Genomic DNA, 72,089 nt, shown 5'->3' with positions numbered 1-72,089 from the left:
ACTCGGGAAAGCAGGGCCCGCTGCGCCCCAAAGAACAGTAGAATATCAGAAGTGCAAGGCTCAAGTTACGATACGGGAACACAGATCGACAACAGCGCTCCGAGTGGTCTGGCAATGAACTTCGAATTCGTGATAATATGGCGCCATAATTCTTGATTTCAGAAATACGAATAGTTGATGGTAATATGTTTCATTTATACTATATGGGTGGGTCTGGTAGTCTGGTGGTAGTGTATTACTCTGTAATACCAGATATGGCAATTTCGACCAGGTGGCTGTTATCAAGTCGAAACTTTGTTCCTAATTATGACCTTGGGTGGTAATGCACTCTCTGAATTGCACTGTAAATACATTACTCGTATTCTGCTTGATTTTTGCTCTCATCCATAATTTGTAGTGGAGTAAATGATACGATATTTTTTTTGTTTTGTTTCATGAAACAGAAGCCGGGTTCCTCGCATGATATTCTGTGGACTCAAGCCTATCTGTTACTGTTTACAAATCCGTGTGTGAACTGCTCGATTTAATTGCAGTGAACCTATATACTTGTACTTCACTTTGTTATTGTTCCCGTCTGGTTTTCGTAATCTTGCGTGTAATGAAGACCACCGAAATTTTCATTGACTTCTGCTAAAATGTACTGCTTAGAGTACCCATCAATAACGCGTGAAAACATTTGCATAACTAATGTCGCATTTTTAGTTTTAACAAGGAAGAATTCTTGACAGGTGAAACGGGGGTGAGAAGGTACAGACTCTGCCCCCCAAACGGAACGACTGGGGTCCGAACCTGGTTGCTACAGCTTTCAACAGGTTTAATGCAAGAAAAATAATTTTATTAAGACCAGTACCAAACAAATACTGTTTAAACGGTTGCCAGGATTTTAATCAGTTACCATCAAACATATCTGGGTACGGACCTTCAGAAAACAAACAACACTGACTGAACATTCAGCTGCAGGGTAAGTTCACAGAGAAGGCAGCTGAATATCTCCGACACAATTGGCATTTATTACCAAAAACCTGTCTTTACAGTGAAATCAAGAACCGATTTTTTGTTTTACTTTTTTTTACAAGCGGCAGACGATGATATTTAAAGGGAAGCACATTAGCCAACAGCCTCCTGCAAACAATTTCACTGAATTAAAATCGGTGGTCACTTAATGCACAGTTACAGTCAGCTAAATGTACTGACGTTTAGGAGAATTTCTGATATACAGTTACCATTAGTTATAAAAAAAACACCCGTCATTACATTGAAATCAGAGATACAGATTTTTATAAGCAGCAAACACTGATATTTAAAGGGCACATGCAAGGCAGCAGCTTTCAACAAACAGCGTTACCATATCATCTTATTAAGCAACCAGGTACTGTCTTTTTTGTAGGCAGTAACGATTTCATGCACTGGTTAAGCGTGGAAAAATTTCTCATATAGGGCTACAGTTCGTTATTAAAACGCCTGTCATTACTTTGAGAAGTAGCAAATAAAAATATTCAAAGGGAGACAAGCAAGACAGCAGCTTTCGTTCGACAGTTTTATCGGATTATCTTATTAGGGAACTACGTACAACTTCTTTTGGGAGGCAGTAACCACTTAAATGCACTGAACAAGCTTAGCAAAACACCTGCCATTAATTATAAAACATGTTTTCGTACGTTCAAAACCAGTACAGGTTTTCATAAGCAACAAACCACTATTTTTATGAGGGGGGGGGGGGGGCGAGGGCGGAGGGAATCATGTAAGACAGCAGCCGTGAATAAACAGTTATAGCAAATAAACTTGCTGCAGTGGGATTCATCATGCGTGAAGGTAACACAAAATTCATCAGGAGATGAAAGAGGAGGAGGAGGAGAGGCGTAAGGAAAAAGTAATTCACTTATCTCGGCCAGGACGGGGCCGTCCTTCCGCTTATTTAGACGTCAAGAGACCAGGCCGCCTAGGCTAGCGTTCGACAGGTCAAAACAACCCCAAGTAGCCGTCGGCTTCAAACTACTCTAGGATGCGCACTATCAGGAATCACTTGATAGGACAGACAGTGACCTCTTGTGAACCAGATCTTCCACCGTCATCAGGTTTGACCGTCAGGCCGCGCACCACCAAAAGCCTCGAGCCGCTTGCATTTTCAAAACAAACTCCAGTTCCTCACCGACCTACTGATGACGAAACATCCCCGCATCATGCTTTCGTTTGTTTGCACAGCTGATACTCCCCCACTTACCGATCTTTGCCGAGGTCTTATGAAAACCTAGATGATCTCCCACCATCGAACTATGGAAATACCTAAAAATAGAGGGAACCAACACAAGAGGCAAACAAACCTTGAGAATGCAGTCGCCACTGCCCTTCTGACACACAATACCTTTATTAAGGACATACCCTTATATGTGCTTGCCTTTTAAAAGCCTTTTCTTTACTTGAGAAATATGAGAATCGTCCTCCTGTCTCCTCTTGAGATCACAAAAGAGTTCAGGGACCTCAGTGCAGCCCGAGGCAAGTTGTTCATAGGCCTCAGGACATGGAGAATCTTCATACATGCGACTCAAAGGATCAGATAAGACATTGTCTGGACCTCTGATAGCATAAACCCTGAAGCGAAAGGCAGAGATGTGTACTGCACAGTAATCCTACCCGTTTTTCTGAGCTGGCCCAAAACCCAACTCAAGGTCTGATTATCAGTCTCAAGGACGAATTCTCTACATTCTAGATCTTGAACGTCTCCAAGGCGAAGAGGACTGCAATAGATTCCCACTCATATACCAAGTATTTCAGTGCAGCTGAAGATAAGCAATGCAACGTGTAGCTAACAGGTGCAGTACTTTGGCTACCGCTGGACAATGACGAGTTTGCCAAACTCCAGGATGGCTAACATGGGAGGGTTGCTAAGGACAGCCTTGAATGCCTCAAATGAGGCGTGATGACTCTCACCCCAAAGGAACAGCTCCCCTTTCTTGCACAAGCTATTCAAAGGCCTGGCCAACTGGGCGAAGTTAAAAAACAAATTTTCTAAAGAAATTCGCCATTCCAATAACTCTAGCCTCTGTCTTCTTGCTCTCTGGGGAGGATAAGCCATGTAAGAAACGTGTTCGCTCCTGGTCACTCTGACCTGTTGAGCTGAGACAAGGCGACACGAAGAAGATATACACAGATGAGCCAAAATGGTCTTAGACGTCTTTACCGTAAGCGTGGCCTCCCTAACACCTAGCAAAACTTTTTCTGTGTGATCCTGGTGCTTTGCAAATGAGGCATTGTAAACAATCACATCATCAAGGTAATTGTAAACGGGTTTGAACTTGAGAGCTCCCAAAACATTGTCCAAGAGACAAGACAAATAGGCTGCGCCAGCAGATAGTGCAAAAGAACCCAATTAAATTCATAAAGATTCCAAACCGTAGAAGACGCAGTTACAGGTTTGGAATGTCCAGTCCAGGGTATCTGATGGCAAGCTTGATTGAGGTCCAGTACCAAGAAGTAACACGCACCCACAAACCAGATGAAATAATTGTGAAGGTTAGGCGATGGAACTGATTCCAACACTGTTTTCTGTTTCGTTCCCTGTAATCAATAACTAGCTTATAATCGCTACTCCATCCTTTAGGAGCAAGAAAAATATGTGAAGCGTAGGGAGAAGTTGAACATCTAATAACTCCATCCCAGAGCACGTTACTAAACAGTCCCCGCAAAATCTTAATCTTGGATGGAGATAATCCATAAGGTGCCTGATTGTAAGGTGTCAGGCAAATCCAACACCTTCCATGAAAACCCTGACATGATAGCAAATCCAGCAATATGTCACATAGCTCCGAATAAATCCTGACATTAAATTAACCAAAGTAATACGATCAACGAGTAAGCAAATGGAATACCACAGACTAACACAAGAGGGCTAGAAGGCCCTACGGTAACGGACACCCACATCGCCCGCCGACCGCCAAGAGCATCCCCCACCCCATGATAAAAGATAGAGCCCTCCAGAAGAACAGTATAGATCTTACGATAACACTAAAAGGGCCACACCAGCTTCAAATTTTATCGTGAGACTATACGCGTCTCTGTTACGTAGCAAACATTAAAAAACATTGCCCCACCATGAAAAGTATAACGTTTCTCATTGCATAGACAGAATTTTTGTAGGCGGAGCTTAAGGTTAACATTGAGACGCTGATTGGTCAGTTGAAAACACAGCCAGATACCTTTTTCTTAAACCAACTTCGGTAAATTGTAGTAAGGAGAAGTTCGAGAGAGTTGCTACCGAGACAGCGAGGTGTGTGGAGCTGCGCCGCCCGCCATCCCTGACGCTGCCTAACCACCAACAAAGTAATGAACGCACATGATGCCACATAGGAGTGCATAAGGCTTCACTCAGAACTGCAGAAGTCTCATCTGTTAATCCCCTTTTTACGTAATACTAGTGTCGATCGTCAAACTTCGTGGTATTCCTATTTGCTACTTGAAGTTAAAAATCTGAAACGCGACGATTTTTCTGTTATATAATTATTGAGAAGCCACATCAGCCACTCTAATGTACAACAAGTTAAATGAGTAATTAAAGATAATTGAGGGTCACTGTACACCATTTTTGATAGTTTTCTCTTTTATGAAAGTTAATTTAAACCTAGATTATAGATATGATATTGAAACGTCCCCTTTGAACAATTATACACGACTGTGCTTATACTGACACACAATATTTTTAGCGCAACGCAATCTGACTTTCAAAAATCCCTACAAAAGAATGGCCCTGACTAACATTAAACTATACCTTTCACAAATCACTAAATCACTTACCTCACAATAATCTTCGTTTCTCCCACTACTGCAATACAGCAAGCGCCACTACTGCCAGCTAAATAAAAGATTCAAACTACTAAAGGCACTAACTACTGATAGGGATAGTTAGTAAATGAAAGATATTAATAGAGAACAAACAATGTATTTACCTTGATATCATCATATATAAATATAGCAGTTCATGACAAATTTCAAAACTCCGCCATCTCTCTCCCCACATCCACCACTGCTGGCGGCTCACCTCCAACTGCGCAACGCTACGCGCTGTTCACATCCAGCTGCCTAACACTACAATGGCGAGTATTACAACAATGCAAAGCAGCCACAGACTGCACACAGCACAGCCAGTGATTTTCATAGCGCTACGTGGCGTTACCAATATAAGAGCCTACTTACATAGAGAAAACATAAACAGCCTACTTACATAGCCCCCATGCTCCCCACAAAAAATTTTTACAAATGGTGTTGGGCACTGGCCAATACAGATTTGACAAAAATTTTTCACAATTACAGTAACAAAGATATAAAATGCACACACTTATTGATACAACGTTGGTCAAAAGCTCAAATTTTCTCACAGTCCATAAAGACAGTCCTAATCGTACATAACAGTAGAATAGCAACATGCTGACAGATAATGGGCCACAACAGAGCAAACCCACAGCAGAGTCAGTCGTAGTTTTGAAGAGTATTGGTAGGTAGGTCATCACAGAGCAGACCCACTGTAGTCCTGGTAGAGATTACGGTATTGGTGGGCCACCAGAGGTGCAGACCCACTGCAGTCCTTGTAGAAATAATGGCATGGTGGGTCATCATAGATGCAGACCCACTGTAGTCCTTGTAGAGATAATGGTACTGGTGGGTCATCAAAGATGCAGACCCACTGTAGTCCTTGGAGAGATAGCCAGCAGCCATCTGTTGTGACTGTGCAGGTGCACAATCACCATTAAAGAGTCTTGCGGATAATATAGCAAGTCCATAAACCACCACTTGTGCACTCACAAAGTTTTTGAAATTGTCCTTAGAACCAGTAATGCTGTTATCCAGTCCCTTGCAGAATTATTAACACACGTGCAAACACGAACAGTCCCTACTTCTCACATATTGTCCATATACTATGACCAACAGAAATGTTTGCAGTGAAATGTAACTTAATTTGAAGAACTGGTGTCTGTACAATTATAAATTTACAACATGAAAATACAATTACAAAGGTACAAAATACATCATTAAAGAACATAACAATACAGATAACATTTGTAGTAACACAGGCTTTACAAAAGAATAGAAATAAACATATACATCAGTGGAATTATGACATGAGTACATACATAAAGGATCACAATAACTTTGGAAACATCAACTTCACACATGAGCATTAAACAGAACGGATAATGTCTAACATCTTTACAAAGTAAATAACATATTATTAATGCCAATTATATTCGAGGATAACAGTATTCCTCATCATAGTGAATGTAGCTTAATATTAAAAGAAGAAAAAATTCTATGAAACTACACAGACACAGGAAGAAAACAAATACTCAAGGGTACACAAACACATAGTGGGATAACACCAATAGGAAAGGACAGGGTTCGTTTTCAGTGTCACATTTGGTACTGCAGTATTTGGCGTGGAGATCTCCCTTCGTTCATCGTTATTCCCAAAAGGTCCTATCTAAGCCTGCTTTCTGTATTCTGTTCACATCCTCTGTCAAAAATAGTTTTTCTCTCTGCTTTCTGTATTCTGTTCACATCCTCTGTCAATAATAGTTTTTCTCCACTGTACAGTATCCTTTTTATTTTGCCAGACCATTTTCTGATAGCTTCTCAATGCATTTCTTATAAATTTATAATAGTTTCTTATATAGTCTCCTCTTAAGCTAACTTAAATCTACTGAGCTCAGATACTAAACTAAGGGACGAGGCAATGCAGCATCACATAACAAATCAACACAAACAGCAATGCAAAAAAATGCAAATTGGCAAAGCTAGCAGCATAAATGAGCAAAAGTCAAATTCAATAACACTATGCCTGGCAAACAGCAGCAACTTATACCTAAACATGACATAGCGCAAGCAGAAAAAATATTACACTAAAATGGCCATGTCTAATACCTATGTCACATCTTAACATTAGAGTGATGCATCACAATTTATTCTACAAAAGAAATTACCAAGTACTTGAAAAGAAAATTATGTGTTACTGTTATTAGTTCCTTCTTATTGTTCTTTCCTTTCCAAGTGCTCCTTTTTTTAAAGAATGTGGATCATAAAATAATTATTTAATAGATCTGTTGACAGAAAGTGTTCACATTAGCAAATGTATTTCATTTTATAAAAGCAATGCTGCAACACAGCTGAAAAACAGGTATCAAATGAAATAAGCAATTACGAAAAGCAAGGCATAAAAATATCATTCAATAGTCATGTGACATTTCATAAGTTAGTAGAAATTCTCTCAACTCTCGTAGAAAGACGCTTGTCGTAATCAGGTGTGCAGATGTACGAATATTTCCCATCAATTCATAAGCATTTCAGTAATTAGCACAAAGTGCGAGTAATCATATGTTTTCAAGTAACGAGGGTGTTGCATTAGCGATGAAAGGCACACCCTAATGGCTTGTTCTCCAGGTGTTTGACACAGCTGTGTGCCCACAACGCATTACAAAAATCATATGTTTTCAAGTTCGACCGTGTCGTTTTTGCGATGCTTTCTACAAAGGAATGTCAGAAGCGAGGTTAATGGCGTCCCCTTTTTTTTCTACCTGTGCCGCTGAAAAGGGCTCGCAATAATGGCTTTTTCTCCAGGCGTCTGACACAGCTGGGTGCCCGCGACGCATTACGTGCAGGTGGTCACTTAACTTTCTTACGGAAATATTTACCGCTACAGTGACAGTCTCACATAAAAATATTTCACAGGTCAAGAATTAGCGTTGCAAATCTGTAGACACAAAATCCTATGAATATAACAGTGTCCAAAAAATGTTCAGTGGCATTGTGATACATTCACACATGATTCACACATGTCATAACTCTTAAAGTACGATTCTTGGTTTCCAACATCCTTTTTCACAAGTCAAGAGTCCCTACCCACTATTCATTACTCCTTACCTTATTACACATATACGTATCCATCGACACTCGTCAATATTTCGTCATTATAAATATGAAGCATAATCAAATAACTCATATAGCCTCAGCCTATTAATCGTAAACATATCTCAGCAGCATAATACACATCGTCGTCGTAAAAATAACATCATAACACCTCAGTCAAATCTCAAAATCGTCGTAGCTTCCTCCAATAATTAAAAAAATTCTCTGCTCATGTCAAAAGTGTCATCTGCCTCAAACGTACTTTAAAAATCATAATCCCTTTACCAAATACATCATTCAAAGCTCTCATAGTATCACAATGGTTCCGAAAAAATATGAACAGTTTACAAAGTACAGACAAAATACAGTTTCATAAGTGTGAAGTTATCCAACTGTGTAATTACGTAAACATCTGTCACTGATATAGTAAAAATAAATGTTTGTCTCTCTCAGTTAAATGATCAGATAGCTGTGTAATTTGTGTGTTAGAGAAATATGGTACCGATGTGTAAAGTTGTATAAGCAAATACCATATTAGCTAGGGTTCCTTGTGGTTGCCACACACATGGTACACAAAGTAAGCGTGTACCCCCCTGAGGATTAATGTAATTATACCCTCAGGTGCTACAGATTATTGCAATGGAATGAAATGTATCACGGAAAAACTTTGTATCATTTTATTTCAAATATCTTTGAAAATAAATGTTTTTAGTACAAAATTGATCACTCAAATACGTGTCCTGTAGCGCTAAACATGCGTCTTGCTGTAAGATAATCTCTGTGGAAGTGTCGTAGTTATCGTCCCCCAAAGCTAAGTTCTGCAGAAATCAATGTACTGACCTTATGATAAACAAAGTGAAATGCTTTGCGTATAGATATCATACTTATTACGCTTCTTGCCGTGATGAAGAAAGTACTGTGCTGTAACGTATTGTTGTGCTACAGAAAAGGCTGTCTCCTTGTAGCTATACCATAAAAAGTTACTACTAAAACATGTTTTACTTTCCAGAATAATACAGAAAAACTGTGCAGATATAAAACAGAAACACCGCAAAATCAACATTGTAAATTGTCACTCATTAGTAGCGTCGTGATAAAATCGTGTAGCTGTCACATAAACTAACTATTGTCTCATCTGGTATCTCACAGAAAGTACTTTAAATCCGGAATGTATTTTCAAGTAAACCAAAATGTTGCATTAAAATCTCATTAGCAGTACCAGATATAATGTTATTTTTCTCGGAGCCAGCCGGCGTACGTGTATGCCTGCGGTGCGAGTCATTGTCTGTCTCTTTGTTGCCGCGCGTCGTTACTGGGATTTGGAGACCTAACTTCTACAAATTCATCGTGACGAGAGTGCTCTGCTCTGTTTAAATCTCGCCAGTTCTGATGCAATTCAGGTCTGTCGTTACGATCATATCGTCTGTCGTCATGTCAGTAGATTTGATAGTATCTTTCTTGTCGGTCACGTGGTGGAGAATTTCTCCCTGAATCGTAACTGCGCGCTGGACCGTTGCGTCTGAAGTTATTCTGTCTCCCTTGATAATAATTATTTTGGTTCCCATATTGTCTGTTTCTCTGATTGTCTCTGTGATAGTCATTACTGCGGAGAGGTGATCTTTCCCTGTAATTATTACTACTCTGCCAACGGTTGTCATACGGGTGGTGTCTATTTTGGTCACGATTTGTGTGGTGAGAATAGCCTTGTCGCGTCCAGTTATCGTTTCTGTCGTCACGGAATTGTGACGGATGTGACCTGTAGTGATTGTTTTCCTGTTTTCGCATCCCGCGACTGTCTGTGTCAATTTCTAATTCTTGTAACAGTCCCTGAAAAGCTTCAATGTCGTCTTTGCAACGTCCTGCTAAAATAATATGCCGTAAATGTTCAGGCAGTTTGATTAAGCAAATGCGGATGAGTTCTGAGGGGCTGTATGGGTTTGACAGGTATAGATTCTTGTGCAACATGTCTTCAAAATATTTCACAAGACTGGAAAATTCAGATTGTTCGAAGTGTTTCATCATTATGATGTTATGTTTTACACAGTCTTGTGTAGCTTGAGACCAATACGCTGAGAGGAAGGCATGATAAAAATCTCCTTCACTGTGACAATCGTGAATGACCGATCGCATTCTTACACCTGATTCATTCTCTAAGTAGCCACACATAAATTCTAACCTGTGCTCCAATGACCAGTTGGGAGGAAAACAATGAGAGAATTGATGGAGCCACGCTTGTGGATGAATGTCGTTGCCGGAATTCTTAAATGTTTTGAATTTACGTGTAGTCATGAACAGCTTATAGTCAAAGTCATCATGTCGGCGAGTCGCATATCGGTCATTGTTATGTCGTTTCGGCGGTTCCATTTCAAAATTAGGTGCACATTGCCAATTTCTTTCATAACTTCCAAAATGCCCTGTGTTATTATTTTGTGGCTGTTCCGTATTTCTGTGTCCCTCTTCCCGTATTGGGGCGCAAGTATCCTCTGAAATACGTAATTCTTGTATTACTTGTGCCAACTGATCTTGCACTTCCCGGATTTCTCTTTGGTGTTGCGTATCAATTTGATTCAGATTTTGTTTCAGTTTCCTAATTTGTTCGCTCTGTTCTGTGTCATTAAAGACTACCGGTTTTGCGTCATTCAGATTATCATCTACCTTCGTAGATAAATTATTTAGCTGATCCGAAAGTTCAACTACTTTCTCTGATAATGAACACATTTCCTCAGTGTGTTTTTCTGAACCAAGTTTCAGAGTGTCCATTTGTGTTGAAATCGAATCTACTGTGTCCTTTAAGTTATCCTGAGTTTTTGCAAGTTGCGTAACCGAATCGGTAGATGCAACTGAGTCAAAATTAGCTTGCAAGGTCTCATGATTTTCATGAACAATAATTTGCAGTTCTTTAATGGCTGCTTCGTGATTCTGTAATGCATTTTCATGCCGCGAAAAAATAGGTTGAAAATGCTCACAAATTTGTGTTTTTACGTCATTACAGACTTTTTGACATTTAGATTCAATGTTATGTAACTCAGTAGTTAAATCTTCACGCGTTTGTTCAAGTGTGGTGTCTAACTTTTGAAGATTTTGTTCCATTGTGTCTAACTGTTGCTGTGTTTGTCTCTGATGTTGTTCCATTGTGTCTAACTTTTTAAGATTTTGTTCCACTGTGTCTAACTTTCGAAGATTTTGTTCCATTGTGTCTAACTTTTGAAGCTTTTGCTGTGTTTGTCCCATTTGCTGTATTAATTGTAATAACAATGCACTGGTGTCTGGAACATGTTCCTCAGTGCTTTTCGGCAGTGAATTTGCACCGGCAACATTCACATTTTGACAAGCAGAAAATGTGTCTTGACTTATTTGAGAAAACGGTGAGGAACCAAAACCTGAATCTACAGTATTTGCGAGATTGTTTCCTGTCATTTCGGATTCCTGAGGCGAGCTGTTGCCGACCGATCGATCGATAATACTTCCCTGTTCTCTAATTGTTTCACTGTCTACACCATTGTTTGCCGCCCGCTCCATTTCCCTATGCACAATTACCAAATTACTACTTTGAACATTAGTTAATTCATTACTCTGCGGCGGTAACACACTGCTTTCGTCTTCACTGTTATTTCTCAATTTACTTTGGAGCCTAGTATTACGTTTTTCACACGCCATTATTGTCACAATATTTCACGATAACACAGAAAAGCACAATTTGAAGAGCAAAAATAAGAGAACACATTAACATAACACTGAAAATAATATCTAGTTAATTGCAGCTGCTAAATACTTGGTGCAAATCTACATGCATGCCACAACTGTTTTACTGTACAACAATGAAAGACTGCAACTACAAAGGAGATTCTCTCTACAGTTACGTGCTAGCAATAAACAAAATCTACACTAATTACACAAACTACAAGAAAAATCAGAAGATTCCAGTGAGGTATCCTCGGCTAAGGGTCGACATATGAAACGTCCCCTTTGAACAATTATACACGACTGTGCTTATACTGACACACAATATTTTTAGCGCAACGCAATCTGACTTTCAAAAATCCCTACAAAAGAATGGCCCTGACTAACATTAAACTATACCTTTCACAAATCACTAAATCACTTACCTCACAATAATCTTCGTTTCTCCCACTACTGCAATACAGCAAGCGCCACTACTGCCAGCTAAATAAAAGATTCAAACTACTAAAGGCACTAACTACTGATAGGGATAGTTAGCAAATGAAAGATATTAATAGAGAACAAACAATGTATTTACCTTGATATCATCATATATAAATATAGCAGTTCATGACAAATTTCAAAACTCCGCCATCTCTCTCCCCACATCCACCACTGCTGGCGGCTCACCTCCAACTGCGCAACGCTACGTGCTGTTCACATCCAGCTGCCTAACACTACAATGGCGAGTATTACAACAATGCAAAGCAGCCACAGACTGCACACAGCACAGCCAGTGATTTTCATAGCGCTACGTGGCGTTACCAATATAAGAGCCTACTTACGTAGAGAAAACATAAACAGCCTACTTACAATATGGCATAGGTCATCCCTCGATCCATTATAGAACTCGGAAAACCATTCAGGGAATATTCGTTCACATTTTTGTTTAATGCAGTTGGTTTTTATCATCCTGTATTAAAATATTTCCTTTTATCAGTAGTGCAATTTATAAAAAATGTTTTGTGAGTAGAATAAAAATTCCAATTGTAAACTTAACTGCTTTTCCGACATTATTTTACCAGCTAACTAAAAATAGGAAAGCCTTGAACCCCTTCCACTAAATTTAGTTAGTATTAAGATTCTTTCATAGGGAGTGCAGTGGAGCTGACTCTGAAATCATTAAGTATTTGGTTATATCATCGCTAGTCTCACTGAACTCTTCTGAACTCCACATGTCATGTGTGGTCTGGCGTCTCCTCACCAGCAACAGGTCCCAGGTTCAAACTAGTCAATTCCGTAAAAAACACGCTCAGAGTGTCGTTGCGCGAAAGTGGTAGGGAGACACGACTTAGAACAAACAGACATCACGCAGAATGTTAGATGATGAACTAAAATTTCGTCAAAGTGGATCTAGTATTGTATTTTACTGGTGACGCCTAATTTATTACTGAGGAAGTCAGGAAACTGGGATAACATGCTCAACAGTTGTTTACCCCAACCAGGTTCCAAATCATCAGTATCAAACTCAAATGACCTTGAGTGCCCATTACTAATGAGTTGAGGACGCTGAGAGAAGCAGAGTGCAATCCTCTTAGTAGGGCGAAATTTAAGGAAATGGCTCTAGAGTGATAATCAGGAACCAAACAAGTACGCTCATTGAAATCACGGCCGAGTATAAAATTAAGTGACAAATTCGCGGCAACAACATAGTTGGCCGGCAAAGTAAAATTCAGTATGCCTAACTTGTCCCAAAACTCCCCTACTGAGATAGTTGTTTTCCATTAAGCACATAAAATCTCTGAGATGGGGGGGGGGGGGGGGAGGGGCAAAGAGGAGAAACCTACATAACTTCCTAAACTCAATGCATCAAGTAGAGAAACAGAACTCCTGGAATTCAAAAGATGACAGAAAGGTTCATTATTTATGGACACACACATAAAGAAGCCTCATATTTCGCTTCTCCCTAACACAAAGGAGGGTTCCTCTTCTTGCCAGTGCCTGGTGTTGTCAGATGTGGGATGCAGTCCCATTTCATGGGACATGACCGCAAAAAATGTCTATCATCATCACACCTGAAACAGACTTTAGGCTTAACCTTACAGAACGCAAGGTTCGTGGCCTCTTCCTGGTTCCCCTCAGAAGGAGCAACCAGTAGACCTCCCACGCCCCATTGTTCATCAGAAAATCTTAACCCATTCATCTCAGCAACAAAGGTATCTCATTTGGCAAAAGAAATAGGTTTCCTAGAAAAGGCCACAGGTAACCAGTCCTCCAGTTTCATACCTTCTAATATAGTTTTAACTGTATCACTTTCTCTAAATGCAAGCTTATTGCTAACACAGTGGTGCAGATATCATCTGTGTACTTAGGCCAGTTTTCATGCTGGTATTCACACACCAAAAATGCTTGCTCTCCAGCTCGTGTCTGATGCACAGTGACAACCTGAGTCGTATAATGCGCTGTCTTAAATCACAAAGGGACCCCTTGTCCTGTATAACTTCAGAAAAGACCTTACTTAAAACCCCACAGTTCAAAGGATAAAGAAAATGAAGAATAATAGCACCTGAAATGCACAATGCATTGACACGAAAATCAAACCAAATGGTTAACCACAAAACAAATTCAAACTGTTCAAGCTGCTCTGTAGGAAGTTCATTAATCCTGTGTAGTAAATGCGTCATAGGGTTTGGAAATCTAGCAAAGGCATTATAGGAGGTCACATCCACTGGTCCGTCAGTTCCCTGCACATTCACCTGGCACTGTGGATTATCACCTGTGTGGCCCCTCTCATTTACATTAGTTAGGTCATCCATTGTGAGAAGACTTGTATCCACCAGTAGGTCTCTAAATTGGCTAATCAAGCTATTGATGGTGGCACTTTCATCGGGGTTGAGGGATGACTGCTTTAAATGCCCAAGGTGATTCACCCAATGTGTGGCCTGTGCTTGGATCCTATACAGCTGTTTACACACAGGCTGACTATCACCCAAGAAATCTATATTTTCCTGCAGCCCTGCCAACCCCACCGAACTGTCACTGAATTCAGCATTTACATCAAGAATGGAGGTGAGGCTGAGGTCCAAGAGCTTCCCGACAAATGCCGCACGAATGAGCAGCCAAGAAGCTGATGCTTCTTAAAATAGCCTATCCCTAGGCAATGCCTGGCTTCCATGCTGCCACTGGTTACCTGTGAAAGTGCTCATAATTAATCAAATGAAGCAAATACAATTTACATGTGACACAGGTAACAGAGTACTAAGAGTGCTTTTAAACTTTTCCAAAGGAGAAAACAACCATGCTCTGCTACCATTTAATATGTGAACTGGGGTGGGAAGTTTCAGGAGAGATTCCCAAATGGAAGGACTGGAGTTCCCACTTGGTTGCTACAGCATTCAACATTTTTAGAATAAAAAAAACAATTTTATTAAAACCAGTACCACACAAGTACTATTTAAACATTTTGTAAGGTGTCCGGATTTTACAGACCTTGATCCATAATGACAGTATGATACAGTAAGAGACCCTCAAAAAATAATAATTACAGGGTTATTACAAATGATTGAAGCGATTTCACAGCTCTACAATAACTTTATTATTTGAGATATTTTCACAATGCTTTGCACACACATACAAAAACTCAAAAAGTTTTTTTAGGCATTCACAAATGTTCGATATGTGCCCCTTTAGTGATTCGGCAGACATCAAGCCAATAATCAGGTTCCTCCCACACTCAGCGCAGCATGTCCCCATCAATGAGGTCGAAAGCATCGTTGATGCGAGCTCGCAGCTCTGGCACGTTTCTTGGTAGAGGAGGTTTAAACACTGAATCTTTCACATAACTCCACAGAAAGAAATCGCATGGGGTTAAGTCGGGAGAGCGTGGAGGCCATGACATGAATTGCTGATCATGATCCCCACCACGACCGATCCATCGGTTTTCCAATCTCCTGTTTAAGAAATGCCGAACATCATGATGGAAGTGCGGTGAGCACCATCCTGTTGAAAGATGAAGTCGGCGCTGTCGGTCTCCAGTTGTGGCATGAGCCAATTTTCCAGCATGTCCAGATACACATGTCCTGTAACGTTTTTTTCGCAGAAGAAAAAGGGGCCGTAAACTTTAAACCGTGAGATCGCACAAAACACGTTAACTTTTGGTGAATTGCGAATTTGCTGCACGAATACGTGAGGATTCTCTACCGCCCAGATTCGCACATTGTGTCTGTGAACTTCACCATTAAGAAAAAATGTTGCTTCATCACTGAAAACAAGTTTCGCACTGAACGCATCCTCTTCCATGAGCTGTTGCAACCGCGCCGAAAATTCAAAGCGTTTGACTTTGTCATCGGGTGTCAGGGCTTGTAGCAGTTGTAAACGGTAAGGCTTCTGCTTTAGCCTTTTCCGTAAGATTTTCCAAACCATCGGCTGTGGTACGTTTAGCTCCCTGCTTGCTTTATTCGTCGACTTCCGCGGGCTACGCGTGAAACTTGCCCGCACGCGTTCAACCGTTTCTTCGCTCACTGCAGGCCGACCCGTTGATTTCCCCTTACAGAGGCATCCAGAAGATTTAAACTGCGCATACCATCGCCGAATGGAGTTAGCAGTTGGTGGATCCTTGTTGAACTTCGTCCTGAAGTGTCGTTGCACTGTTATGACTGACTGATGTGAGTGCATTTCAAGCACGACATACGCTTTCTCGGCTCCTGTCGCCATTTTGTCTCACTGCGCTCTCGAGCGCTCTGGCGGCAGAAACCCGAAGTGTGGCGTCAGCCGAACAAAACTTTATGAGTTTTTCTGCGTATCTGTAGTGTGTCGTGACCATATGTCAATGAATGGAGCTACAGTGAATTTATGAAATCGCTTCAGTCATTTGTAATAGCCCTGTACATTATATCAACAAAAGACCATTGCAGTTAATCTTATGTACCAAAACCTAACCAAACAATATCTACCAATACATGGACAGGGGCATGAATAAACAAGTTAAAGTGAAACGCATTTTGCAGATGAACTGAGCAGGTGGTTAATGGCATAAGAGAACCCCATTTAACAAGAGAACGGCGAGCTTCAGCTCACAAAAGGGATAAGGCCAGAACAATACATTACTCTTTTTAACGTAAATACGGCTGGGACCGAGGGTAAGTGGCTGCACGGCATTAACAGGGCTAGGCTGCGAGCCAGCAAGAAAAATAAAATTCACTTCTCATGCGACGGTGATTGGCTGAAGCCATACTGGGCGATGCAGACGCGACACGGTGGGGAGATCCCCATTGTATAAAAACATTTTGAGAACTAAAATGGCTAGATCTCTCTCTCTCTCGCCTTGCGCCGGACTGCATAACTGTGTGGCTACAAGGGAGGGCATTGAGAGCTTTGCTTTCTGCGAAGTGAGGACGATACACTTCCTGTATCGTGGCGACAGTTAGCAAAGAGGTAGATAATTATTCCTGCGGGAATTTTTGCGGGTAAAGAAATTGTGCACGTCACTCCAACCCTTAGCGAGTGAACAATAGCCATTATTTCGACTAGGGAAAGATTCACGTTCTATGGAACGCAGGGAAGTTGACACTGAGGGAGTTCAGTAATGCCGGAGTAGGCAATTAGCGTTTCAGATCCAGCACAAAGATAATGCCGTTGTAGTGCTGCTTGGTAAAGTACCATTGCACATTACGCCACAGTAAATGTTGAGTCTAGATTTTGCTCACTCCAAATTGTGTACACTTTGACCATTGAATATCAAATGCTAGGATACTAACCTACTGTCACATTGAGTACATGAGAGTTTTTTCATTGGTAAAAAAAGTAAATTTATTCTCCACCAACTCAGTGCATTGACCAGCTACAACAACATAAATGTAAATGAGTCGATACAGATTTCTGATCATTCTTTCCTGTGATAAACGATTTTATTAATCGTCATTTCAATATGTCCAAGAGTTAAATATTTTGTTATTGAGTCTCAAAAGTAATTGAAAATGATTGTTGTGTAGAACTTGACCTCTGAAAGCAGAGTTGATAAATTATACGTAAAATAAAAAAGAGAATAGTTGTTTTGTCTTACTACAATAGACACGATTGTTGTGTATCACTTGACCCCTGAAAGCAGAGTTGATAAATTATATGTAGAATAAAAAAGGTCTTGTCTGTTTTGTCTTACTAGAATAGACCCCAAACTTTCACCTTTATTACTTCATGCATTCTAGATATGTGACAGCACCATTTCTAATGATTTTTGTTACAATTCGCACCTGATACTAGCTGCCTCTCAGGGCCAGGTTCACATTTATTTACAATGTCTGACACCCTGGACTGGAGAAGACAGTTAGGATATTTTGTCCAGTTGCGCGGAAGTGGTGAGCTAACTTTGCACACGTTAGAACATTCACTGTGTAGACACAGATGGTCGGAATAAGTCAAGTTGCCAGGATTTTAATTAATTACCATCAAATAGGTATCAGGGTACAGACCTTCAACAGAAAACCAATACTGATTTAATAGTCAGCTGCGGGGTTAAGTTCAAAGAGAACTCAGCTGAATGTCTCAGACACAGCTGCTATTAATTACCAAAATACCTGTCATTACAATGAGACCAAGAACAGCATTTTTTACGAACAGCAAACGAAAATGTTTAAAGGACGGCAGGTAAGACAACAACCTCTAATGAACAGTTTCACGGAATTAAAATCAGTGAGCACTTGAGAGAGGGCAAGTTACTCTCTCACTTATTTTCATAACCGAGGATGTTCTGTAATGCTGTCTTTACACCCCAGACATAATTTGCTGTGAGACCACACGAAGTTATCAACACGCGCAGGCTTTGATGGGAGTACATACGTTGATAATGGATGTGGGGTCTGTAAGGTAGCTGTCCTTTGAATAACTTTTCTGGAGTTGGGAACAACCAGGTGGTTTGGTTATTTAACAGTAAATCTAGGAGTTTGGGGCTTCAAAGACACATGCAGTTGCTAGGGAGAGGAACATCTCAAAGCACTTACCAGGGAAAGAACGCTGTTCCCAAGAATTTCTCGCATTAGTGTGCAGACGATGCTTTTGGCCAAAGGCGCGTAAAGCAGCCTACTTGTATCTATCAGTTAGGCGTTTCTGGCCACAGCAGAGACGAGGATGCAGGAGAGAAAGTAGGTCGTACAGCCAAGGCGTTTCGACAGCGCTCATTGTGTACAGAGCTAACGTCCATTAAAGTCCATGAGTTCCATATTCGCCTTCACTGGACACTATAGATTGAGCCATCAGTTGCTGTTGTCCGTCTGTCTGTCGAGTTTTTGGGAAGCCTTGGCTGTTCAGAAGAATTCTGGGATGTAGCGCAACATTTACGACAGCTCTGAATTGGTCTATGATAGGACACAAAAGCACTTCTCTTGGTTTAGCCAAAGCCTCTGGTCGGACATGCTGTAATGTTCAACCCATCAAGATAATAATCTCTGTGATAAATGTGTTGTTCACTTTAGGCCTGAATGAAAACTCTCCAAACATGCTGCCTAAAGTGGCTGTGGGAAGCACAATTCAGGAGCGTAGCATCTTTTCCTCCCTGTAGGGAAATTCAAAAGTCAGGGACTGGCTGCTTCTCCAGTAGGGGAAACAAAATTATTAACTTTGGTTAAGACGTGATATTCATGGAGCTTTGTGATTGGCACAAAACCCATGTGGGGGTACTTCTGTTGTTGCACTTTTTGTGTATACCGAGTTTTGATGGAAAGGCGATATGGGGAGGAAGCTTCTTCTGATTCAGACTACAGGATGGATGGATATGGTGTTATGGGCGCTCAACAGTGTAGTCTTTAGCGCCCGTCAGACTACAGTCTGGAGAGGAAATTCTGGTCTGTACTCTTGTCATGGGCAGATTGCACCCAGGACGTGCATCCTGATCATGAACTCGCACTGGCACTGGTTTTAACTGGGCAGCATGTGGTGAAGTCTCAGCTGTACCAAACAGTCTGGACCTCAATCATCTCTGACAACTCACTGGCACATTTTTAATTATCAGCGCTGTCGCTTGACATTTAATCTCCTTGTGTGCACCGCCCTGTAAAAGGAGTCAAACTGGGCCATGAGATGACCTGCGAACGCGAGTGTCACACTCTAGAATCTGCCGAGATTTCAGAGCTCCGCTAGGGAGTGATTGCGATCCATGTAACAGAGCGCCTGCCCACGACTGTACATACTTCAGTCCACAATAACGAATTACAGGCGCCGCACATCGCTACTCTGCCGACGCTTGCCCACGACCTTCACCTGACACAACACTACACCTCGAGGAACGGGTTTAGTACTGCTTCTCTGGCTTGTTAGGACAAACAGAATCACAGCCTCACCAATTGTTCTTTGCTGCACCAATGTAGAGTAACTTCCGTGTGGAATAAATCCATCAGAGTCTATTCAGCGATAAATAATTTCAGATTGCGTCATTCATGTTTTGAGCCAGGATAACTAGAGTAAACAGACAGACCTTACAGTCTGCCAACCACATGCCAGCCAGTAAAGTCGTAATTATTTGTTGTTTTTATTTGTGTTGCCAAAAGTTCATGATTTATTCGTCATCTCGCTTAACTTGCATCGTTTGTTCTAATTTATGATTAGTAAACTTTTGCCATTCCTATAAAAGATTAATCCGATGTCGGTATATTAGTTACTCATCACTAATTAGGTACAATAACACTAAAAAAATCGCTCTAAGCACTATGGGACTTAACATCTGAGGTCATCAGTCCCCTAGACTTAGAACTATCAGTCCGGAGCCGCGCGACTGCTACGGTCGCAGGTTCGAATCCTGCCTCGGGCATGGATGTGTGTGATGTCCTTAGGTTAGTGAGGTTTAAGTAGTTCTAAGTTCTAGGGGACTGATGACAACAGATGTTAAGTCCCATAGTGCTCAGAGCCACTTAGAACTACTTAAACCTAACTAACCTAAGGACATTACACACATCCATGCCCGAGGCAGGATTCGAACCTGCGACCGTGGCACCAGCGTGGTTAAGGACTGAAGCGCATAGAACTGCTCGGCCACATCGGCCGGTTAATAATACTAAGGCCACTATTTTATTCATTTTTCTCAGCATTCTATTTTTATTTAAGATTCTGATAAAAGCGATAATCTCCAATGAAAAAAAAAATGGCTCTGAGCATTATGGGACTTGAATGCTGAGGTCATCAGTCCCCTAGAACTCAGAACTTTATAAACCTAAAGAACCTAAGGACATCACACACATCCATGTCCGAGGCATGATTCCAACCTGCGACCGTAGCAGCGGGCGGTTCCAGACTGTGGCCCCTAGAACCGCTCTATCGCCCCAGCCGGCTCTCAAATGCAGATTAGCAATAATAACTACTGTCAGATGGCAGATTTAATTTAGCAGAAGCGGAAGACTTACACGTTAAAACGATTGTTGTAAGGGCGTAAACTTGCAGTCTTCCAAAGAAAACCATAAGGCCAGTGTAGTCTTGCACACTTAATCCACAGTCACAGTCAGATAAATGCACTGATGTTTAGGAGAGTTTTTCATATACAGCTATTATTAGTTATACAAGACACCTGTCATTACGTTGAAATCAGAAATACGGATTTCTATAAGCAGTAAAGAATGATATTAAAATGGGCAGACTTTCAAGAAATAGCTTTTCCCAGTTACCTTATTAAACAATCATGTCCAGCTTTTCCTTCCTTTTTTTATCGGTAGATACTTAATGCACTGAACGAACATAGCAAAATTTCACAGTTACAGCTGTCATTAATTATTAAAAGAGCTGCCATTACATTGAAAACGGAAGTCCACTCCTTTACAAGCAGCAGACAATGATGTTTAAAGGGAAACCAGGAAGGCAGCAGCTTTCAATAAGCTTAAACTTTGTGTTCTGCCTTACGGCAGGTCTTGTCGTGGGGGAAGCCTCGTCAGAGAGGTCCGCCGCATGAGGGTCTAGGGAAGTGATTCCAGTGGCGCTTTCCCGTTGGCTTCCACTGGTGATGATGAAATCATAATAAGGACAACACAACACCCAGTCCCTGAGCTGTGAAAATCTCCGACCCAGCCGGAACCAAACCCAGGGCCCTTGGCGTGACAGACCGCCGCGCTGACCATTCAGCTATTGGGGATGACTTTCAATTAACAGCTTTACCAAATTACCTTATTAAGCAAACTGGTACGGTTTTATCTTATTTTGTGAATCAGTAACCACTTAATGCGCTGATTGAGCTTAGCGAAATTCCTCATATACAGCTGCCGTCAGTTATTTTCTCGTAGGTTGAAACCAAATACAGGTTTCCATGAGTAACAAACAACTATTTTTAAAAGAGGGAGGGAGCGGACAAGACAGCGGCCTCCAATAAACAGCCACCAAGTCACCAAGACTACAAAGCAAAGTCGTCTACGTCAACATCAATACTCTTGAAAGCGAATGTGAAATGCATGGCTCTTAGCGGCAAGAGGCAACACCATTCAAAGCAGAGTGGTAGGTATTCATTCCGTCACAGGACGTAATAAAATTGAATACCAGTACTGATCAGACAATTTTGGCTTTCGAGGCCTGTATTGTCTTTACTTAAAACTCCCGGGCTGATAGTTGGCCGCTTTCAAATGTCTCTGAACACTACAGGACTTAACATCCAAGGTCATCAGACACTTAGAACTAGCTAAACCTAACCAACCTAAAGACATCACACAGATCTATGCCCGAGGCAGGATTCGAACCTGCGACCGTAGCAGTCGCGCTGTTCCGAACTGAAGCGCCTAGAACCGTTCGCTCACAACGTCCGGCAGTTCGCCGCTTTACCTCGGAGGATGTCTCCCGCAGTCGGAGACGAAACGTCAGGGGAGAGTTTCATTCATCGTCCACGGCCTATCAGCCCGGAAGTTTTAAGTGAAGAGAATACCAGTACTGTCAGAATCTGCTAACATGGAGTCCTCCATTAAATGTGGGAAGTGTGAAAAAAACAAAAGTAAAGTAGAATAAAAGCAGTATAGGTGCAGTGCATTTGAATCGAGAAGCTAACACTTAGGATTCATAAGCAGTAATAAATACACATCAGTTCACAGAACATCATGCAGCGAAAGCAGCTTCTCTTTTATGTGAAACAAAAACAAATATGGAATCATTTTCACCATCCAGTATTGCGGATGCGAGCAGAACGCAATCAGAACACGACCAACAATGCAGTTCAAAGTGTGCAATAAGCACGAGAAGCCGTAATCGAACGCAGAAAGTAATGAAAACATCTTCTGCTAAACTATATAACGAAAACAAACATGGAAGACTAAAATTCAGCCAGTAAGGAAGAGCTATGATGTATTGATAATCGTGCAGCGCTCCAAGCGCTCTGCCAGTGAACCAAGATCGTGTTGCCTGAAGTACATATACGAGTTTACCATCGTGCTCCGTCCTCTAGCGGGACTTCATAATACTTGTTGCTAGGTAACGAGGTTGAAAGACGCTATAGAGGAAAGCCCTCTACTGATAATCGTTCCATGAGCCGGTAAACGGCTCGCTGCTCTCGAAGGTATTTGTTTTGCATCATGTCCCAGATCCTGCTCAGCCACAGGTTATGTACAACTTGTCACCTCCACAGGAACAATAAATTTGCTCGTGCTTTACATTTCGCTGGTCTCTTGGCCAATCTAAATACCGTAGAGGCACGTCTGCTGCGCACGTCTGACACAGGAACGAACGCCGACTTCGACCAGCGAAGCGGCGCTCTGTCAAACACGCCGTAAAGCGTGTTTACGTTGGCAGGCGGGCGCAAGCGCAGGCGCACGTGCTGGCCGCGGGCCGTGATTGGCTGTCTGGTGCCGCTAGGCCGCGCGCGCTATCTGGCCGCACCATCGGCGCAAAGTCAGCCGCCGTAGATAGCATCGCATCGCATCGCGAGGCCCGCCAGCGACCGCGCAGCGGCGTTCCTTTTGCCTGGCCGCGCTTTCTGTACACGGCCGATGACGCCCCATTGTAGTGGCCGCGCGCGCACGGCTTTAAAGGCACTGCTCGCCGCTTCGCGTGACAAGTCTGGCGGAGAGGAATCACATCTCCATCCATCTGAATGTCCCAACATTACGCAAAAGTTATTCCCGCTGATAAAGCGACTTGTAAAACGTACTTATAGCGACCTCTCGCTCTGTGACAGGTACTGATCTCCCCTCTGAGCGTGGATACGTTACCAGGCGGCAAGGAGCAGTGACACAGCAGCCAAGAAAACGGCAGTTTGAATATGACTCACTTCACTTCTTAACTCAGAGGTTCTCACTCAGACTCCTCCCGCTGTCAGCTTAGTTCCTCCTTTTTTTTTTTTTTTTTTTTTGCGACCTACGACCTACATCCTGAATTATTTGCTGGATGTATTCCTCTACAGATTTTACCGTCTACACCTCCCTCTATTACCATACAGGCATACAAGTTATTCCCTGATGTCTCAACAGATGTCCTACCATTCTGTCCTTTTATCTTGTCAGACTTTTCCAAATACTCCTTTAGCTTCGCCGATGCTGCGGAGAATCTCCTCATTCCTTACATACGTTCACCTAATTTTCGACACTCTTCTGTAACACCATATCTTGTGGTATCGATAGCTACGATGCCACGGCGAAGGTGCAAGTTCGTAGGTTGACACCGACGACAGCGCCTTCCAGCCGGCGCTGGTCAGCTCTACGAGCGCCGCTGCAGATTCTACCCATTTCATCAAGAGCTGACGGCCTGGAAACATCGCTACAACCTCAGAGGGTGTTGGCTTGCTATTGCGACTATGTACTACTTACGACGGGTCTGACTGGGTGTTGTGTGATGTCCTTAGGTTAGTTAGGTTTAAGTAGTTCTAAGTTCTAGGGGACTGATGACCATAGCTGTTAAGTCCCATAGTACTCAGATTCATTTCAACCATTTTAACCACGACGGGTCTAAGGCTTTCCTCATCAATGCAAAGTTATGTAACCCTTTATTAACTTGTTTTCCCTGTAGTAAACATCTATAATTCACCCTGTAGTACCGAGAGATTTTCACCTTTTCCTGCTCCTACTCGTCTTCGTCATTCGGCCAACCTTTCAGTTTTCAGGAGCAGACCCACGCGCCGCCTTCCAGGCGGGACACAAAACATCTCAAATGCTTCGATTATCTTCTGTTCCGGTTATCCCGCAGTCCATGTATCACTGTCACATAATGCTGTGCTCCAAACGTACATTCTCAGAATTTTCTTCCTCAAGTTAAGGCCTGTATTTGATACAAGTAACTTCTCTTAGCCAGGAATGCCCTTTTTGCCAATGCTAGTCTTCTTTTTATGTCCTCCTTGCTTCATACTTCATGGATTATTTTGCTGCCTAGGTAGCAGAATTCCGTAACTTCATCTACTTCGTGACCACCAATTTTGACGTTAACTTTCTCACTGTTCTTACTTCTGCTACTGCTCATTACTTTTGTCTTTCTTCGACTTACTCTCATTTCATATTCAGTACTCACTAGAGTATTTCTCTTCACTTCCACTGAGGATAGTCTTTAGCGAATATAAGACTGATTTCCTTCAGCCCCTCTTGAATATTTTTTTTTTCTGTTTCCGTAATTGCTTCTTCCATGTATAGACGGAGCAGCAAGAACGAAAGACTACTTCCCTGTTTTACATCTTTTTACTCCGTGGACTTCGTTCTTGGTCTTCCACTCTTATTGTTCCCTCTTGATTCTCGTTCATATTGTATATTTCCCTTCTTTCCCTATAGCTTAGCCGGCCGGAGTGGTCGAGCGGTTCTAGGCGCTACAGTCTCGAACCGCGCGACCGAGCGGTCGCAGGTTCGAATCCTGCCTCGGGCATGGATGTGTGTGATGTCCTTAGGTTAGTTACGTTTAAGTAGTTCTAAGTTCTACGGGACTGATGACCTCAGAAATTAAGTCCCATAGTTCACAAAGCCATTTGAACCCTATAGCTCACACCTATTTTTCTCAGTATTTCGAACATGCACCATTTTACGCGGTCGAATGCTTTCTCCAGGTCGACAAATCCTATGAATGTGTTTTGATATATTTTCTTGATAGCAAATATTAAACAGTTCACCGATCTCGCAATCCTCAAAGGGAAAGGAGCGCATATTGAACAGGTTTGGCCTTCACTGACAGTTAAAACACTACTGCTCCATTTTCTTCTTCCTATCCGTGGTTCATAAATTTTGTATCCCGCCTGGAAGGCGGCGCGTGGGTCTGCTCCTGTGATCTGAAGGGTGGGCGGAATGTTGGAAGTGAGTAGGAGCAGGAAAAGGTGAAAATATCTCGGTACAACTTTTTGCGTAGAAGTACATTTATAGAGAAATTGGAAGACTTTTGACTGCCAGTGCTCTGTGTCTAGCAGCAGGTACTGATAATGGAAACAACAATAATAATAATTTTGTGTTGTTTTGTCGCCACGCGGGATTAGCCGAGCAGCCTAGGCGCTGCAGTCATGGACTGTGCGGCTGATCCCGGCGGAGGTTCGAGTCCTCCCTCTGGCACGGGTGTGTGTGTTTGCCCTTAGAATACTTTAATTTAAGTAGTGTGTAAGTTTAGGGACTGATGACGTTAGCAGTTAAGTCCCATAAGATTTCACACACATTTTAACATTTTTTGTTCTGTTGTCAGTTCGTTTATTGTTGCGAAATGAATAATGAAGCCCAAAATCTGTTCAATTGTGGGACCCACACACAATTTGAAGAAGGTATTCTCTGAAGATATTTAAGCAGGTGTCATGTGTATGTCTCAGTTTTACTCTTATAGATGCATGGGACAAAGTACAAAGTACGTATGTTGGTGGGTGTACTATTTGAGAAAGGTGTTCATGTATTTGTTACACAAATTGGAACTCCCACCGCATTGTGTCCCACGGCAGTGTTAGTACTTGAACAAAAGGCATTATTGGTAACTTTTATAATCAGCATTGCAGTCTTCTGAAATAGTAATAACAATAAAGATCTATTAAAAACAGTTTAGTTTAACGGCTGAAATACAGCTGAGCCCTTTTGTTTTTACCACTCAGAAAATTACACTTTACCTCTCAGGGTAATTACCCCGCAGCTTAGGAACCACTGGTCTAAACTGTCTGATAATGTTCGTAACAATGTAGCTTTTACGACTTCCTCATCTAGCTTGCTTAGCCGGAGTAGCATTTTCTCTACATCACTTGTAAGATATTCCTGGTGTTCTTCACATATTGTTCTAATTCTGTCGTTTAGTTCCGTACTATTTCAGTAAGGCAGAGTTTCCCTTCCTCCATGATTCCTATGCGTGTTGTGTGTCAGTATACTTTTGCTTTTGTGTCTTGCGATAGCTCTTGTACACCTCCAAGTGTGCTGTTTAAATTTTTCATATCTTCAATATGTACTGTTCCAAATACAGCTTTTAACCGTTTCCCTACTGCATCTGACCGATCTCGTTTTTTACGTATTAGCGTTCCTGGTACTACACGAGTTAACTGTTTAGGCATCGAAATATAATTGCAGCAGATAATCTGAGAGTCTAAAATCATGTTTAAGGCGTCACACATTAATTACATTTGTCCAATGGTTGACACGCTATTGGAGCTAATCAGGACTATCGAACAATTTAGACATGGCAATCGCATTGTGTATGTACCTATGTATTTTGATAAGTAACACATCGTTTTGGTATTACCAGTAACATGCCTACGAGGTACTTTTGACTGCCTGATCAGCATGCTACCGTGTGCTGTACTGTTCTATAAAGTAATACAGATAACTTAGACATAGTAATAGCATGGGGCACTTAATTTCAGAGTAGACAGTCATGTTTTTGGCACCAGTTTTGACGGATATAGCAACCCTCTTTTCTTTCCTATAAAAAAGTAATGTTTGACATTTGTGTGTGTGTGTTTATGTGTGTGTGTGTGTGTGTGTGTGCGCGCGCGCGCGCTACCACAACTCAATGGAATTTTCTGTGCAAGGCAATAATGTGTTCTACTAACGAGTCACAAATGGACGGTTGCGTTTACAATCAGAATGTGAGAAGAAAGGAATGACATGCGAAGACTACAGCATAGTCTTCCGTGTCGCATCTCCTTAGCTATAGAATAGGAGCATTACATTCAGAGTAATATTCTCGGGTGACATGTTAGTACACCACCTGAGAGAAAAGAAAGTATCGTCGATCCCCTCCCTCCTTTGTACAAGTTCATAAACACAGACCATCACGCCGGCCGCGGTGTCCGAGCGGTTCTAGGCGCTTCAGTCGGGAACGGCGCGACTGCACGGTCGCAGGTTCGAATCCTGCCTCGGGCATGGATGTGTGTGATGTCCTTAGGTTAGTTACGTATAAGTGGTTCTAAGTTCTACGGGACTGATGACCTCAGATGTTAAGTTCCATAGTGCTCAGAGCCATTTGAACAATTTATGAACAGACCATCACAAGTAAGGAAAGTTAACGTAAGTAACTAACAAATACCACATTGTGCAAGTACATGTAATTTACGTTATTTCCTAGACCTAAGTGCATAAGGTACAATTCTCTGAAGTTCCTTATTCCTAGGTAACCCTTTTTTTCGTGACGTTTGAATGAATCTGTGGCAATACACCATCAGTCTCGCCTCCAAACGACTGATGGACTACAGAAGCGCTAGTTGGTAACTGTAATTTTATGTTGACAAGTCTATAACATGGTACAGTCCATGATATTTTGTTAAAAATTTCTTCGTTTTGCCCTTTTGGGTATACGGATTAGCTAGTAGTACCCACTGCCCAATTCTGTGATGTGGCAGTTTGCTTGTCCGTTCCCAATTACGTTCTTGCGTCTCTAATGCTTTTGTGTTAGCACATTTTAACATTTCCCAATTTTCTTTCAATTTCTTCCCAAAATTTTTCACTAGTACGCCCTGTGGACCCAGTTTAAGTTGAATCACATCAAAAGGTGACGGAACTTTTCGCTCATATACTACCTCGTATGGCGAGAGGCCATTTCCAGTATAACATTTCAGTTTTATATATATATATATATATATATATATATATATATATATATATATATATATAATTCATTCTGAATTAAGTGAATTTATGTAACGGTTTAACAATTTGGATCTAGTACTGTGCACTCTTTCTATGAATCTATTCCTTTGAGAATGGAACAGGCTGGTACACAACTTCTTAATTTTCAGTAAGCAACAAAAATGTTTCATTAGCTCGGATACAGAAGTAATAATACCCTAGTCTGTTATAATTTCCCACGCCCGGGTTCCCGGGTTCGATTCCCGGCAGGGTCAGGGATTTTCTCTGCCTCGTGATGACTGGGTGTTGTGTGATGTCCTTAGGTTAGTGAGGTTTAAGTAGTTCTAAGTTGTAGGGGACTGATGACCATAGATGTTAAGTCCCCTAGTGCTCAGAGCCATTTGAACCAGCAATTCTTGTAATAAATGTTTCTGGTGAACCAAATTTCTGGGAAAACCAAATTGTTCCTGGCAAACCGAACTAGTTGTTTACCATGACCTGTGCTACTGCATTAGCTACCATAACTAAATATTATGTAATATAATCTAATACGTCAACGACATATTTCAAACTGAGGTTACATTCATAACAATTGGCACTCACTGTCAGTTGATTGCGTTTGTATCCAATCTTCCTGGCGTCCACCTACTGCTTGTAAAACTCTCATCTTCCTACTCAGCGTACTTGCGTTTGTGTGTTTCACTCCTGGCTTATGAATTACGTCACAGTAGAAACTTACTTGATTTTAACGCCCGTCTCGTTAATCGACTGGATGGATCTTTAAACCCTAACAACCATTTTAAAGACACATGGTCTGTAATCTCTTTGAAATTCCAACCGTACAAATAACAACGAAAACAAGAGATTCCGTAAATAACTACTAACAAGTCTTTTTCAGTGGACAAATAATTATTTTCAGCTTTATTCAATTTCTGGAGGCATATAGGTTGGTTGGTTGTTTGGGGGAAGAGACCAAACAGCGAGTTATCGGTGTCATAGGAGTAGGGAAGGATGGGGAAGGAATTCGGCCGTGCCCCTTCAAAGGAACCATCCCGGAATTTGCCTGGAGCGATTTAGGGAAATCACGGAAAACCTAAATCAGGATGGCCGGACGCGGGATTGAACCGTCGTCCCTCCGAATGCGATCCCAGTGGGCTAACCACTGCGCCACCTCGCTCGGTGGAGGCATATAGCACTGGACGTTCTGTCCCATCAACATTCTGACTTAAGCTGCAGCCCAAAGCATTGTTGGATGCATGACACGGAAGTATGAATTACTGTTCACAATCAGGGAATATTAAAAAAGACCTGATTTTAATATCTCCTCGAGCTTCTTGACAAAGCGTGTTCACTGAAAATTAACACCTTTTCGTAGCAACTCAGTTAATGGCTATGCAATTTCAGCGAATCCCTTCATGAAGTTACGATAATAATAGCATAATCCAATAAACGACTGTAAGTGCTTAGTATTTTGTGGCGTCTGAAACTCACGTACGGCGGCAGTAAGTCCAGGATACATCCTAATCCGTTTTGACTGATAAAATGCCCAAGATAACTTACTTGTGTCTGAGCAAAATGGCATTTCTCCACACTAAGTGTAAGGTGTGCTGCCCTCAATCTACTAAATACATCATCTAGACGTTTAACATGATCTTCTATAGTTGTCGAACAGACAATTTTATTATCAAGGTATACCATAAAGATTCTTGGTTTTAATCTACATAGTACCCAGTCTAATAAGCATCGGAATGTAGCCGGAGGATTTTGCAGTGCAAACGGCATTCTTCGATAGAGGTAATGACCTGAATGCGTTGTGAAAACGGCCTTGGGTCTGTCTTTGGCCAACACTTCCACTTGGTGATAACCACTTCTAAGGTCAACAGTTGAAAAATATTTACATCTTCCTAGGTTGTCTAATGTATTGGTGATGTTCGGGATTGGATATACTAGTGTTGTGGTTCGGACGTTCAAAAAACGGTGGTTACAGCAAAATCGATATTTTGGAGTAGCATGAAGAGACTTTTTGGTACAATACCAATATTTGCTGACCACGAGCTATCACTATGTTCGATAATGCCCTCATGTAACTGTTGATCTACAAGTTCATCTGCTAGTAGCTGTAGGCGTTTCGCTATTCTGTGAGATTTCCAACAGACTGGTGGATTTTCGCCTGTTGGTACGCCGCGTTGTGTGACAGAAGTTGTGTCGACCATCTGAACTGAATAAATCTAAATACGCGGACAACAAAATTGCTATCGCTTCCCGTCCACTGTTTTTTAAGTGAAGAACCTTGGCACGTACAACAAATGCATAGGCGGTTTGTTTGATGCTTCGATCACCTCGTGATCCATCGACATCCTCATCGCCGAGTGTCTCTAAACTCGCTCTAGTTAATCCTTTCGAGAGACTCGCTTCATCTGTCCCAAAGTTAGCAAAGCTTACTGGACTCATAAGTTCCCCATTAACATTGGTTCCGCACGAAGCGCGTCTTCGTATAAAATAATGCATTTCATTTAATGCTTCGTTGTTCTGCAATGGCTCAACCACCAACAATCTTTGCTGCGGAATATCGGCATCTACAGATACCAAAACTAACGTCCCTGTACTAGCAGATACTTCGTCATGCGTAATTATAACGTACGTGTAGGCATTTCAGTTGGTGACGCCTTAGCAGTCAGTGTTCCGTGCGACCCTGAAGTATTTCTGTTGGACTCACCAGAGGCAAGTTCCCGCGAAGTTCAGCTGTGCACTGTGAAAGATTAATTTTCGCATGATGGCTATCCAAGACGTCAGGTTCGAGAATCGCGGAATGTCCTTGTCGCACAGTTGACAGCACTTCCATATCCTCATGAAACCTCTGTAGTTCCAATCCTAAAAACGAGCTGTGTTGTCCTCAATAACGCTGTATCATTATTTCCTAGTCCACATAATTTATACCTTGAAGTCCCTAGTCAAATGGTTCAAATGGCTCTGAGCACTATGGGACTTAACATCTGAGGTCATCAGTCCCCTAGAACTTAGAACGACTTAAACCTAACTAACATCCATGCCCGAGACGGGATCCGAACTTGCGACCGTAGCGGTTGCGCGGTTCCAGGCTGAAGCGCCTAGAACCGCTCGGTCACATCGGCCGGCTGAAGTCCCTAGTCTCTTGCTACTCACGATGCCTCGACTAATCACAGATACATATGAACTGGTACGTCCTTTACCATTTACAAAGCCCTTTAAACAATAGTTCGTCTCTGCCCTAGTGTCTGCAGTACTCTGACTTATCGGGAATGTTTTCCGATGGTCGAAACACCTCTGTTTACTTTTAACGTCTTCTGTTGCTTGTTTCCGTTACCTTGCTGCCTAGTCCCACACTCGTTTGCCTTGTGGCCAAAATGCCAACATTTGTAACATTGCGGTTGACTGCACTGCGCAACATTTTTTTTAATTTCTTCCTTTTAATGTTATGTGCAGTAACAGATACGTTTTTACAATAGCGGTAATGTCTTACGCCACTTAAATTACATATTCTCGTAATACGCAAATAAAAGTTCATTATGTTTAGACTGCAAATGTAAACATGCGAAAGACAAAGGTGGAACAAGACAGAGATGAAACACGACTATTGATGAATGTGCAAGAAGACAGAGATGGAGGAAGTTTGGCAACGAAATAATACCATTTTGCAGAACACTTACAGAATGCACGAAAGTATGTATTATTTTTTTCAAAATATGTAAGTTTTCGAGCAAACATACTACACTGTCCTGTGAATCCTACGTTTGGGTTGTTGCATATCACTACTGTGAAAGGATTTTCACAGAAAAAAGGGTTATGGGCGTAACAAACCTAATAAATCGCAATTACACTCGTAATCTGTAACGAGATGCTAAAGACGTTGGGTCCATTGTACCAAAATACTCAGTAGGTATCCCTGAAAAACCTCTGAAAGTTCGTCGGTGGAGATCTAATTCACCCTTTATATGTAGGTTTGCCTTTATGGAGTCTATACCCACGATAAATCGTTGAGTCAGTATTAGCTCGCGTCTACTTACATCCCAACCTAATCATCTTAACTGAATCTTCCGTCGGTTCTTGGAAGAAAAACATTATAATAAATGGAAAGCACTAGTTTGCTTTTGTTCTACAGTATACTGTAGAACAGTATACCTAATCTTTATCGAGGTGGGGCTCTAACATTTCTTCACATTTTTCTGCAAATAATTCGCGTTAATATTTTACACCCATGACTTATTAACTTGAATATTTGGTAATATCAACAAATGTCAGCACCTTTCTTTGGAATTGTGCTTACTATCTCCTTTTCGAAGATTAAGGATATTTTGCTTGTCTCAGATATGGTAAACTTTTGTTGTTGTTAGCTCCCCAAAATACCTCAATAATTCTGAGGAGAAATCGTCTACTCCAGGTGCCTTATTTCGACTTAGATGTTTCAGTGCTCTCCAATATTCTCGCAGCACCACATATCCCATCTCAGATTTATCTACTTTCACTTGCTTTACCATAAATTGGTTTCAACTTTCTTTTCTTTATGTAGCCCTTCTGTATATTCCTTTCACCTTTCAGCCTTCCCATCATTGCTTGTTTCTGGCTTGCCATCTTAGTTTTTTTATTATTTATTTATTTATTTATTTATTGATGTTCCGACAGCTGCTTCTGTATTCGCTAAACGTTTCTTTAATTTTCTTATAGGCGGCATTAGTTTTACACACGCACAAATACGTGGTTGGTCACACGAGAGAATTCACTTTGATTTTCCCCAGGCTGGTACGAGACACTAGCTTTGTGTAAAGCACCATAGTGCGTGCTACATTTGAATGCTGTGTACAGTGCCCTGGTTTCCACTCAACTCCTCTAGATAACTCTAAGAACCCTACATTAGGGATAGGAAATTAACAGATGATGGATAAGAGCAGTTACACCACAGGAAGCCTAGTGGCTATGGCGGCAATAACCGTCCTGAATACTGAGTAGGCAGACGTGAAAAATCAGTCACTTATGCAACGAACGCGAAGCAACTATCGAAGTAAAAAGGGGCATCCATTTGACCCGAGTGTTCTCATAGGATGGAACAGTGCGCAGCACTCATTAATGAAACAGCAACATACACACAATACAAGAGACTTATAATAACTGCAGATATTAACTCAAGGTCCACCCCGTGGGCCCCATACAGGACAGAAGACAGTGGAAGAATAATAAAATAAATTATTCAAGTATGTGGAACACACATAGTTAACTAGGACGACCAACCAGCGACATACATGGGATGCACTGGGGCACAAATAACGTTAGTTAATTGTAGATCACTTAGGTCCATCACTGTCTTAACTGTTCATGAACATTTAACGACTACTGCTAACAACGTAATAAGACTTAACCAGGCACGAAAAGGAGCATCGCCTACTACTAGGTGAAGCGGACTGGGAGAAACTACTCACTGAAACCAAACTCAATCCCAGCAGGCGTCGGAGGGCAATATGGTACTGTAGGAAAGCAGCCTACTCACGCCGTAGTAAATTCACATCAGTCTTTCCATTGAAGAGTTTTTAGCAAACAGAACACAGCATGTTGTTATCAATGGAGAGACGTCTACAGACGTTAAAGTAACCTCTGGCGTGCCACAGGGGAGTGTTATGGGACCATTGCTTTTCACAATATATATAAATTACCTAGTAGATAGCGTCGGAAGTTCCATGCGGCTTTTCGCGGATGATGCTGTAGTATACAGAGAAGTTGCAGCATTAGAAAATTGTAGCGAAATGCAGGAAGATCTGCAGCGGATAGGCACTTGGTGCAGGGAGTGGCAACTGTCCCTTAACATAGACAAACGTAATGTATTGCGAATACATAGAAAGAAGGATCCTTTGTTGTATGATTATATGATAGCGGAACAAACACTGGTAGCAGTTACTTCTGTAAAATATCTGGGAGTATGCGTGCGGAACGATTTGAAGTGGAATGATCATATAAAATTAATTGTTGGTAAGCCGGGTACCAGGTTGAGATTCATTGGGAGAGTGCTTAGAAAATGTAGTCCATCAACAAAGGTGGTGGCTTACAAAACACTCGTTCGACCTATACTTGAGTATTGCTCATCAGTGTGGGATCCGTACCAGATCGGTTTGACGGAGGAGATAGAGAAGATCCAAAGAAGAGCGGCGCGTTTCGTCACAGGGTTATTTGGTAACCGTGACAGCGTTACGGAGATGTTTAATAAACTCAAGTGGCAGACTCTGCAAGAGAGGCGCTCTGCATCGCGGTGTAGATTGCTCGCCAGGTTTCGAGAGGGTGCGTTTCTGGATAAGGTATCGAATATATTGCTTCCCCCTACTTATACCTCCCGAGGAGATCACGAATGTAAAATTAGAGAGATTAGAGCGCGCACGGAGGCTTTCAGACAGTCGTTTTTCCCGCGAACCATACGCGACTGGAACAGAAAAGGGAGGTAATGACAGTGGCACGTAAAGTGCCCTCCGCCACACACCGTTGGGTGGCTTGCGGAGTATAAATGATGTAGGTGTGCCAGCCAGTCCGCTGTAACTAGCTCTGACGTCATAAATGTTGCGCAATACTTTTAAAATCAAGTAAATAACCTGAAACGGTTCTAGCATGTCAGGAGTAATACTAAATTAATATGTGTTGAATATCAGTTAAATAACTTTAACCATTTTCGAAATTTGGAAGTTTTTCTGTAAAAATCATTGGCGCAACAGAAAAGAGCTAGAGACTTAAAAATTTATATTTAGATTCCTTTTTCATAATTATTTAATAGAAACAGTCTTCTGGATCTCACAAATTAAGATTTTAGTTGAAATTCATGATTTTCTGGTTTTTGTCTTAAAAATTAAGGAAGCAAGGTAGATTAAGTAGGCTAATAAATAAGGCTAGGATGTTTATATTTAAGTAGAATGGAGATCCGCTATAACCATAAAGATGTGAGAAGTTTCAATTGAATAACTATAAACCTATAGCGATAGCGTATCTCCAAAGGGCAGGTTCAGAGCTCGTCTACTGCGTGTAGTGTAATTAAATTAATTTTCTCGCCCAAAATAATTGACTTAGCCACATCAGCCTTTTATTATGATTACTTACGTGTGTGCTGATTGCACATTTAAATTGAGAGCTTCATCTGCCATCAGCAAAGGAAGCGATGATTTATTCAATAACTTGAAGTGGTACATTACTAGCCCAGCGGCTAGTCGGGAGAGCCGATTTCATCAGGCGTTCCCTTAGCCGTCCGCACCGCGGCTTTATATACAAGAACGCTGCGCGAGGAAAGAGGCCCCAGTTCTCTCCAGACGCTATTTAGCACACCATCTGTGTCGGGAGTTGCGTCGCGTCGCGTCGGTATCATTGCTAAAAACAGCCTCGGATGCCGTATTAAGTTACTTGGGATACGCGTAACCATGAAATCATTTTCGAGTGAAGTGTTAACTCTGGGATGACTTTAATGATATATCTTCAGTTTGCGTATGTCGTATTTTCACGTGCCGTCGCGGGACAGACATTCTACCATTATTTAGCGTGGCGTTTGATGAACATTATCATCAAATTATGGCGAGCATTCATTTAAACATTTAATTTGGACAGTTATAGTTGCATCAGCGCATTAGACTTTGAACTGCTCTGTTAGTCAGATTGTGTGGATTCTCTTTTTTTTATCTGTGACTTTCAGAATACAGAGAACGTTTTTTCACGATCGTTTTTGATTATTAATCCCAGACAATCTCCTAATTCCTCAGAGCTATAAGCTGTTGCTATAAATGTATTTCTCAGATGAAGTGGGCACTAGGAATTCTAATTGCAGGCCTCACGTTTTGCTAATCACTTTCTGGTTGCCAAAATTGTAGTTAGAGAGCCAGTGTTGAGAACGGCAAAACAACAGCATAAATAATAGGAACATTAATAACAACAATTATTCCACCCGCCGCCCCACATATGGTTAAAACGGCAGAGAATTGCATCTTTTCTACAATTCAACATTTAAACAACAAGTATTTCCACCCACCGCCCCACAGTACCGAATTCAGCCGACATGTGTTGTTGGATGCGGATAAGGAGACGCATGTCGTCAGCACACGGCTTTCCTGACAGTTGTCAGCTTTCGTGATGGGAGCCACTACTTCTCTGTCAAGCAGCTCCCCAATTGGTCTCACTAGGGCTATTGGTTTGAAGAAGATTCTGGATAATTGGAGCGAATGATTTGCCCAGCCAGATTGCCCGACACGAAACCCATGGAACATTTATGCGACATAATCGAGAGTTCAGTTCGAACACCAGTAACACTTCCGCCATTCTGCAGGGGGCTTGGAACGGTTTGTTGCGTCCATACCACGTCGAATTGCTGCTCTACGAAGAGCAAAAGGAGCTCCGACACGCTATTAGGAGGTATCCCGTTTCTTTCGTCACCTCAGTTTATAACGCAGTTACTATCACCTGGCCGTTTGCACGGGAGGGAACTGCGTGTGAATAACTATAAAACCGAAAAAAAAACACCCAGGCCAGGCGGATCCGCTCGGTGGTACTACAACAAGAACCGCCACAGATCGTCCGAAAGTAAATTGGCTGGTAAGAGCCTCAGGCTGGTAAAAGCACGAACTGTTTGGAAAACAGTCAACACAGTAATAATTAGCAAATCCACAGGTAGGGACCCGTCAGATCCAAAAACATACAGATCAATTTATCTTATGAATTCAAAGGGCGTCCAACAAGTAATGCAATATATTTTCTTTTTCTCTACCGATTTCGGTTGGCAAATGCGGAAATTGTTGTTGGACGTTGTGGAATATTCCCGCTTCAACCATTGTATTTTAATTAAATGCCGACAGGTGGCGGCGCTATACATAACGTTGAATATGGCGTCTGTAACGGACTGTTGACATTAACTCTCTTCTGGCGGAAAACCAGAGTACCGCAGATATTCATGTAGTGTTGGCAGAAGAGCCAACACCGTGTTGCTAGAGGAGGCCGAAATGCACGCTTTTAAGCTCACGCAGGCTGGCGTGAGGTCTGGAACAGTTAAGGGATTTGAGTCTAGCAAATAAAGTACGTAGCTGTTGGAATACTTAACTTTAATCCACAATTGGTGTACATTGCTCTTGACGGTACATGTTATAATCTCAATATCAAATGCTATGGCGCCTTGCTAGGTCGTAGCAAATGACGTAGCTGAAGGCTATGCTAACTATCGTCTCGGAAAATGAGAGCGTAGTTGTCAGTGATCTATCTCTGGCTAAGTCGGCTGTACAACTGGGGCGAGTGCTAGTAAGTCTCTCTAGACCTGCCGTGTGGCGGCGCTCGGTCTGCAATCACTGACAGTGGCGACACGCGGGTCCGGCGTATACTAATGGACCGCGGCCGATTTAAAGGCTACCACCTAGGAAGTGTGGTGTCTGGCGGTGACACCACATTCCTCCCCCGCAAATCGGCGTACGGTTGTGTTATAAGGCTTCCGTCCGCCGTGGGGAGGACCCCATGTTGACGTATGCGGAGAGGTGGGGAGCCTAACAACAGGCGAGGCTGTGCCACCCGCACCCTGCCATTCGGTCCGAGGGGAGCTAGGAAACGCCTGAAAACCTAGTCCAGGGTGCACGCCAACATGCGGTGTATGCGCCCTTAGAGAGACAGGAGGGGCCGAAGGGTCGATCGCCATCGGGACTGGCAGCCGACGGGCGAAGACGACATCTGGTCCGCAGCAGGCAAGAGTTCCATGTCGGAGGACAGCTGGTCACGGGAAGCGATCGGCGGCGCGTGACCCAGGGAGGCGCCCGGCGGCTGCAGCGACGCGTCCACTGCGGGCGGCGCCGGCGGGAGGACCGGCGGCGGCGGCGGCGCGTCGCCATGGGGCAAAATGGAAGGCAGCGTCGGTAACACCTGGGGATGAGGCGAGCCAGTAGATGGGTCCCCAGGGCGCTGACCAGACGGCACCGTCGCTGAAAGCAGACGGGGAGCGGCAGAACCCGTGCGACGACAGAGGCGCAGCTGATTGAGACGCCGACGCACCTCACCAGAGGCCCCCAAAATCCGATACATAGCGCGGCCGAGGCAGTGAAGAATGCTCCCTGCGAGTCAACGCCGTGAACCTTGATAGTTGCGATAATATACAACGTCGCCTGGAGCAAAAGCAGGTGGCTGCCGCTGCACAGGAACCTGTTGCGGCGGATGCAGCAAAGACATCAAGGTTCGATGAGGACGACCGTGGAGCAACTCAGCCGGCGAGCGACCATCTCGGGGCTGAGAGCGATACGAGGACAAGAAGATCAATAACGCGTCCTCCCGAGAATGCGACTCTATCAACTTCAACATCTGTGACTTGAAAGTCCGGACCAATCGTTCAGCGGCACCGTTCGACTGAGGCGAAAACGGCGCGGATGTCAGATGTTGAATACCACTGGCGTTGCAGAATGACTGAACTTCTGCGGACATGAATTGTGGGCCATTGTCGGAAACAATAGTCTGTGGAAGACCTTTTTGTCGCAAGACCGGAAATAATGTTCTGAGATTGGCTAAATGTTCTTCTTCCGTCTTTCCGGAGATCACAATATCGTCCAGATAGTTTGCTGCAGTACGGACCGAGGCACAAACAGTTTGTAAATATTGCTGAAACAATGGAGGGGCGGATGCACACCAGAATGGCAGTCTTTTGAATCGATACAAACCAAGATGCGTGTTAACCACCAAAACGCGCTGGGATTCGTCGTCCACTGGGATTTGCAAGTACACATCTGCTAGGTCCAACTTCGAAAAATATTTACCCGGGCACAGTTTGTCAAAAAGATCTTCCGGGCGGGGTAAAGGAAAAGTTGCAATCACTACTTGTGGATTCACCGTAGCCTTGAAGTCCACACAAAGTCTCAATTGTCCGGAAGGCTTTGGCAAAATTACTAAGGGTGATGCCCAGAAAGAAGCCTGCACACGTTCAATCACACCTTGCGATTCCAAATCGTTTAATGTTCTTGCGACCTCATCACGCAATGCGTGAGGAACATTGCGCGCTCTGAAAAATTTCGGTTGCGCATTGACTTTCAGTTCCAAATGTGCTTTATAGTTCTTAGCGCAACCAAGGCCCGGTGCAAAAATGTCTGCAAATTCTTCACATAGACAAGAAACACTGGCTGAAGGCACAGTCTGGTTCACTGATAGGACCTGATTGACTATAGACAAGTTAAACAACTGAAATAAATCTAAACCAAACAAGTTCACTGCAGAAGAAGAACGAAGAACGTAAAATGATACAAGTTTTGTTTGTCCATTGTATGTTGCAAGAAGGCTGCACTGTCCTAACACAGGGATATCCTGACCGGCATAACTATTTAACTTAACATTTGCGGCACGCAACAGAGGTGTGCCCAGTTGTTTGTACGTGTCTTTATTGATAAATGAAACTGCAGCTCCTGTATCGAGCTGGAAGGGTATCACGTTGCCATTTATGACCAGATCTACAAAAAGTTTATTGTCCTGCTCACGACAAGAGCGACTGTCTCGTGCAACGTGAACAGACACTGGTACAGAAGCACTTGCGACTTGACGCGATTTCCGTCGATGTCGACGCACAGTAGGTGTGGGACGAACACAGTCACTGTTAGAGACATTGGCACTGGGTAGAGTGGAATTATCTACATGAATTTCCATGGGCGAAGGTTCACGAGCCTGAATATTCTTGGTTCGATTCCGGCATGAAGCAAAGGGCTTGGAATGGTTGTGAGTGTCCGATCTGAGCTTTTTCTGGCAGACACTCTGAACATGTCCTTTTTTATTACAGAAAAATCAAATAGCTTGGCGTGACGGGCAATTCTCACGCGAATGTCTAGTAGCACAGCGCGGGCATGATTGTAGCACTGCATTTGCGTGTTTGCGCAGCACGCGTAGCTGCGCGGACGGGCGCGAGGGCTGTTTACCGTTCCGTGCAGCTCACCCGGCGGGCCGGTTAACGTGACACACGGCTGGCGAAGTTGCAAATGATTCCTGAGCAAAGTCAAGTGTGTCTTGCCTATCCAGTATGTCTATCACTTGTTGAAGGGAGGGATTGACTAGCTTCAAAATCTGCTCCCGTATACGAACATCAGAAACGTTCTGTGCAATTGCTTCACGCACCATAGTATCTGAATAAGGGAGTCCACATTCACACTCAAAAGCACAATCCCTAGTAAGGCCTTGCGAAGTTGCAACCCACTTCCGATTAGTTTGACCGGGCGTACGTTTTGTACGAAAGAAAGTATACTTCTTTGCAACGACATTGACTGATTCCTTCAAATATGCATCTAATGCCGACAAAATTTCGTCGTAGGATAGAGTTGCTACGTCGCGTCGGGGAAATAATTTTACTATCACTCGATACGTGTGGACGCCTACACAGGAAAATAAGAAAGGCTGCCGCTCGTTACCTTGAATTCTGTAGGCGGCGAGATGAAATCCAAATTGGCGTGACCACTCCGTCCAGCTTTCCAGTGCCGCATCAAAAGGACGAAAAGGTGGTGCAACTGCGTGTTGTGGCTGCAGTAGTGGTGGAGCGGCGGCTGCCGCATCGTTTTGCATTGCACGTTGACCCTGGACGAGCAGTCCAACGGCATCCAGTAAGGCCGGCGTCTGCTGGTTATGTAAGCGATAAAATTCGGACAGTACATCTGGAGATTGTGGCGAAGCCATGACACAAGTAAATTAGAGCAATACGACCGTTAAATCTTCGTCGCCAATATGTAGTGTTGGCAGAAGAGCCAACACCGTATTGCTAGAGGAGGCCGAAATGCACGCTTTTAAGCTCACGCAGATTGGCGTGAGGTCTGGAACAGTTAAAGGATTTGAGTCTAGCAAATAAAGTAATTGGCTGTTGGAATAATTAACTTTAATCCACAATTGGTGTACATCGCTCTTGACGGTACATGTTATAATCACAATATCAAATGCTATGGCGCCTTGCTAGGTCGTAGAAATGACGTAGCTGAAGGCTATGCTAACTATCGTCTCGGCAAATGAGAGCGTAGTTGTCAGTGATCCATCTCTGGCTAAGTCGGCTGTACAACTGGGGCGAGTGCTAGTAAGTCTCTCTAGACCTGCCGTGTGGCGGCGCTCGGTCTGCAATCACTGACAGTGGCGACACGCGGGTCTGGCGTATACTAATGGTCCGCGGCCGATTTAAAGGCTACCACCTAGCAAGTGTGGTGTCTGGCGGTGACACCACAATTCATAAGTTCTTGTAGAATGTCTACGCAAACCTGTCCGTCAACAAAATCACGGTGAGTCGGTGGGCAAGGCGTCTGTCATCATCGCAGTAAGGCCACGCAAACCTGACTCCTACAATGCTGGAATATGCGGACACTCTCATTCGATGTGATCGAGTGTTCACCATCATCACAATTCATCACTTCGGAGCGGAAACAAAAGGAATTCCATGGAGTGACGCCACACCACCTCTCCTCCGAACAAAAAGCTCAAAGCTAAACCGTCAGGCGGTAAAGTAATGGCGACGGTCTTCTGGGATTCTGAAGAGGTTAATCTGTTTCATGCCCTCCTTCATGGTGCAACGATTAACACTGTAGTCTACTGTGGTCCCCTCAAGAAGTTGAAGAATCGACTTCAGCGTGTCCGTCGCCATAAAATTTCAAACGAATTCTTCCTCTCCATAACAACGCAATGCCTCCCACGGGTCTCTGCAGCCGAGAGGAGCTCACAAAACTTCACTGGGCTGCTCTTCCTTACTTATTTGATGCTCCGATGTGATAACTTTTTATCTCTCAGAGCTGTTCATTAGTCTTCAGTTATATTCCAGTCCTTTGTTTCAGTCAGTCGTTCCCTGATCCCGTATTCATAACCCTTTCACGTATACAACCTTTACTCATGTTTCTTATTTAAATTCTGCTCTGGGTAAAACTGCAACAGACTGTTTCCCCTTTCACTCATTTTCTTCCAGTCCATATTCTCGTACTACTTCTTCCAATCCTTTTCGCGCTACCGAATTATAGTCATCTGTCGCAATTAAATTCTCGTCTCCCATAGTATGAATTATTCATGTAATCTTGTCTTACATTGTTTCATTCTCTTCATCATCTGTAGAAGCAGTAGGTACTACTGTGGCTTTGTGTTTATCTTGACTATGACAATGGGTTCGCTATTCTGTTCATACCTGTTCGCTAATATTCCTGCTTTCTTATTCATTGTTAGACGTACTCCAGCGTTGCCCCTATTTGATGTTGTGTCAGTACGATAGCGGTCACGTGGAGACCCAGTGGATCCAATGATGCGTGCCCACTGAGGCACGCCTTCACTATACATGTGATGTTGCTTGAAAAGGAACCACACCACCTCTCTGTGGCATACAGAGCGTTTCCAATGGGCGAGTCTTCTTAGAATGTAGTTAACTCGTGACGTAGTGGGCAGGTAATTCCCAAAAATGCCGAGCGCGAATTTCATAGAATCTTGTATGGTCACAGATTTGCTCTGAAACTAGTTTTTATGCATCCACTGGATTTGTGAGAGGATAGTCGTGTATCACAGTATATCTTATAACGTAATTGCCTCGAAGTATCATATCCCTCCTCTCTCACTACCTCTCTCTATCAATCTCTATCTACCTGTTTATTTATCTATCTGTCGTCTTTTTTTCATGTACACCACAGCCGATCAAATGTTCAGTATTACAAAATGGTAAAAAATGGTTCAAATGGCTCTGAGCACTGTGGGACTTAACTACTGTGGTCATTAGTCCCCTAGAACTTAGAACTACTTAAATCTAACTAACCTAAGGACATCACACACATCCATGCCCGAGGCAGGATTCGAACCTGCAACCGTAGCAGTCGCGCGGTTCCGGACTGCGCGCCTAGAACCGCTAGACCACCGCGGCCGGCTTACAAAATGGTACGAAGCCTACAACAGAAAGCTGTAATCTGATGTGGCTGCTTCGGCAACAGAGAAATACAAAAGTTGAACCTAACGTACGATAAGCGTAGCGATTGCTGGAGTGAATATGGCAGTAGGTAACGAATACTGTATCTGTGCACTCAATTTTTTGGGGGGCAACTGTATTTCCTATCTTTTTGTGGCCAAAGGGAAAGTACTTCCTGGATACACCATTACACACTTAGAAGGCTCACTGGACGACACACCCAGAGATACTGGAGCACCCACAGCGCTCTGGTAGAGCTGTCGCATTGCTGCCACTGTACGGGTGAAGTCTTCCAGTAATAACAGGCAGGGGAATCCCAGCAGGGGATCCCCCGCGGTGCGGGCGTTTGCCCGGTGAAGCGCCACAACAATGCGGTGTCGGGCGCGCCCCGCAGAGGCGTCTGGGCGTCGCCCACCTGTCGCATTAGCGTCAGACGAGTCGCCTCATCAGGACGCGCCCCGGAAGGGAAACGAAAGGAGAGCTGAGGTAGCAAAGCCGCTTACCACAGCCCAATGGCCGGCTTTATCCCCGTGACGGCGGGCGCGCGGCTCCCGTCGGGCAGACCGGGGTCAGAGGTATCTCGTAACCTGTTCCAGCGGTCTCGCCTTAAAGGGCCCCCAACTGTTCGTCTTGCGGCTACGGACGTCACGTTCGCGACACTCATTGTGTTTATAAGGGTACGCCCACGGCCTCGGAAGATACTCAACTGCTGTACACTGCCCGTTCATCCGACATATTACTGAGAGAACAAACACAGTAGAGATTTACGCCAGTGGCTTAGCAGGCAGGAAATCTTGCTCACGAAATGTTGTTCGACAAGTTATACAGGCCAGTATTCGAGGCAAACTATAAAAGTCAACTACCACCATCGTATATTTCCTGGAAGGAGCTTAAGAATAGCAGATATTAGGGCAGTTATTGTAGCAAAGAGAGAATCATTTTCCCACTCCGCGTTAGAGGGGTCGACAGTAAAAAAATTCTGAGTATCCTCTGGTGTGTCCTTTACCAGGGACAGTAAAAAGGTTCGTAAGCACACCGGACAAAGGTACATACTCCCCAGGAGACATGATAAAGGCGTCAATTCGACAAGGAAGATGGTCGACAAATTTCTTCAGATTTACCACATGCAGCTGAAACCACTGAAGTCAGTGATTAATGATCAGGCACTGCATAGCTACCAAAACGTGGCAATGTTTAAAAGAAGCAATATCCCCAAGATTGGCGAAATTTTTCAGAAGCTCGACATTTGGTGGTAATTTCAAAGCGAGATGCCCTTAATACTCTGACGGAAAAAAATCGCAGCACCAAGAATGAGTTGAGCGACATAAACGTAAGTTGGTAGTCAAATGTCTACATCTGAAATATCATGTCTATAGAGATTTGGTACCAGTCGCTTGAGAATGGCGCTAGTAGGTTGCAAATCTTGCTCTAGATGTACACTGTAACGGTAGCTTAGTTACCTTTGAGATTAGACGTGGTGAGTTGACGTCACTCAAGAATGTCTTTAGGGCGACAACGGTGCCATTATCAACACTTCACTGAGTTTGAATGAGGTCGTGCAGTAGGGTTACGAGAAGCTGCATGTTCCCCCTGTGATACTGCAGAAAAACTGGGCAGGAATGTAGCCACTGTACATGACAGCGGTAGTCACGAGAATATACGGACACGAGAAGACCGGGCTCCAGACGGCCCCGTGGCATTAACAGAGGGAAGACCATCGTGAACGGCATATAGCTCTGGCTCATCGTACTGCATCTGTAGTAGCAATATGAGCATCAGTTGGCACCTTAGTGACAAAACGAACAGTTACAAACAGGGTACAGCTCCGAGCCAGAGGCCCTGTAGCGTGCATTCCACTGAATCGAAACTACCGCCACTTGCGACTTCAGTGGTGTCAAACAAGAGCTCATTGGGGGGCAGGGTTGAGGTCCGTTGTGTTTTCTGACGAAAGCTGGTTCTGTTTCGGTGCTAGCGAGGGCCGTGAAGTGGTCAGAAAGAGGCCAGTTGTGGGCCTGCAACTATCCTGTCTGCGGGGACCTACACCTGGAGTTAAAGTGTGCGGCGCTGTTTAGTATGGCGGTAGAAGTACCCTCTCTGCTAAACTGTACCTCTGTCTGGTGATTGCAGTGTGTTGCGCTGCCATCCATGAACAGCATTCCAGGGGATGTTTTCCAATAGTATAAGGTTCGGCCACGTACCGTTGTTGTAACCCAACATGCTCTACAGGGTGTCGTCATGTTGCCGTGGCCTGCTCCATCACCAGATCTGTCTCCAGTCGAGCACATATGTGTCATCATCGCATGAAAACTCCAGTATCATCCGCAAACAGCATGAATCGTCCCCTTATTGATCGACCAAGTGCAATACGCAAGGATCTCCACTCCACAAACCGACATACGGCATCTGTACAACACAAAGGATGCACGGCTGCATGCAACATTCTGGCGGTTACGCCGGTTATTAATGTATCAGCATTTCACATTTACAATGTTTTATCTGGCGTTTACGTTAATCTGTGATGTTACAATGTTAATGACTTAAATACGAGGGTAATCCCAAAAGTAAGGTCTCCTATTTTTTTTATTAAGTACATAGACCTGTTTATTTCTGCAATGGTTGCATCAGTTTACAGCTTAAATATTTAGCTATTTTTCGACATAATCACCATTTCTGTCGATGCATTTTTGTAGACGCTGTGGCAGTTTTTGTATGCCCATGTCATACCAGCTAGCCGCCATGCTGTTCAGAAAGTTATGAAACAATGATAAATCACAGATGACGTATCTGAAGACAATAATTGCGGCTCTGCTGCAAATGCCAAACAGACGTATGAACACTAATACGTAATAATAGGTACATATTTACTCTTCATGTAGTAATACTCTCAGTACTTACAAAAATACTGCAAAACTGTAATCTCAAAAAAACTGGTGAATATCGTAACGCATAATTTTTTTGTATATTGTTCAACAGATAATAATAAAACCCACTTGATGATGGAGAAACTACTCCCAATCACGTATCGGTAGTAAAACAAGAATAATTGTTTTTGCTCAAGGCAGAATCACATTTCGTTATTACATATTAAGAAGCAAACGCAGCCTAAGAAACAGCTACAACCACGAATGGTTATCCATGTTCATGTTCACAGTAACCTCGAAAGCCTCTCACTATATTACATTTTAATACACTACGATTCTGGTATTAACGCCCTGAAATCATCCTCCTTCATATGAAATCTGACAGTAAGTGAACTAAATGCGATCTAACTTTCCTTTGTTTGCTGTAGTGACTAGTGACTTTCTATTGTCGTAACGGAATAATGAAAAGGAGATTTATCACCAGCTAAACCAAAACAAAGAGAGAGCATAACTTCTCATGGTTGGGATTCACATTCATATAATATTTCTTAAAAGACATCATAGTCTCCGTTGACTGTATAAAATATTTATTGTTACTATTGCAATTTCGGCCTTATGGCCATTTTCAATTGGGACTCTCACAGTCATTAGGCTGCATTTTGACGACGACATGTACTCATGTCAAATAGTTTTATATAAATGACAAAATGTAACTTTGCAGTGTTACTTGAAAATGGCCATAAGGCCGAAATTGCAATAGTAACAATAAATATTTTATAGTCAACGGCGACTATGATGTCTTTTGAGGAAAGCATAACGTTTACAACAGACTTCATGCAACATTCTTTCCAGGCGGCGAATGGAAAAAATATATTACCAAAAATACAGAGCACTGTGCTGTTTTGTATTTCTTATTTAATGGAAATGGTTTCAGTCCTCCGCCATCATCCAGGCAGCTGTATAAATGTAAAATGAGGACGGCACAATGCACAAAGGACGAATAATAAGAACTCATATAACGAACTAATCATTTTTGTTACTTACGAAAGATAACAATAAAAGTCACGCATCATTTCACGTAAGAGGAACTTCATGAATGCTGTCGAACATATAGGGTACATCCCAAGGAACAAAATTTTCGAAAATAAATCACCGTGACTCATTCAGCAGCAAAGAAAAAACTGCATGCTAAGATTCCAGCTGCCACCAAAACAGGTGTGAGAGATAAACGACCGAAGAAAGTACGAAAGATACAATCATGGCAGATAACATATCGAAATAAGTAGTGTCAAATAATGAAAATTTAGACTATAATACATAGACATCATAAGAATTTGACTACAATCAGAAGAAACTGGACAATAATTTCAGTATCGCAGCATTTATAAGTCTGACTGTAGTCAACAAGTTCCTCTTATGTGGAAGTAAGCATTGTTTCCTTTTTAAGGATCATAAAATGATTAGTTGGTTATATGAGGTTTTGCTATTCGTTGTTTCTACTTCACGTTTTCTTTACTTTACCGTGATGCAATTACCAAATTGATGGTCGAGGATCGAAATCTGTTATAATAAATAAGAACTGCGATATAGCACTGTGTTACGCATTTATTCAGCACTCACGTAGTTACTTTGGAGTTGTGTTAATGGAATATTCCTAGTAAGAGCGATTCGTACAATACAAATGGACTCGCTCGCTGATTCCTACAACGCCCAATAAATTCAAACGAGCTCGTGTTACAGCTGAACAACCATAAATGTGGAAACTTTGATACGTCTTCCCTCTTATACGTACTGATCTTGACACTATCTTAATTTTTATTCATTACTGTAACGTTCTGGAACAGACATTTCTTTCCAAACTTACGTATGCTGTTTATGACTCGCGCTTTGTAATAAAATTTAGGCTTAGGCTGAGCTAGCGTCTCTTCTGTTCTACATTTTTTCCTCTGTCTTCCCAAGGATTTTAGTCATGCAGAGTTGTAACGATTTGATTCTATAATTATCTTGCAATTTAAATCTATCTAATAAACTTAAAAAAAAAACACAATAGTGAAGGGTGTACTTGTAAAATCCAAAGAGGCGTAGATAGATGCGTCTCTATTTCGGGACTGGGTCCTCACGTTTAGCAGCTACATTCTGAATTGCAAAGGGTACGCAGGTGTGCACGCACTAGTAGGTACGAAACATAGCCTAACACTGATAGAAGTGAGATGACACAACAAATAATGAAACGTATCAATGATGACCTGAAATCAAAATTCACACACATAGTAACAAATGAACTGCTCAAGAAGCGATAAGATTTGTTCAGTAGGAACATTGCGGACTGTTACAAACAATTAAAAATTGAACTAATCAAGATTATTATAATCGTATTATATGCAAATGCAAAAGTCTCGGGGTAATTAATGACGTAAATGGAATAATGCAATGCGGAAAATAGTATAGGTTGCTCAGGACTTCAGTACGTAATTTAAGTGTAGAAATCAGTGATCGTGTGACTATGATCTATAAAGACATGAAAAGAATTACCGTTATGTACAAGAAGGTTAAAAGTAACTTCCAGGTAACGGGACATGCTAACCAACGACGTGCATATGGGAAGTTTCTGTTAAATACAGACGGAATAACAGATAGCTGGCAGGAGAAAGTTTAAAGTCTATACGACTGAGAAGTGCTGTCATGTAGCTTGATATAAAATGAGAAGAATATGAGCGTACACGATAATGTGATGCAGTAATGTGACAGAACACTGAATTATGTTAGCTTAAAAGCCAGCAGTAGCAGATAGCGAAAGATGCTGCGACTGAAACGAGATAGCAAGAGATTGAGTGTAGCGTCAATTCGTCCACAATTAAAGAAAAAGAAAAAGAAGCTTTCGCGCATCTGCTGAACCTGTTGGCCAAAAGAGTAAAGAGATGCGGGAATTAAGTGGTGACGAATTTAGTACTAAGCTATTGACACATTCGTAAATGAAACGCCAGTTGAAATTTTGGAAGTGATATATAAGAGTACTAAATTCCCAGAGCTTTTCATCTCATATTGTATAAGGCTGTAGTTTTAACTGGGAAAAAGAGATCTTACAAATATTGCTTCTGAAGAGAAAGAAACGTTTAATATGGAAACGTCTAACAGAAAAAATTGACCACTTTACAACAATACGATGCCGATCAAATACTATGTAATGTTATTCTTTTTTTTTCTTTTAACACAGAACAGAAGGAAATCAACGGCAAAAGATTTCACTTCTTGAAGAAAGAGATACACTTGCTTTCCGCAGACGTGATGTAACACCGATTCATTGGCTTATTGCCATTTTTTTTAAGAAACCGTACAAACTAACGGTGGGTGTCACCGCTGCTATTTTAACTTTTGTCGCTGGGCACTGCCACATCAGCCGGTTCTCGCATTCAATAACAGATGTTCCGCAATCTGTGACTTGTGTGTCAAAATGAGTAAATTTTTTGTGAGAAGATTTAGATATACTTTTCTTTTAAAAACAAGTACTCTAAATCAGTTTTTTTTTGCCGCAGTGATAGCGAAATCAACATGAAAACAAACCAATATTCTCTATAATGAAAATTACAGCTGGTGAAGGCACTGTCTAAATAATTGGGGTTTAAAAGAAACGTTGCAGATAGTTTGGCATTGCTATCTCCACAGTGTTAGCGATGATCAAAAATAGAGATCAAATTACGGTAGTATCTAAGTTCAGCACGAGAGAAAACGTATACATAAGAACGATTAAACACGAAGGGGAGAGACTGCGCTGCTTGCTTGGAATTAACAAGCTAGCTCTCAAAATGTTCCCAAATCAGGACATTTACTTCTGGAAAGAGCTGTTGAGTAACAAAATAAATTAGTATTGAATTTTCTGGTAATACTGGTCGGCTGCAACATTTTAAGGAATGGAACGACATAGCGATAAAAAAATCTTTGCAGTAAAGCTAATCACGTTAGGCGACTGTGGCTACAGACTGGTTCCAGTCTACGTTGCTTTTAATACTTGATGAATATGACACGAAAGGTTTCTTGAACACCGTCGAAACAGACTTATTTTCCCGGTGCTTATCCATTAAAACATTTATCTTTTAAGGGACTTCTATGTTCAGAAGGGGAAATCTCTAAGGAAAGAATTATAACATTGGTAGACTGTAGTTCATACGTATCTGGAATACATTCCCTATTCGTCATTCCAAACGTTCAGAATTGCCGTGTTTTAAAAATGTAAGAACATCAGAAGTCAAAAATATAACAAAAGACAATGCGTAGATGTTGTTCGCTCTGTTCAGCTATTACATTCTCAGTTAATGAAATTATTCTGGGTTTGAGGCCGCCTTGTCATCTGTAAAATTCTGAAGTTTCGGCTAACTGCAATACACCCTGAGGAAGGCGCCTTGCAACAGTCACCGAAACGTCGGAATTTTACAGATGACAATGCGGCCTCAAACATAGAAGAATTTTATTGACTGTGACAACGGCGGCGGAAGCCTACGTTTAGATATTGTATTCCCAGTTTAGACGAACAATAACGTCTCCTCCCCCTGCCCCTCCATAAGCCCACCACCGCCTCCGACAAAGAACTGAGTACATAAACACTGGGGTGACAGAAGACATGGGATTCCTCCAAAGATCGTGTCGGACCTCCCTTTGAAGTCGTAGAACAGTAACTCGACGTGGCATGGACTCAACGAGTCGTTGGAAGTCCTCTGTAGAAATACTGAGCTAAGGTGCCTCTATAACCGTACATAACTGTGGAAGTGATGCTGGTGCAGGATTTTGTGCACGAACTAACTTCCCAATTACGTCCCATAAATGTTCGAGGATATTCATGGCGAGCGATCTGGATAGCAAAATCATTCGTTCGAACTGTCCAGAACTTTCTTCAAACCAGTCGTGACCAACAGTGGCCCAGTGACATGGCGCATTGATATCCATAAAAATTCCATCGTTGAATGGCTCAATGGGTCTCCAAGAGGCCGAACATAGGCATTTCCAGCCAATGATCGGTTCAGTTGGACCAGAGGACCCAGTCCATTCCATGTGAACAGTGCTCTACACCGTTATGGATCCACTACCAGCTCCCACAGTTCCTTGTTGAGCCGCGCGGGATTAGCAGAGCGAGCAGAGCGGTCTTAGGCGCTGTAAGTAATGGACTGTGCGGCTGGTCCCGGCGGAGGTTCGAGTCCTCCCTCGGACATGGATGTGTGTGTTCGTCCTTAGGATAATTTAGGTTGTGTGTAATCTTAGGGACCTTAGCGTTTAAGTCCCATAAGATTTCACACACATTTGAACATTTTTGAACAGTTCCTTGTTGACAACTTGGGTCCATGGCTTCGTGGGGTTTGTGCCACTCTCGAACCCTACCATCAGCTCTCACCAACTGAAATCGGAACTCAGCGGACCAGCCCACGGTTTTCCAGCCGTCTAGGGTCCAACTGATATGGTCAGGGGCCCAGGAAAGGCGCTGCAGGCGATGTCGATCTGTTAGTAAAGGCACTCGCGTCGGTCGTCCGCTGCTATACGTTATTAACGCCAAATTTCGCCTCATTGTCCTAACGGATATGTTCGTCGTACGTCACACATCGATTTCTTCGGTTATATCACGCAGAGTTACTTGTCCGTTAGCACAGACAACTCTACGCAAACGCGGCTGCTCTCGGTTGTTAAGTAATCGCTGTCGGGCACTGCGTTGCCCTAGGTGATGGGTAATGTCTGAAATTTGGTATTCTCGGCACCGTACATTTCGGAATACTGAATTCCCTGACGATTTCCGAAATGGAATGCGTCTAGCTCCAACTACCATCCCGCGTTCAAAATCTGTTATTTCCCGTCGGAAACCGTTTCGCATTTCTCAACTGACTGCAAATGACAGCTCCGACAAATCATTGTCTTTTATCCCCTTTGCACGCGACACTACCGGCATAAGTATGTGCATATCGCTATCCAATGACTTTTGTCACCTCAATACATAATGTATGAGACTTTCAAGACTAAATGGTTCAAATGGTTCTGAGCACTATTGGACTTAACTTCTGAGGTCATCACACCTCTAGAACTTTTTTTTTTTTGTTTTGGTCTTCAGTCCTGAGACTGTTTGATGCAGTTCTCCATGCTACCCTGTCCTGTGCAGGCTTCTTCATCTCCCAGTACTTACGAAAACCTACGTCCTTCTGAATCTGCTTAGTGTATTCATCTCTTGATCTCCCTCTACGATTTTTACCCTCCACGTTGCTCTCCAATGCTAAATTTGTGATTCCTTGATGCCTCAGAACATGTCCTACCAACCGGTCCCTTCTTCTTGTCAAGTTGTGCCACAAACTCCTCTTCTCCCCAATTCTATTCAATACCTCCTCATTAGTTATGTGCTCTACCCATCTAATCTTCACTATTCTTCTGTAGCATCACATTTCGAAAGCTTCTATTCTCTTCTAGTCCAAACTATTTATCGTCCACGTTTCACTTCCATACATGTACAAATTGTAAATAGCGTTTCGCTCCCTGTATTTTACCCAAGCCACCTTTAGAATTCCAGTCAGCCTACAAATACTTTCAGAAACGACTTCCTGACACTTAAATCTATACTCGATGCTAAAAAATTTCTCTTCTTCAGAAACGCTTTCCTTGCCATTGCCAGTCTACAATTTATATCTTCTCTACTTCAACCATCATCAGTTATTTTGCTCCCCAAATAGCAAAACTCCTCTACTGCTTTAAGTGTCTCATTTCCTAATTTAATTCCCTCAGCATCATCCGACTTAATTCGACTACATACCATTATCCTCGTTTTGCTTTTGTTGATGTTCATCTTACATCCTCCTTTGAAGACTCTGTCCATTCCGTTCAACTGCTCTTCCAAGTCCTTTGCTGTCTCTGACAGAATTACAATGTCATCGGGTAACCTCAAAGTTTTTATTTCTTCTCCATGGATTTTAATACCTACTCCGAATTTTTCTTTTGTTTCCTTTACTGCTTGCTCAATATACAAATTGAATAACATCGGGGAGAGGCTACAACACTGTCTCACTCCCTTCCCAACGACTGCTTCCCTTTCATGCCGCTCGACTCTTATAACTGCCATATGGTTTCTGTACAATTTGTAAATAGCCTTTCGCTCCCTGTATTTTACCCCTGCCACCTTTAGAATTTGAAAGAGAGTATTCCAGTCAACATTGTCAAAAGTTTTCTCGAAGTCTACAAATGCTAGAAACGTAAGTTTTGGCTATCCTTAATCTTTCTTCTAAGATAAGTCGTAAGGTCAGTATTGCCTCACATGTTCCAATATTTCTACGGAATCCAAACTGATCTTCCCCAAGGTCGGCTTCTACCAGTTTTTCCATTTGTCTGTAAAGAATTCGTATTAGAACTTAGAACTACTTAAACCTAACTAACCTAAGGACATCACACACATCCATGCCCGAGGCAGGATTTCAAGAGTAAATAATAGCAGGAAATCGACTTACTCTTTTGTAACAAAATGTGAACAAATCAAAAGTATAGTTTTGTTTTTCCTGTACATCGTTTATTACGAAATTCTTTAAGCGGGATATGGTATTTCGACCGCTTCAGTTCCGTGTTGAAGCTATTCGCCGTCTTTGTAACACAACATTATTTTGAAAAATGAAGTATAGACATCTAAATACAATAAAGCATTTCAGTAGATGAAATTGATACAAAAGGAAAAGACCCACAGTATACGGTGCTGCAACTATGTTATTAACTAATGTCGGCATACAAAATTATGAAAGCACTTCTGAAATCCGTTACTTTGTTTTTCGCTAAAATTATTTTAGGGAACATGCCCGCTGCCAATAAAAGCCCCGTCAGCCGCACAAAAAGTATCAGTGGCGCCAGGGTATCAGCGCTTCCAGCGGATTTCCCGTGAGACTGACCGCTCGATTATTTACTGCCACGACGGACGTTCATCGAATAACAGCAGGGTGGCACTCTCGTTAAACGGAACAAAAAGTCGGGATATTAATGCACCGCCTCCTGTCCGACCGTCATGTAATTAGCAGGAATTCGTTATCTTTATCCCGGGATGAAATGTCGTTTCGTCCTTAAACACTTCATCAAAATTCAGTAGCATTTCAGCCCGAAAATATTTATCGCGGGTCCGAGTAATTACACGGCGTCCGCCTATGGCTGGCGCCGTTCGCATAAACAAAATACGCCCTCGAACCGGGCGGCAAGAGAGGTGTCGGAAGCCTTCAAACAAGTGACGGTGGATGGTGAAGGGGTGGAGGGGGAAGCGGGAGAAGACGGGGGACGTGACCTGTGATGAACAGAGGACCCATTACCGCCTTCACGCTAACTTGTGAATACTGATGGCGGTTCGGTTTTTTACCCGCGTGGCATGCGCAGTAATAGTTTAGTACTCGATGTCATCTGATAACTCTCCAAACTGTATACATTTAGCTGACACCGGAAAGCTCCAGAGCCGGACAGACCTGCCAGATTAAGCAGATGACGTGATTCGCTGGGACAATCTCTCGACCGAAGCCGCAGAGCAGCAAAACAACACGGGTGCGCCAACAGGTTCCCCAGATGTGACGGTAGCGGTGAAGCGTGGAGGAACGGTAGAAGAGACATGTCAGGGCAACACGATTAATCTAAAGGTCCACGTATTTGAACATCGTTTGATAGTGGGGGATTAACTGGAACAGAAATCAAACGTTAGAAGCTTCCACAATAATGATAATACTGAAAGAGCAAAGTCAGACATTTGCGAACCAAACAATTACTAAAACGCAACAGAAAAAGAAAGGTAGCTTGTTGTATACCCCTACCATGGTTAAAATTTACTTAGTATATGTTGGAAAAATAAAAGGTCAAACCCTTCCTTTGTGATAAGCAAAACAGTTTCACTACAAAAAAAATTTAGACTGACCGATTTTGAAAATTGGTGAAATGGGGCACATGCGTCCCAGGAATCTAATTAGATCCACGTTTTCATGTGAATGTAGTACTCGTAATTTCAGAGCTAAATTTGTAATTTTGTAATTATTTTATCAGGGTGGCAATTATAGAAAAAGTATAACAAATCAGTACAGAAGGGTATTAAATCTGCTCACAATGAAAAGCAATAAATATCGCAGACATATTTTTAACATAACATTTTAGATGGTTTTGAAATACCACACGACAATATTTTCTACGTGGCGTGGAGTTTTCTGGGGCATATGTATCCCACTACATATAAACTATGTATAAACCAGCAGAATTGCTGAGGTGTATAGTAATGTTTCAAAACAATGTCTAAGATGCATAAGGAAACATAATTAGTTACTTCAGACATTCTTGGAATGAAGAAGACGGTGATTTGATCTGATTTTCGTGAAACAGACACAGTAGAAACACACACAGGCCCATTTGATCGCTTGGTAGCCGTCTATATATCCATCCCATGGTCCGCAGTACTTTTCTCCAAGTTCTGCAAGCATCTCGCTGCATTCTAGCACTAGACAGATATGAGACATACATATAGATGTGCCAACGCTCAAAACCGCTTACTACTTTAGTGAGACATACGAGGGAGTGCCCAAAAAACTGGAATTATTTTTAAAAAGCTATATATTTTCAACTTGTTTACAAAACAACCTTATCCCATTCAAAATACTCTCCATTAGAACAAACACATTTTCCCACCTGTGCTTCCACTGTTCGAAACATTTTTTGTAGTTGTCTTTAGTAATGGCTGACAACTCTGCCCTCGTTTTTTTTCTTGATATCTTCAATATTGTCAAATCGTTGTCCTTCCATGCCCTTTTTCACACGTGGAAATACAAAAAACGTTGCACAAAGCCAGGTCAAGCGAATGAGGTGCGTGGGTCTGCGAAACCATGCCATTCTTAGCTAAAAACTGTCTAACAGAGATGGCTGTGAGTGCAGGTGCTTTGTTGTGGTGAAAGAACCAGCCTTCTGTCAGCCACAAATCGGGATTTTTTTTACGAACACCGAGCTCCTAGATAACCCATTAATCTCTGACAGCTGATCAATTATCTGTCGACGGTCTGCGAGCAAAAGCTCTAGAATTTTTTCAATATTTTCGTCGATTCCAGCAGTTTTTGGACAACCAGAACGAGATTTATCATCAATCGATGTGTCGCCATTTTTAAATAGAGCAAACCATTCGTACACTTCAGTTTTTTTCCCATAGCCTCATATTCGTAAACTGTTTTCAATATTAAAACAGTTTCAGCAACATTTTTACCGACTAGAAAACAAAATTTCACAGCTCCACGTTGTTCGCATTAACTTGGCATCATAAAAAACGAAACAAGTACAAAACGGCGCTAGCAACAATAGTACTGCAGATCAACAGAAGAAGTCAAGTCGGCAAAACAGGCGGCTCTGTACTGGCAATAAGTTGCGTTATACACGCCTACCGGCAGAAATGTCTACTACACAAGCTTCAGCCACGGAAATGTTATTCCGATTTCTTTTCGGTACCCCCTCGTATGCATCCTATCAGCCACGAAAACTGCCTTCCAGAATCAGGTCCACAGGGGAGAATGGGGAACGGCATCGCTCGTATCCTCCTTAAGGAACCGTCCTAGCATTTGTCTTGAGCGATTTGTTTTGGGGAATGCAGAAACCGTGATAGCGGTGGAGGCGGAGAACAATGGTCCGACAGCGACAGAATACACAGCCTGCCTCTGTCTCGCACGGAAGAAGATAATTTGTTTTGAAATCATATTAGTCAGTTGTTTTACAGCTTTCGTTGTGGATTCACCGATACTTATATTTGCACCAGAGCTATTGCAGATTAACTGATATTTCCTTGAAGACTTACGAAGTTATTACTACGAGACGTAGAGGCAGTAATACTACTCGAACAGTGTACCTCATGGTTTAAATTCACTGAACAACGTTTTCATTTTAACTAGTGAACTGGTATGAAAACATTCACATTTCATCTTCGGTAGTTTTTAATGCAGCATGGTTTCTTATATCGCTGCGTGAAGCTAAGGCAAATTTTTACTCTTTGATTTGTCATTCGGTATTCTTTGGTTTTGTTGGTGGGACCGTCCTGCCACGGCAAAACTGGATCGCTCCTGGTGTCGTGCACAGAACGCGGAATTGTCAGTGACGAAGATCTGGATGATGAATAAAGTAAGCTAAATTACTGTCAGGTTTTTTTGGTACATCTTTACTTTAAAACGTGAACAATAGGTTACCCCATAGATGCATGAGTCTGTTATATAAGTTCATCGCTGGAAGGCGTTCATCTTTTCTAGTTGTTATTGTCAGCGATGTAAACAAAGTCGATATCTGCTGCCATGACAGTTACTCTCTCGATATGTATCGTTCGCAAGTAATCTTGGAAATTACCATAGTACATTACCGAATGCAGTCAGATGCGAATTCTGGTGTCCCAGTTACGGTTTTCACACTGGTAACTTAAATTTCCCATGGTTTTTTGTTCCTCTCTGGGGTGCTTCACCTGAGACGACGTGTTAGAACTAAATTACTATTGAACATCGGAGCTCAGGAATAGAGTCTCATTCCACTTATAAGAGCCGCCACAATATGTACACAGAGACTTTAGTTACGCAATTAAAGTAAATTTTTTGCACACAAAAGCCAAATCCCGAACGTAACTCTGAATACATATCTACTATAAATGATTCTGACGTCTTCAAAGTTTTATATTTTCCGGAGTATTACATATATAAATATGACTGATCCATGTATAAAATCATTAGCTCACAGAGCCTGCACTGTGTCTACTAGTTGGCAAATGTAGTGATTTGACAAAGTGGTTATAAAGCAAGAATAGAAGGTGCCTACCATAATCTTCCGGTTTTAATTGTTAAGCGAGCTGCAGACGATACTATTTCAAATGCAACCGCTGTCGCAAATTCTCCACACAAACTCCTGTGGTAGTCCTTGCTCGCAAGTTGCCCGCACCGTTGAGTTTTTGGGCTACGTACGGAAATTCCCCTCACCCTCTGTAGGGTTGCATTTGGTCGACCGGTACCTTTCTGTTTACACACGGTGTTTTCATGGCGGTTCTTTTCCACAACTCCTTCTGAGCGCACGCCGCAGTGTTGTAACAGATAAACGTTTGACATATTCCCACAGACTCTAGCCCTATCGCCACTTTGTCGAGGCACTGCATCCGTTAAGCTGTAACTCCAAAATGGTGGACACAGTCCAAACTCGCTGAATTTACTGTTCTATTCTCGTATCAATCGTATTTGGACATTCAGTACTTTGGAAAATGTGCAACCTTTAAAACGAATGAATCATTTACAGTAGCCATGTATATCAACTGTACGATCAGTAACTCTTTGTCCATTGTTGTTTAATAGCCTCGTAACACATAACATTAATTACAAGTTCAGCATTTCTGACCGATTCGACTGATATCACTTCACGTAGATGCATTTTCCTTGATACCATGCCGACAGACCTAATCTCATTTGAGTGCATTTAATTTAATTGAAACAATGAGTGAAAATGAGTGATGTGCGCCGTCATCCACAGGCCGCCGCGCATGCGCCGTGACTCGAAGGGAGTAGGTCTGTGGAAGACACTTCATTTGCGGTCTCCAAACATGAAAGTTGAGGTCCTTTCCATGTTAATAAAATCTTACATCCGAATGAACCTGTGTACATTCTGTTAGGGTATCCTTTCTACTGTATAATGGAGAGGTAACAGAAGCTAGAATCCATAACGCCGCATTTACGGTGCAGTAAGCTAAGTTTCGCCATAATTGTTAACTGCTGCGCTTTAATGTTTCGACAGTATTTAAAACATTATATTCCTTATGTACTGCTCTTAGAAACTTCTTCATTTATGAAAGAGAATACTATATGCGGCCGTATTGGCACTAATACTGACGTAATCCATATCGACAACAATACCAAGTTTCTGCGGCGTACATTTGGGGCTACACTATACTTGGTACTATAGCTGTGTTATCTGTAACGAATGACCTACACCATTACAGTCAGACTCTCGAATGTCAGTTTCAGATGAAGCAAATTCTATCCTTATGTTTGCCGTGACCAGTGAGACTGTCTGCACTAGAAACTACAGTCGTCATCTACGACTAACATTTAACTGGGCAGAGTACACTCCTAACATTTAACTGGACAGAGTACACTCCTAACATCTAACTGGACAGAATACACTCCTAACATCTAACTGGACAGAGTACACTCCTAACATCTAACTGGACAGAGTACACTCCTAACATTTAACTGGACAGAGTACACTCCTAACATTTAACTGGACAGAGTACACTCCTAACATTTAACTGGACAGAGTACACTCCTCATTTATGAAGCGCAGTGACGTGCATTTTCGAGATGGTCAATGACGGTTCTGGTAAATCCTTTCTCTGCCATCTTTGTTTTCTGTTCATCAAATTGCTTTACCAAAGCGACGTCAATCAGCACCTTCACTACTCCACTGGCATCAGTGAAAATTATTAAGTGGAAATCGTCTATTAGAGAGGTGTTATTCGTTTCTGCTACTGGTGGGATAATATTGTAAGACAATGTCTATGCTGATATAATCGTAGATAAAAAACGAATGTTTCTCACTATACCTGTAAGAGGTTCTTCGGTTACGGAGACATGATAGTGACTTTGCATCTTACGCATGATTACAGGAATTACAAAGAAAGTGCTAAGGCATGCAATTATTATTATTATGTCTATAGCGAAAATCCTTCTATAACAAAAAGGTTCTTGCAATGTTACATATTCACTCTATGTAACTACTGCAGAAACATTACCGAAAATTAGTATGTCCATGCGGCTTGCTATACTATGTACTGGAATCAAAGTTCGTCGTACGTATTTACTTACGGATCTAGTTATCGTGATAATGACGTCCCTCAGCCGAAGACAACGCAAGCTAAAGTGGTGTGACTGGTTTTGAAATCGATTTTACCTACTTGTTTTGTGCTATGCGCTGCACTCTTCGCCACGACAGTCCCATTTAGCGATATCTATGCAAGCGGAAGGCTCTTCAGTAATTTACCTAAAGTCTTTCTCTTAACTTGTGACTACGTTTTTCTTTTATATTCAGCTAGAAAAATGTGTCCTTCAAAACATTCATTCACAATACCTACATGACGATTAGGTGGGTTTTCGATTCTTAAAGAAGCTTGCTAATTAGTCACATAATTTATGAAGTGTTAAACACATGGAATTCTGGAATAATTGAAAATTAAAAACCTTCCCGCATCGAGGTCGTGAAAGAGAGAATAGTAGATTGCATGGCGTATTGTGCCTTGTGGCTTAGGGAATGAATGGATGACTTGCGATCTTGCTGAAGAAACGTTACGGGCACCCAGCTGAAATGATACAAGAAATTCGATGACAACCTACATTGTGTTAGACTGACTGAGGTCTGAATCATCTCTCTGCAACATCTAGTGGTCTCTCGTCCAAATACGCAGCTTGACAAAATAAGTGAAACGCCCGGAAGAGATGGCCGGATGTCAGTGTAACGTATACACCTTTGGCGGGTGTATCATCAGACTAAATTAGCGTTGTTTGTGTTTAGTGCAATTACCAGGCTTGGTAGAGTATCAGGGGCGTGACTAGAGTCACATGTTGGGTAAGCCACAGAAGGACACAGAAATGCCACGTACTCGAGGGAACAGCATTATCAGCATCTGGTAAGAGTTTGAAAGTTGCCTCATTGTGGGTCTGCATTTGGCCGTTTGGAGAGTGCGGAGTTCAGTGACAGAAAACACCTCTAATGTAAATTCTGTATCTCTTCTATTAGCGTATCAACGTCTTCATTCTTACGAGCCGTTATTCTCTTATTATATTCTCGGTATCTATGGAATCGATTTTATAACTTGGCTCTGAGCACTATGGGACTTAACATCTGAGGTCATCAGTCCCCTAGAACTTAGAACTACTTAAACCTAATTAACCTAAGGACATCACACACATCCATGCCTGAGGCAGGATTCGAACCTGCGACCGGTGCGGTCGCGCGCCTCCAGACTGAAGCGCCTAGAACCGCTCGGTCACACTGGCCGGCGATTTAATAACTGTCCGATAAATGAAACATCTATCTGTCATGGTTTTCTTCGTATCCAACTTGGATGTCTTTTTTTTTTATACATGTACATTCAGTGAAACCGGCAACAGGTAATTACGACAGCGATCCAGTGTCCAATTTGAGTAACTGCAGTGCCCGTTTGCAACAATTGCTGGCGACGACAATGCAACTACACAAGACCAGTGTGTCTGTACGACAACCACGAAGCCGACGAAACTGTCGAGGAGTGGCGTAAATATGCAGCGTATACCTCGCGACGAAACGAAGTGATGCTAATCATTAGGTAACCATCGCGTCAATTCCTTCTGCTTTTTTCGTATACCGAGATATTTTAAGCGATATGTTCGCCATAATACTGAGCTAAGATAAGAAGTATCAGTACTCCTCAAATTCATTATACGTGCTGTAGTTGGATAAGCACGACGCGTATTACACCACCTGACAAAGTATGTGTAGCACTCAGAAAGGGTAGACGAAAGCAAACGGAACTTAATGGATTGAGAGGGTATGTGATGTAATTTCAGATATTTCAAAGTCGAGTCAAATTTAAAAAGTACTTGGCAGTACTAGCTCGCCTTTGCATACACCCTCTCTGGCTTCGATCCATACTCTGATTCCGTTGGAAATGGTGCCTTAAAGCATCTCCAGAGTCAAGGTAGCCCGTAACTGTTGTAATTGGTTCTTAATATTTTCCCTGAGACTGGCTGTGGGATGAAGTTGATGTCTGAGTTGGTCACACACATTTTCTATCGTATGGAGATTTGGGCATCTTGCTGGCCGCCAGAGTCTCTCAACATCAAACAGACAACCCATAGAGGTACGTGCCATGTGTGGATGAGGGTTGTCCTGTTGAAAAATGGCATCATGATATTGTCGCATTAGAGTTAACGTGTGAGGATGTCCTTGATGTTTCGTTGTTCCGTCAGAGTTCCCTTCAGTCACTACCAGGTATGACCTGAAGGCATTTCCCATGTCTCCCTCACCGTGACGCCAGGGATACCACAGCTGTGCCTCTTCAAACTACTGGAAAATTGGGAGCTCTCCCTTGGATGCCACCATACTCGCGAAAAATTATCATACGAGGTACTGTACAAGCGTGATTCATCGCTGAACGCCATTCGTCAGCAGTCAACTTCTTCCAGTCATGGAACCACTGCAAACGCTGCCATTTATGTTGTGATGTTAACCGTAGCCCAAGTGTAAGACGGTAATTCCTTTTGCGACTGATGCTAGTCTCTGATCAATTCTACGGGATGAAACAGGACATTGCATGGATTCCATTACTTGCTCTCGGAAGGGTGTTTCAGATGTGAATCGGTTAAGAGGGAAATGGTATACAATACGACGATGCACGCTTATGATGGCCGTACTTAATCGACCGTAACCTTGACGGCGAGTATACCTGCCCTCAAGTTCTCAGGAAGTTCAACTGTCACATCCAAATAACCCACAGATTTTGATATTGCAGTACCAGCCAAACGCAGACCCGCAATGCGGTCATTTTAAAACTCTTCAGGTGCTGATAATGTTGTTCTCAAGAGTACACGGCATATCCGTGTCCTTCTGATGATCACTCAACACCTGACGCTGTTCACGCCCCTTACATAACCTACCGGGCCTGGTAACAGCGCTAAACACGAACACTAATTTAGTCTGATGACAACTCTAATCATTTATATGTACGCTACATTGCCACCCGACTGTATCATCTGCGTGTTTGACCTTTTTTTTTTGTCACGGTGCGTATTTGGAAGAGAGACAACTGGATCACCAAAAATTATGGTACTCGCAGCACTGTACGTTATTATACCTTTCGAATAATCAGTGCTAAGCAGTCAAAATTTCTCAACGAGCGATGGAAAACAAACTTCGGAAAATAACAGAGGCAGATGGTCTCGCCGGGAGCTCAATACTCCTGTGTCCATATATTCAGTCGTGCAGTATTCATTGCCAGAATGAGTCCCTGATTCCCGAAGAGCTCACGTGTACGAGCAGATTCATGAATGGGGCAGTTCCCCACAGTTACGATACAGATGCTCCTGCATATAGTGTAACCACTACGGAACGAGAAATCATATCACACGTGAAAGGGCAGATGAGCGCGAAACAGAGCAAATAGCAGGAATTGTAGAGAATTGTACACTAAATTGCAAGTGGAAATTGCCGAAAAAAAGGGGATACTGTGCTCTAAACCTGAATATGACATCGACGTTATGCAAGACAACACCACCAATATGCTTATCTCTCTAAATGCCCAATCTGGGAGGAATGTGCGGAGTAATCTCTTAGTCAACTGATTCTCAAACACAGTAGAGCATGCTCACTAATCGCACAAGCTGGACCGACTGTATGTAACTTGAGCAAATACCTGTTTCCCTGTCGCCGTCTGTGGCCGAGCGGTTCTAGGCGCTTCAGTCCGGAACCGCGCTGCTGCTACGGTCGCAGGTTCGAATCCTGCCTCGGGCATGGATGTGTGTGGTGTCCTTAGGTTAGTTAGGTTTAAGTAGTTCTACGTCTAGGGGACTGATGATCTCAGATGTTAGGTCCCATAGTGCTTGGGGGCATTTGAACCTGTTTCCCTCATAGTCATGAGCAGTACAGGTGAAATTCAAGATCCCGTTTTGTCCGTTACGACACTACCTCACGTAAGAGACGAAACTCTTTCAGGCGATCCTAATTTATATTTTCTATGTTAGGACTGTATCAGTTTCGGCAAGTGCCGGGATTGTAGATTATAAAAGTCATAGCCGACAACTGACCCCGTCCTCAAGGTTTCCATAGTGATGAATATTTCGCAGGTCGATCAGACACCGGGGTCTATCTCCCTTCCATTTCATTTTTCTTTACAGACAGTCTCATCTTCTGAAAGTATTACAATAGCCACTCTCGGTGTTTAGCATGTTGCTTCTTGTAGTTGGCGCGGAAGGGCTGTCATCCTTGCACTGCTAAACACTGAGATGGCCACGTGTTCCGAAACATAAAAACCGTTTCACATGTCAATCATTTCAGTTAGTTGTTATCTTAATGAGCGTTATCTGGCGGCCGGCCGCTGTGACAGAGCTGTTCTAGGCACTTCAGTGCGTGACCGCGCTGCTGCTACGGTCGCAGGTTCGAATCCTGCCTCGGGCATGGATGTGTGTGATGGCCTTATGTTGGTTACGTTTAAGTAGTTCTACGTCTAGGGGACTGATGACCTCAGATGTCAAGTCCCATAGTTCTTAGAGCCATTTGAACCATTTTTTGTTATCCGGCCCCCTTTGTAGACACCCCTGAGACCGCATTAGGACAGACCGTGCTGGCAGCGCCGGTAGTTGGGCACAGGAGTCACCTCTCCACGCAGTTATATCTTGGAGGGTACAGATTCTTGTTGTTTCCGAAGACGTTGACATTTCCGTACATTCTGTAAACAATGACTAATATGCATGCATGTTAGATTGCTTATGAAACGAAGACTTCTTTCATGTAAGTGAATATACGCACTTTTATTCTGCGATGAGACCGGCGACTGTGCTGTTCACCGCCCTTAAATAAGCATCATCATCGTCGTCATCATAATCTGACGGTGAAAGACTTAGCAGTCATTTAACAGAAATTGAATTACTGACGTCTGTGGAACGCCCGAATTCTGTCAGTTCTGTCTGTTGCTATAGTAACGGTTTAAATGGTCTAGTGGATAATATCAAAAGCTCCAGGAAGCTTTTTTCGGACGATGCTGTTGTCTGCAGCTGGATTACAACGCCAGAAGACCGTAGCGAAATGCAGGAACATTTTCAGAGGATCGGTTCAGGAACGGGCATTTGATCCCGAACATACATAAATGTAGCATACGGAAACCTTCTGCATGCAAAAATGTAGACGCTGCTGACGTGCGGTTGGCACTGCTGCAGGGAACATGGGCGTAGTGCTGCGGCGGCAAGATTGAGCTCCGGTCGCTCGCCAAGACGCGCTCTCCGGACAGCGACTTCAGCATCACGACTATTTGCTCTGAACTCCGTCGATCATGATTTCTATCCACTGTATTCTTATTTCCCAAAGTCTTCCTAGGGCCAGCAATGTTTTTCCACCAAGCCATTCATGTCCACCAACAGCGAAAAATGCGTTCCCAGTAGCGTGGATTCCCTCGAACACACAGAATCCCGCCAAGGGAAAATGAGTCACGATAGGAATACAACCACATCTCAAAACCGCCTTCCCATTTCTAAAAGCACTGTCGCTTCAGTTGCGTCTCTGTGACTACTTACGAATGGCAGAAATTTGTATCCCGCCTGGTAGGCGGCGCGTAGGTCTGCTCCTGTAAACTGAAGGGTAGGACGAATGTAGGGAGCTAGGAGGAGCAGGTGAAGTAGAACTCTCGGAATTGCAGTGTGAATTTAAATCACCTTTACTTTAGCAAGAGCCGGCCGTTGTCGTCGAGCGCTTCTAGGCGCTTCAGTCCGTAACCGCGCTGCTGCTACGGTCGCAGGTTCGAATCCTGCCTCGGGCTTGGATGTGTGTGATGTCCTTAGGTTTAGTTAGGTTTAAGTGGTTCTAAGTCTAGAGGACTGATGACCTCAGATGTTAAGTCCCATAGTTCTCAGAACCAACCATTTAGCAAGAAGATGTATACATATCTTTGGCTATGATGAGCACGTAGGTGCGAAGCCGGATATCTCACTCTCACAGAAGTTACACAGGCCACTATGAAATAGAAACAATGTTTCTTGGTCGTCTACTCGGAATCGAATGGGCAGAATCTGGAGCGGCGTTCGTAGAGCTGCACAGCGCTGGCTAGAGGACGATGTCGTCGGTGTCTGTCGTAGTGCCAACCTAAGAACTTGCACCTACGCCGTATCATCGCAAAGATTCCACACAGACTTTCACATCCAGCACCAGCTTCGCATCAGATATCCTCTGAAATCGGAGAGCCGTACATGAGGTACGCCCAGTATTTCAGCACTGCGTGTTTCTGTGGGGAAGCAAGCAATTGTTGTTTACAACAGATTTTCTCGAAATGTCGGAAAGCGCAACTCCCCCGCTGCTTGTGTGGCGATTCAGCCACAGTTCTGTTGCCAGACAAGTCCAGGTTTTAAAACACACAAGAGCCACTTGTGCCCCTGGGGCGTCCTGGCGATATAACTTCGGCGAACACAGGCACGTGACACTGCTGCCTCTCCTCACCGCAAAGGGCCGCTCGTTTTCGTAATGATCAACCTGTCCTGTCCCAAACACAAGGCAATGTGCCTTCCCACACTCACAAAAGTCACCCAGTAAACAGGCCCATAAAGCAGAAAATTAAAATGAAAAGAAGTGGAGCTAGAAGGAGCACAGTATGTCCAATTCTGTGAGATTCGATGTATTTTAATAAGCACTGGCCCAAATCCATAGTGTCTTTCTCTCCTCCCTTAATAGACTCGCTACAGAATGAAAAAGGCACGTGAAATTGCTTCCTGCATTTCACGTATGGAACGTAAATAACTGAAGGAATACAATACAGTTCAATTACCCTACTGGTGAAAACTCAACAGTAACAGCTGTAAAATACATACGAGGAAGCGTCCAGAACGACCTACAGTGGAACGATAACATAAAATTAACTTTGCGAAAAGCGGATGGGTTACAAAGCACTTGCTTGATTGATTTTTCACTATTGTTCATTAGTCTGGGATCCTTACTAAGTAGGATTAACGGAAGAAACACAGGAAGTCGGATGAAGAGCGGCACTTTTCGTCACTGGATTGTTTAGTAGGCGCGAGAGCGTCTCGGAGAAGCAGTTCCTGTGCCAGACGCTACAAGGAAGGTGTTGTGCGTCATGGAGAGTGTTATTGTTGAAATTCCAGAGCGTACGTTCGAAGAAGAGCCGGCAACGTATTACTTCCTCTCACATATGTCTCGCGAAGTGATCACAACGAAAAAAATTAGAACTCATGCGAAAGTTTATTGACAGTCGATATAGGCAAGCAGCTTTCGTCAATGAAACAGTGTAAGGGAAACGAGATAGTGATACCAGACAGTAAACACCGCCACACACCGTAAGGCGGCTTGCGGAATACGGATTTAGGTGTAGAAGATGTTACTTCCTCGTACTGCATGAGAAGGAAATAGCTATGATCAAAATGAGACATCCTGCATAATAAGTGGTTGCGGTGAGGCCAACACTAGAACAAGCTCAACAAAGAAGCAGGCACTTCTTCTGCAACAATAGGACGAGGAGGTCAAGAATACAGTGAGAGGTTCAAGCAATCTTTTGGTGAAAGGTACGCCATGATGCCATGTATGGAGCATTCTGTGTACCCGAACAACTAAAATGAAGCAAGATTCTCATGTTGGGGTTTGGCGCAGGAGCTCCGAACTGGCAATCACGTTGAGACGGTGAAGCGACTGGCATTCATTTTTTATAAAATGCATTTTAACTGTGAGCTGTTTATTTGTCCCATTAGTGACGTACCGATTTCAGTTACTGACCATCGACGAGAATGTAGGGTACAACACCTTAGTTACAAGCATCGCATATTCCTTTGAAGCTGAATAATATAGAAATTATCCAATAAAATTGTACAAAAATCTGACATAATTTGTTTTAGAATGCTGACAGTCATATCTCATGTCAAATAGCTATTTGAATGAGATATGACTGTCAGCATTCTAAAACAAATCATGTCAGATTTTTGTACAATTTTATTAGATAATTTCTATATTGTTCAGCTTATGAGGAATATGGGATGCTTGTAACCAACCTGTTGTACCCTACATCCTGAATGACAATTAATAACCGAAACCGGTAGATAACCAATGGGACAACAGCTGATGGTTAAAATACATTTTATAAAACACTTTAAGGCTGTTGAATCTCACCTTATGGGAACATTGGTATTAAACTGTTATGGAGCAGGTGCAGCGCGGGTAAGACAAACCTAGCAAGGTAGGGCATGAAGAGTGAAGACGATACCTTTAATGACTGTTGCCAATCCGGTCCATGCTTTTAGTTTTCTGATTTTTCGTTTCAGTCTAAGACACATGTGAAATAAATTTGCCTGTGATATAGCTTAGAATAAGTCCAGAGAAGTAAAATATTTGTGATTTCTTGTTTTTAAGAAGGTATAAAAAAGAATAAGAGATCATCATCGTCTCTGTGATAGTAACGTTCAGTCTGGACTAGGGGTATCAACTTCGAAGTCGTTGTTTCAAATGATGACATTGACCATGAAAGCGAATGAAGGAATGAACCAATTAGGATTTCAGAACCTGTCGATAATATGTCACGTTATTAGTAATAGAAAGAAAACCTATCTGATCAAAGGTATCCGGGCACCCCTATGAAATGAGGAACTGACCACTAGATGCCACGAAAGGCCAGTATAAAAGCAGGTGGAGAATATCGTTTTATCAGTAGAGAAGCGGGGACAGCGGAATGGGTCCGAGACAATGTGGACGTCATCTGACCAACAAACCAATAAGGGACAATTAGACCCTTCTAAGGCTGCCCAAATCGATTATTGTTAATGTCATTTTGAAGTCAGATCGCTCAGGAACAACCACAGCTAAAATAAGACAAAGACCAGGCAGATTTCCTGAACTGACGAACTGGACCATTGACCATTGCGGAGGGTAGTTGTAAGAACTCGCTTGAAATCAGCGGAAGGAATGATTCGTGACTTCCAAAGTGCTACCAGTAGTCCAGCTACTTAGGGAGTTAAAAAAGGGCAATATAACGGTCGAGCAGCCCCTCGTAACCCACACATTTCGGTGGTCAGTACTAAGTGAAAATTAAGTGGTGTGAATAGCGACATCATTGGAAAGTAGACGAGTGACAACGAGTCCGTTTGAGAGATGAATCACGCTGTGCCCTGTGGCAATCCGATGAAAGGGTTTGGATTTGGTGAATGCCTAGAGAATTTTACTTTACCATCATGTATAGCGCCAACGTTGACTACGGAGAAGGTGGTATTGCAGCATTATGGTGATTCGGTATCGAGGTGTTTTTTGTAGCTAGGGTGTGCTATCCTTGTTTCGCTTAAGAAAACGCTAAAGACGGAACTATACGGCACATTTTATAGCATTTTGTACTGCGTACAGGAGCATCTCGGGGACGATAATTGTATCAGCATGGCAATGCACTCTGTCATGCAGCAGCTTCTCTGAGACAATGGTCTGTGGACAATAACAATTCCGAAGTAGATTGGCCTGCCCAGAGTCCCGACATGAACACTGTGGAACACCTGTTGGACGAGTTAGAACGTCGAATTCGCTCCAGACACCATCGCCAAAAAACACTACCTTCTCTGGTTTCGGCTCCATAGACGGACACCTCACCAAAAGTGTCGCCAACAGTGTTCCAACCGTCATCAAGGCGAAGAGTGCAGACACCCCACATTAACGTCCACTAACAGGTGTTCGTGATCCCTCATATTAAGAGTATCTGCTCCAAGGTAAAAAGTACTTCAGTGAGTACTAGAAGGGCTTGTGGCAAAAACTGGGGCCTAAGCCCCAGGGATATGTACTGGATATACACCACAGTGATTATACTTTGGATTTCCTATGGGGCCATAGTGTGGTGGAAGAAGGTAGAACAGCGGGTTGCTGCTAAAGAGCTTGCTAAGGTGCAGAGATTGACCTGCTTAGCTATAACGGGCGGAATTAGCAGCACACCAACTGCTGGAATGGAAGCCATGCTGGATATGCCTCCACTTCACCTTTGGGTTAAGATGGAGGCAGCAGCTGGGACATACAGACTTAAAACAGGCCAAAACTGGGTCTCATTCGGATATCCAGAATCACACACAAACATAGTGAGTGAGGTAAATATAGGTATGGCTGGGGAAATGCCTGCCGACTATATAATAACTTCCAACTGCTTCGACAAGCTTTACAACATAATAATTGGAAGTAGGGAGCACTGGGAGAAAACAGCTCGACACCGTACAGGGGACATCGTTTGGTTCGCCGATGGGTCGAAAACAGATCAAAGCGTTGGGGCAGGGTTGTACGGGATTCAGCCAAGACTGGAGAGCAGCATCTCTCTAGGGAAACTGGCCTCTGTATTCCAAGCCGAAATTACTGCAATCAGGGCATGTGTGGAGGAGAATATGAGTAGGCGCTACAATGACCGTAGCATCTACATCTATTCAGACAGCCAGGCAGCCCTGAAATCTTTGGCAGCTCCTGCAACAAGATCTAAGATTGTTGCAGATTGCCACAGGGCTCTGGTGGAGCTAGGGGGAAGCAATAGGGTGTACCTAGTGTGGGTCCCTGGCCACTCAGGGATCTGTGGCAATGAACAAGCCGATAGACTGGACCGGAACCTGTCTTGACAATCACCAAGGCGCTGATCAAATTGGAACTATGGAACTGGCTTAGGAAACAGCACGTAGGATATGGTAAGGTAATGATGCCCAAGCCATGTTTTAAAAGAAGCTCTGTAATTCTGGGATTGAACAGGAAAGAGATAAAACTCATGACTGGACTGATGACTGGCCATGGGAACTTCAAAAAACTCCAACACACAATGGGTATAATGGAAGAGGACCCTAAACGTAGGATCTGTGATGAGGGTGAAGTGTAGTGGACTGGCCCGACAGCCAATCCACTATGACGGGTAGCCGAAAGGCACGCGTTTAAGCTCACGCAGTCTGGCGTGAGGTCTGGAATAGGTCAGAGAAATAAGACTAGCAAAACAGAAGGTAACTGGTAGAATACTTAACTTTAATCCATAAGTGGTGTACATCGGTCTGACGGTACAGGCATCACAAGTTAAATATCGATTGATAATGGCGCCTTGCTAGGTCGTAGTAAATGACGTAGCTGAAGGCTATGCTATCGTCTCGGCAAATGAGAGCGTAATTTGTCAGTGAACCATTGCTAGTAACGTCGGCTGTACAACTGGGGCGAGTGCTAGTATGTCTCTCTAGACCTGCGTGTGGTGGCGCTCGGTCTGCAATCACTGACAGTGGCGACACGCGGGTCCGACGTATACTACCGGACCGCGGCCGATTTAAATGCTACCACCTAGCAAGTGTGGTGTCTGGCGGTAACACCACATGAAGAAACTGCATCACACCTAATCTTTGAATGCATGGCATTGTAGAGTAAAAGATACAGAATCTTTTGGACAACTAGACCTGAAGAAATTGTGTCTAACAAAAAACTGGTAGAGAGACTCCTTGCACTATTTAAGGTCACTGGTTGGCTTTACTAGATATACAGGGAGCGAGACCGCACAATAAACCTAGTTTTGGTGCGGGCAGTGGCGGGTCAGACCTCAGCTGTTTTAGCTCACCTGTTAAAATCAATCAATCAAATCAATCAATAGGTGTTCTTAAACTGTGGATCAGATATTAATCAGGATGTTCCGAAACCATTCGTTCAAATTAATACAGGAGGCAGAGACAGCAGAACAAATATATTTAGTTATGGTACATATGGTGCTAATGGCAGTTCCTGATGCTGGGAACGGTTTATACAGAAGCTATTTTAGCATGCTAATTACAGCAGTGATCTTCACATGAACTGCTCGAGTGCACGATCAATGGTCTGTATGCACACAGTACATCGTCGGACCATCGATTACCGTGTCTGCAGATTCCTGGTATGTCCGTAATGGTACCAGCAGCGACGAGGTCTCCTTCTGTTTCCACAACGATTTCATTCACCAGCTGATTCATATGCCCCCAGAGGAAGAAATCCAGACATGAGAGGGCTGCTGATCTGGGTGTCCAAGCCACCTCGGCCAATCCGTTAATGCTCTATGGTGACTCTCAGATGATTCCTTACTCCAGTGCTGAGATGCAGTGGCACCCATCGCGCTGGAAGTATATCCATTGTCTAACATTC

Source organism: Schistocerca serialis, chromosome 1, assembly GCF_023864345.2.
Source record: "Schistocerca serialis cubense isolate TAMUIC-IGC-003099 chromosome 1, iqSchSeri2.2, whole genome shotgun sequence".
Classification (NCBI taxonomy): Eukaryota; Metazoa; Arthropoda; class Insecta; order Orthoptera; family Acrididae; genus Schistocerca; species Schistocerca serialis.
The sequence above is the reverse complement of the archived record's forward strand: the minus strand, read 5'-3'. Positions refer to the sequence as shown.